This window comes from Mya arenaria, chromosome 4, assembly GCF_026914265.1.
Source record: "Mya arenaria isolate MELC-2E11 chromosome 4, ASM2691426v1".
NCBI classification, from domain to species: domain Eukaryota; kingdom Metazoa; phylum Mollusca; class Bivalvia; order Myida; family Myidae; genus Mya; species Mya arenaria.
Window position 1 is genome coordinate 41327201 of NC_069125.1, and position 72089 is coordinate 41399289.

The 72089-nt window shown below is 37.9% G+C and overlaps 3 protein-coding genes across 3 annotated transcripts in view; all 3 read right to left on the reverse strand.

Moving 5' to 3' along the window:
- Window positions 1–18556: 18556 nt before the first annotated feature.
- Window positions 18557–31115, reverse strand: LOC128232236 (secreted frizzled-related protein 3-like). Its single transcript, XM_052945680.1, has 6 exons — window positions 29981–31115; window positions 24419–24466; window positions 24194–24259; window positions 20806–21080; window positions 19629–19819; window positions 18557–19114 (listed from the first exon to the last, which is right to left on the reverse strand). The coding sequence occupies exons 1-6, from the start codon at window positions 30612–30614 to the stop codon at window positions 19084–19086; spliced, it is 1245 nt and encodes a 414-aa protein (XP_052801640.1). The 5' UTR covers window positions 30615–31115; the 3' UTR covers window positions 18557–19083.
- A 35734-nt stretch (window positions 31116–66849) lies between these two features.
- LOC128232631 (uncharacterized) lies at window positions 66850–68886 on the reverse strand. The gene is made up of 2 exons (XM_052946299.1): window positions 68748–68886; window positions 66850–68306 (listed from the first exon to the last, which is right to left on the reverse strand). The coding sequence occupies exon 2, from the start codon at window positions 68304–68306 to the stop codon at window positions 67059–67061; it is 1248 nt and encodes a 415-aa protein (XP_052802259.1). The 5' UTR covers window positions 68748–68886; the 3' UTR covers window positions 66850–67058.
- A 628-nt stretch (window positions 68887–69514) lies between these two features.
- The window catches only part of LOC128230285 (protein unc-93 homolog A-like), a 3532-nt gene continuing 957 nt past the window's right edge, over window positions 69515–72089 (reverse strand). The window contains exons 2-4 of the mRNA XM_052942426.1: window positions 71438–72089; window positions 71045–71312; window positions 69515–70384 (exon numbers count right to left, since the gene is read on the reverse strand). The exon at window positions 71438–72089 is cut by the window's right edge and continues 556 nt beyond it. Of these exons, the coding sequence (XP_052798386.1) occupies window positions 70164–70384; window positions 71045–71312; window positions 71438–72089 (1141 nt within the window). The 3' untranslated portion in view covers window positions 69515–70163. The remainder of the gene's footprint in view (window positions 70385–71044; window positions 71313–71437) is intronic.

Below are 72089 nucleotides of genomic sequence, written 5' to 3' on the forward strand. Positions count from 1 at the left end.
TTAAGGAATATAATAATTATCATTATCAACATTAACATCAGACTGCGCGCAATCCCATTTCGAGCATCTTTCAAGCATCAGCAAGCACGCAAGATGATTGGTCGGTGTGGCTTACATTCCCACGGCCGGGTTTCCCAGCAACTACTGAATGAACGCAACGTTCCAATTTGACGACTTTTATTTTCGATAATTTACATGGAATTTTTAAGGACCCCAAAATACGCACATGGAACGTCCAAACATAAACAAATAAATATATCAAAAAGGTAAAGAATGGCATTATTTCAAAGTGAAACACATTCGAGTATTGAGCGTATTGTAGCTGAAACGAAACAACCAAAATGAACACGCGTATGTTTTGATACATATTTAGAATGTATCTATTGACAAAATATTTAAACAAATGTAACAGTTCAATTAATGTCGGAATTCAGCGATATTATTCAAACATTACAATCACCATTTATCTGCACTCAGATTAAATATATTGCATAGAAACATTATTATACTAAACATTTTTTTTTACTTTTTTTCAGAAGTTATCATCACAAGTTTGGCGGTGGTATTTATCTGCCACTGTGTGGACTCATGGACGATTCGTACAACTACGTCCGAAGTGCCGCCTACTGATGGGGTGACGATGCCGACCATTCATTTTGATGCCACGTCGGAAGATTATACGACAATCACCGATGTCCTGACGTCCTACAAGTCCCATACAAGTGACGTATCTGATTCAACAACCGATTCCATCCAGACCTCGACAGATTCCTCGGGAACACAATTTACGACGAGTCTGCCGTTGACGTCTGAATTGTTAACTGACGTCGCAGTTGACCGCACAGTCCTTCGAACAATTGTCGAGAACCTCGTAATTCTAAAGATTAAGGTCGACAAGGATATGGATTCTTTGGTGAGTAGAGTTATTTTTTTATTTCACAATATAGAATAGTGTTTATACTGGTTTAAAATATTATTGAAGAGTGCATTATTTATGTTTACATATTATAATTCTTTAATATTTTATTTAAAAAAAAGTTAAATAAAACGTTGTTTTCCGCAGATTGCGAATTCCGGGATATCTCAGTATAACTTGTATACGGGTGAGGTCAAGTCTCAACGACCTAGACTTCCTGACAACATTGCTGACACGGCAAAGCGGTGCCAAACTAGTGTACGTATTTTCAATGAAACTCGCATTTAATGTTCTTGTTTTCTATTTTAGTAAATATATGTGCACTAGTTAAATGTATTTGTAATCCAATTGTACTATCCAGGTCCATCTCTTGTTTAGCATTTGGTTTTTATGTGTAATGTGTAATGTTTATCAATTTATAAAATTTAGTAAATAATTTGACAGGCACTGAAAAAGCACACATCACTGAATTCCAAAACCTGTGCTTTCTGTAATGGATGAGTATGTTTATAATTATTGTATTTGCATTGTTGTAGGCGGTTTTGGGCGCTATCGAGGAAACATATTCGCAGTTTCTGCCTTGGGCGCAACAAGTGAAAGGAGCAGTGTTCAACGCTCTCCGACAGACCATCTACACTATACACACATCGGTATGTGCATGTTTTACTTCATATTTATCATGAATCACATTTTTCATACGATGTGCTATACCTATTGTATAATGTAATAATTGTATAAAAATATGTAAGGTATATAATATACTGTGAAATCATTAATGTTCGTGGGGCATTAATGTTCGTGGTTTTCGTGGGTTGGGTGATCCACGAATTCAAGATCCCACGAAATATAAACCCTTTATTCACTTTTTCAATTGCCTTGTTACGTACATACTCTAGTATATTATTTACAGAGGTCGCAGTATACAGTGTTAAAACCTGTCTCACTGTATAACTTACGATCATTATTCTGTTCATATATTATAACTGCCTTTAACAAATAAGGAACCAAATCAATTAAATGTGTTTTATGCAGCAAATGACAGTAATAAGCACGTGTTTAAACGTGTGCTGTTAATGAAAATCTCCAAGTTTACAAGATGTGCGTGATAAGTGTCTGTACTCGATTTTTTTTATTTAATGAAATAATTAATCGATTACTAGTACATTGAAGGTTACTAAGCACCGAACGTGACAATATACGCACCTTTTCGGTGTTTTCACAGTTTGCAAATTTTTTAATTGGCATTCAATGGCTTCCCCATCTGTATTTATGATCAGGGGACATATTACCTTTATTTTCAATTAAATCGATAAGTGACATGGGTATATGCACTAATTGGCATGTCGTACCACATTAGCGAGTGTCATAAACCGAGTGACGTAGAAGACGGAAATCACGGACCAGCGCGTGGATATTATGCAGACGATCTAGGACGATCGCATCTTCGATTTTTTTTTCAAAAATGAAAATCCACGAATTCAAGTACCCACGAAATTTCATGCCCACGAACATTAATGATTTCACAGTATATTTATTTGGATTGTTGAAAATTTTACTTATGAACTTTTTTGTTTTTGTAATTTAGGTCCACGCAAAAGAGCACACAAGTTCAACACCGAGTCCAACATCATCTACGGATTCTGATGACATATACGAGATCCTCCAGACGCTCGCAGCCCTCAGTTATCAAAATAACGATGCCACGAACGCCGTCTTTGAATTGTACCGTTGCTTCGCATAACGCCAGTTAAAAAAAAATGTGATAAAATTATTCGTATGTATAAGAGCATGTTGTGAATATACGAGCGAACAATGCGTGAAAATTTGAGTGAAAGAAACGGGAATTGGAATTGGCTTCATATTGTATGCTTTGATTTATGTAGGATTTGGACTAACCAGACTTAATGTGTTCAGGGGTTCCACACTCTGTGATATCTACAGTTTAAGGAGGAAAATGATCTCATCCAGTTATTGTGAACTATTTTGACCACTGCGCTTGCCAGCGAAATACTCATTGTACATTGACCTGATATTAACAGGTGGAAACACCATTACTCATTCATAACTATTTATGATCATTCACCTACTAGTATTTATATTCATCGATGCATATGTGCAAATGTACCTAGATATAATGCTCAAATCATAAATTATTTATTTACTGAACTCATTTTGAATATGCATGTGTTCTTTGCAATATTTATATTTCCAAATGTTTACTCTTAAAATTTACATTTACATTCAAAATGTGTTTAATTTATTGTTGTCTTATTAACCTTTTTAATAAAATTTGTTTTAAGATACCTTAGTCGTTTACTTCCATGTGTTTGAAAGAACGTCCCATTTTGTAAAAAAATTGTTTAAGTAGCTGAAAATAGAAAAAAAAAAACAGAATAAAAGAATTTTGTTTTAAAAAATAAACATGTATGCATTCAAACAGGTCAGAATGGTCATTGATCGTTCAAAACAGAGACTGTTTTAGCATAAATCATATGACAGAATTACATCAGGTTTCGACTCTTCGAAATGGTTGTCCTGATGTACCCCCAAAAACAGTCATTGATCTGAAAGGAAATTTGAAAAATGTGACTGTGATGCGTGGAAATTGCTTTCCCATTATTCACACCTGTGACAAATATCCACTACCAACCATCGCGGGAGAGTTTGTGTTATCGCGGGAAATCGCGGCGATTTATTCTGCGGTAGCCAACGCGGTGGTGCGCGTCATCGCCTCATTCATCTCTGCTATCGCGAGCGACTTCCGAAATTATACACGATGCGACTAACCGCGATGTGCTGGTATTTCAACAGGTAAAGTTGGTACTGCTAGAAAATTCTACATGGAAGCTGAGCCATATTGTTGTATTTATAAACGTTGAGAAAGTTATCATGCAATAATTCGACCACTGCGCTGGTCAGCGATTTACATTGACCTCATGTTAACAGGTGGAAACACCAATACTCATTTATTACTATTTATAACCGTTCACCTATTTATATTCATGAATGCATTTTTTTTAGCAAATGTGCCTGGTTTTAATGCTCCAATTTAGTTATACTACTTTATTTATTTGAAATCATTAATTTAGTTCATGCCTCCTACTTCCTTTTTTTTCGTCTGCATCTTTTAAAATAGCTCCATGTTGAAAGGAAAAGCTCTGAGTTCAGTTCAGGTGTAAGTTAACTAAGCAAACTGTTTAGGTTTTTTGTCAACCTGTTGCATTGTAAGTTAGGAATCAATAGACGTAAACATCCGCAGCAAACACAATTACAGAACGAAAGGCTAGTATTGGATTGACGGCTGTAAGGTGCAGTCACGTATGTGAACTATTGAACTTACTCACTTCTGAAGTGTTTATACTGAAGGTGCGTGTAGTGTTCCTACGTTCATACTGAAGGTGCGTGTAGTGTTCCAACGTTCATATTGTAGGTGCGTGTAGTGTTCCAACGTTCATATTGTAGGTGCGTGTAGTGTTCCAACGTTCATTTTGAAGGAGCGTTAAGTGTCAATACGTTCATTTGGTAGGTGCGTGTAGTGTTCCTACGTTCATATTGTAGGTGCGTGTAGTGTTCATACGTTCATATTGTAGGTGCGTGTAGTGTTCATACGTTCATATTGTAGGTGCGTGTAGTGTTCCTACGTTCATACTGTAGGTGCGTGTAGTGTTCCTACGTTCATATTGTAGGTGCGTGTAGTGTTCCTACGTTCATACTGTAGGTTCGTGTACTGTTCCTACGTTCATAATGTAGGTGCGTGTAGTGTACCTACGTTCATACGTTCATATTGTAGGTGCGTGTACTGTTCATACGTTCATATTGTAGGTGTGTTTAATGTTCCAACGTTCATATTGTAGGTGCGTGTAGTGTTCCTACGCTCATATTATAGGTGCGTGTAGTGTTCCAACGTTCATTTTGTAGGTGCGTGTAGTGTCTCAACGTTCATATTATAGGTGCGTGTAGTGTTCCTACGTTCATATTGTAGGTGCGTATAGTGTTCATACGTTCATATTGTAGGTGCGTGTAGTGTTCATACGTTCATATTGTAGGTGCCTATACTGTTCATACGATCATACTGTAGGTGCGTGTAGTGTTCATACGTTCATATTGTAGGTGCGTGAAGTGTTCATACGTTCATATTGTAGGTGCGTGTAGTGTTCATACGTTCATATTGTAGGTGCGTGTAGTGTTCCAACGTTCATATTGTAGGTGCGTGTAGTGTTCATACGTTCATATTGTAGGTGCGTGAAGTGTTCATACGTTCATATTGTAGGTGCGTGAAGTGTTCATACGTTCATATTGTAGGTGCGTGTAGTGTTCCTACGTTCATATTGTAGGTGCATGTAGTGTTTATAATTTCATATTGTAAGTTCGTGTTGTGTTCATAAGTTCATACTGTAGGTGCGTGAAGTGTTCATACGTTCATATTGTAGGTGCGTGTTGTGTTCATACGTTCATATTGTAGGTGCGTGAAGTGTCCATACGTTCATATTGTAGGTGCGTGTTGTGTTCCTACGTTCATATTGTAGGTGCGTGAAGTGTTCATACGTTCATATTGTAGGTGCGTGTTGTGTTCATACGTTCATATTGTAGGTGCGTGAAGTGTTCATACGTTCATATTGTAGGTGCGTGAAGTGTTCATACGTTCATATTGTAGGTGCGTGAAATGTTCATACGTTCATATTGTAGGTGCGTGAATTGTTCATACGTTCATATTGTAGGTGCGTGAAGTGTTCATACGTTCATATTGTAGGTGCGTGTTGTGTTCCTACGTTCATATTGTAGGTGCGTGAAGTGTTCATACGTTCATATTGTAGGTGCGTGAAGTGTTCATACGTTCATATTGTAGGTGCGTGAAGTGTTCCTACGTTCATATTGTAGGTGCGTCAAATGTTCATACATTCATATTGTAGGTGCGTGAATTGTTCATATGTTCATATTGTAGGTGCGTGAAGTGTTCATACGTTCATATTGTAGGTGCGTGAAGTGTTCATACGTTCATATTGTAGGTGCGTGAAATGTTCATTCGTTCATATTGTAGGTGCGTGAAGTGTTCATTATTTCATATTGTAGGTGCGTGTAGTGTTCATACGTTCATATTGTAGGTGCGTGTAGTGTTCATAATTTCATATTGTAGGTGCGTGAAGTGTTCATACGTTCATATTGTAGGTGCGTGAAGTGTTCATACGTTCATATTGTAGGTGCGTGAAGTGTTCCTACGTTCATATTGTAGGTGCGTGTAGTGTTCCAACGTTCATATTGTAGGTGCGTGAAGTGTTCATACGTTCATATTGTAGGTGCGTGAAGTGTTCATACGTTCATATTGTAGGTGCGTGAAGTGTTCATACGTTCATATTGTAGGTGCGTGAAGTGTTCATACGTTCATATTGTAGGTGCGTGAAGTGTTCATACGTTCATATTGTAGGTGCGTGAAATGTTCATACGTTCATATTGTAGGTGCGTGAAGTGTTCATACGTTCATATTGTAGGTGCGTGAATTGTTCATACGTTCATATTGTAGGTGCGTGAAGTGTTCATACGTTCATATTGTAGGTGCGTGAAGTGTTCATACGTTCATATTGTAGGTGCGTGAAGTGTTCATACGTTCATATTGTAGGTGCGTGTAGTGTTCCAACGTTCATATTGTAGGTGCGTGAAGTGTTCATACGTTCATATTGTAAGCTATAAACAATTTATTATACAAGTCAGATGCTAAGCATCATATCGGGAGTCGAAGGAAGCTATAATACAGTTGACCAAGAGGTAGCGGTTATAAAACCCTTTAAACTATTGTATCGCATAATGAACTTAGCATTTGTATATACACGAGTATTTACGCTATTTTTGGAGAACTCTCTCACAAAGAGATGCTTCGAATACTTAAAAATCACATAGTTACGGATGTCTCTTCCTCCGTTGGAGACGTATGATTGTATTTGCTTAATTATATATAGTTTAGTTATTATCAAAACGCTTGAAGTGTTCATAATGTGACCTCAATATCACTGTTGATAAAAGCTATAAACAAATAAAGGAAACAAATAAGGAAGTTAATACTATTTAACGTAAATTATTATCATTCCCAGCATAAATAGTCAACTGGTTTCCCAATACAACTTGTTCTTTTGACATTTCACATTGAGCCTGGATCCCCAAATGTGGTCGTTTGATAAACTTATAAAGAAAAGAGGTATTTACGGATAATAGGGTATAAAGTTATAAAATATATATATTCCGCTAAGTTATAGCGAAAACAGCGTGCGAAAAAAAGAGCAACTCAAACTATGAAAACTAGTATGTAATAACTCGTTATTAAATATTTCTCCATACTTCTGCTTTGATATCTTAATACTTGGACCAAATTACACATAAACTACTATATATATGAAATAGGTAAAGAATGGCATTATTTTATAGTGAAACACATTCAAGTTTAGAGCGTATTGTAGCTGAAACGAAACAACAAACATCAACACGCGTTTGTTTTGATAAATATTTGGAATGTATCCATTTGACAAAATATTTAAACAAATGTAACAGTTCAATTAATGTCGGAATTCAGCGATATTATTCAAACATTAAAATCAGCATTTATCTGCACTTAGATTAAGTATATTACATAAAACCATTATTTTAGAAAACATTTTTTTTTTACTTTTTTCAGAAGTAATCATCACAAGTTTGGCAGTGGTATTTATCTGCCATTGCGCGAACTCATGGACGATTCGTACAACTACAACCGAAGTGCCGCCTACTGACGGGGTGACGATGCCGACAATTCATTTTGATGCCACGTCGGAAGATTATACGACAATCACCGATGCCCTGATGTCCTACAAGTCCCATACAAGTGACGTATCTGATTCAACAACCGATTCCACCCAGACCTCGACAGTTTCCAAGGGAACACATTTTACGACGAGTCTGCCGTCGACGTCTGAATTGTTAACTGACGTCGCAGTTGACCGCACAGTCCTTCGAACAATTGTCGAGAACCTCGTGATTCTAAAGATTAAGGTCGACAAGGATATGGATTATTTGGTGAGTAGAGTTATTTTTTATTTCACAATATAGAATAGTGCTTATACTAGTTTAAAATATTATTGAAAAGTGCGTTTTTTATGATTACATATTATAATAGTTTATATTAAAACAAGCCTAACAAAACGTTGTTTTCCGCAGATTGCGAATTCCGGGATATCGCAGTATAAATTATATACGGATGAGGTCAAGTCTCAACGACCTAGACTTCCAGACAACATTGCTAACATGGCAAAGCGGTGCCAAACTAGTGTACGTATTTTCAATGAAACTCGCATTTAATGTTCTTGTTTTCTATTTTAGTAAATATATGTGCACTAGTTAAATGTATTTGTAATCCAATTGTGCCATTCAGGTCCATCTTTTGTTTAACAGTTAGCTTTTATGTGTAATGTTTATTAATTTATATAATACAGTAAAGATTTTGACAACCACTGAAAAAAAAAACACAGAACTTCCAAAACTGTGCTTTCTGTAATGGATGAGTATAATTATATTGTATTTGCATTGTTGTAGGTGGTTTGGGGCGCCATCGAGGAAACATATTCGCAGTTTCTGCCCTGGACGGAACAAGTGAAAGGAGCAGTGTTCAACGCTCTCCGACAGACCATCTACACTATACACACATCGGTATGTGCATGTTTTACTTCATATTTATAATGCTCATGATGTGTTTTACCTGTAGTATAATGTAATGAGTGTATCAAAAAATATGTAATGTATATACATGTACTATATATATTTTGATTGTTGAAAAGTTTACTTTCGAACTTTTTGTTTTTGTAATTTAGGTCAACGCAAAAGAGCACACAAGTTCAACACCGAGTCCAACATCATCTACGGATTCTGATGACATATACGAGATCCTCAAGACGCTCGCAGCTCTCAATTATCAAAATAACGATGCCACGAACGCCGTCTTTGATTTGTACCGTTGCTCCGCATAACGCCAGTTCAAAAAATTGTGATAAAATTATTCGTTTATAATACGCGCATGTTGTGAATATACGAGAGAAAAATGCGTGAACATTTGAGTGAAAGAAACGGGAATTGGAATTGGCTTAATATTGTATGCTTTGATTTATGTTGGAATTGGACTTACCAGTCTTAATGTGTTCAGGGGTTCCACACACTGTGATATCTACAGTTTAAAGGAGGAAAATGATCTCATCCAGCTATCGTAAACTATTTTGACCACTGCGCTTGCCAGCGAAATACTCATTGTACATTGACCTGATATTAACAGGTGGAAACACCATTACTCATTCATAACTATTTATGATCATTCACCTATTTATATTCATCGATGCATATGTGCAAATGTACCTAGATATAATGCTCAAATCATAAATTATTTATTTACTGAACTCATTTTGAATATGCATGTGTTCTTTGCAATATTTATATTTCCAAATGTTTACTCTTAAAATTTACATTTACATACAAAATATGTTTAATTTATTGTTGTCTTATTAACCTTTTTAATAAAATTTGTTTTAAGATACCTTAGTCGTTTACTTCCATGTGTTTGAAAGAACGTCCCATCTCGTAAAAAAATGATTAAGAAGCTGAAAATAGAAGAAAAAAACAGAATAAAAGAATTTTGTTTTAAAAAATAAACATGTATGCATTCAAACAGGTCAGAATGGTCATTGATCGTTCAAAACAGAGACTGTTTTAGCATAAATCATACGACAGAATTACATCAGGTTTCGACTCTTCGAAATGGTTGTCCTGATGTACCCCCAAAAACAGTCATTGATCTGAAAGGAAATTTGAAAAATGTGACTGTGATGCGTGGAAATTGCGATCCCATTATTCACACCTGTGACAAATATCCACTACCAACTACCGCGGGAGCGTTATCGCGGGAAATCGCGGCGATTTATTCCGCGGTAGCCAACGCGGTGGTGCGCGTCATCGCCGCGTTCATCTCTGCTACCGCGTGCGACTTCCGAAAATATGCAAGCGGCGTATCGCCGCGTTGCGACTTACCGCGATATGCAGGTATTTCAACAGGTAAATGTGGTACAGCTAGACAACTGTGCATGTAAATTGAACCGTTATTCTTATTATCGTTTTAGTTGTTCAGATTTTATTAACTTATGATTAATTGTGAATAATTGACTCAAGAAATGGAGCATTTTCTTCATACCCGAAAAGAATATATAGCATTTAATGTAAAGACATCGCTCTTAAATAAATACTAGATACACAACCAGAACACAAACCATAGTCAAACGATTAAAAACGTGCACAGTTTTATTCAAATATAGTACTTATTCATAATCACACCCATTGCATCGCCGCTTATCGCGGTGGCTCGATGCGTTGGAACTTGGTGGAAGAACGCGGTGGGCATTATGCTTCAATCGCCGCGTATAGTGGAAAATAGATAGTGCGAAATGTGCAAAAAAACACGCGTGGTTGGTAGTGTAGGGTCTCAATCTTCTCATGTATGACAAATATTGTTCTACATGTACATACCGTGATCGGTGGCAAATAAGGTAGTATATCTTGGACAAATATGGTCATATATCTTGGACAAATATGGTCATATATCTGGGACAAATATGGTCAATATATCTGGGACAAATATGGTCATATATCTGGGACAAAATGGTCATATATCTTGGACAAATATAGTCATATATCTTGGACAAATATGGTCATATATCTGGGACAAATATGGTCATATATCTGGGACAAATATGGTCATATATCTGGGACAAAATGGTCATATATATTGGACAAATATGGTCATATATCTGGGACAAATATGGTCATATATCTGGGACAAATATGGTCATATATCTGGGACAAATGTGGTCATTTATACCCTTCTTATGCGATTCGGTACACATCTGGTCATACATACCCTTCTTATGCGATTCGGGACAAATGTGGTCCTATATATATATATTGAGAAAATTATCATGCAATACTTCGGCCACTGCGATGGTCAACGACTTACATTGACCTCATGTTAACAATTGGAAACACGAATACTCATTAATTCATATTTATAACCGTTCACCTATCTATATTTATGAACGCATTTTTTTAACAAATGTACCTGGTTTTAATGCTAAAACTCAGTTATGCTATTTTATTTATTTGAATTCATTTTTTTAATTCATACCCCCTACTTCCGTTTTTTCTTCGCCTGCATCTTATAAAATAGCCCCATGTTGAAAGGAAAAGCTCTGAGTCAGTTCAGGTGTAACTTAACTAAGCAAACTGTTTAGTTTCTTTTTCGGCCTGTTACATTGTAAGTGAGGAGCCAACATACGTAAATGTCCGCAGCAAACACAATTACAGAACAAAGGACTAGTATTGGATTAACGTCTGTATTAAAGGTGCAGTCACGTATGTGAACTATTGAACTTACTCACCTCTGAAGTGTTCATACTGTAGGCGCGTGTAGTGGTCCTACGTGCATATTGTAGGTGCGTATAATGTTCCTACGTTCATATTGTAGGTGCGTATAATGTTCCTACGTTCATATTGTAGGTGCGTACAGTGTTCCTACGTGCATATTGTAGGTGCGTATAATGTTCCTACATGCATATTGTAGGTGCGTATAATGTTCCTACGTTCATATTGTAGGTGCGTACAGTGTTCCTACGTGCATATTGTAGATGCGTATACTGTTCCTACGTTCATATTCTTGGTGCGTGTAGCGGTGCCAAACATTACTACGCATTTCACAGATAAGAGTGACAAGCGTGGATTGGCCTATGTTTCCCTTTGTGGCTCTAGTTGTCATCCTTGTGTTAGTTCATAAGTTGATAGCGTACCATACACGACACATATGCCTAGTAATGCAGTTTCACTTTTACATTGTGTAGTAATTTATTTTTTAAAGCTCGATTACAGACTAATGGTGATTGAGTAGTAACTTTTGAAAGGAAATTAACTGTCAATTAAAGAAACTTTTTGTTAACTACATAATGCGTTATATGTTTGTATCTTACTACAAAAACTAATATTACTGTCACTATGTGCGGGTGGTTTTTGGAACTATCGAGGATACTTATCGGCAGTTTCTGCCCTGGGCGGAACAAGTGAAAGCCGCGGTGTTCAACGCTCTCCGACAGATCATCTACAGTATACAAATATCGGTATGAGAGGGTTTTATGTTGTTGTTGTTGAGTTTATAAAGGTCTACCCGCGCCCGCCCTATAGTGGCTGCATTATGTCTTGACCCCGTCAAATCCCCAAGTATGACTGAAACATATTTTTGATGCCATAGGGTGAGTTTTATTCCCACCGTTTTATGGGATATTCGCCAAATGAGTAATTTTGAACCCCGAATTTCGCGGGTCCTACGATGGGAGAGGGTTTTAGTTCGCATGATATTTGTTAATGCCTTATACTTGTGCCCTCCCTTTTTCTGTATTGATTATGTTACATGGTAACGCACTGATCCCAATATCACGAAAATACTTAAGTCAAATCTCAAATTAATCTCAACTCATTTTACAATAAAACATCAACATTAATTTAATTATTGAAAAAATATATGATTTTACACATTTTAAAACCGCACTATATCATTGAATATGTTGATTAAAATCGTTGTACTAGATTCCAACGAAAAATTATTCTACAGCCAAAAATGTACTTGAGTACAATTCATTGCCTTTTAACAATTACTCAAAGATTTTGAAAAACTTTAATATTTTCGTGATATTGGGGCCTGGTCTCTATTTTTCCTTATAACAACGAAAACTATTTCGTTATTGTCAATACTAGGGTTTATATGCAAGAAGCCTTAAATACGAAATACGCATCACTTACTACTTAATATAGTTGGAATTGCATGTACAACGATGATATAAATATCAGTGTGTGTATACCACGTGATAAATTACGTCATATATGCTACGTCGGATGGCAACATTTTGCTTAAAATAAAGACTTAAATCAAAGATAACTTTTCTTGTTTAGCACCTTTTTAAATGAAACAATAGGCAGTCTATACCTCTAAAAGAGCCCCGCATTTTTTTTTTTATCACCGAAATTTGATAAAGTCATTAGTTTTATCAAACACTTCAACAACCTGTTTCCAAAATCATGTTTTGACAGTGCTCCGTCAGACGGCCGTATTGTGAAAAGGTTTGTCGAAGTGTTTAAAGAAACTAAACTCTCAATCAAACGCTAGTTAAAGACCGAAGGCAGGGCTCTGTAAGCGGCTTAGACTGCGTTATGTTTAATTTAAAATGGTGAAGAAATAATGAAGTTATCTCTGTTTAAAGTATTTTTTCAAATCAAAATATTGCCTTCCGACGTAGCATTTATGACACAATTTATGACGCGGTATACACACACTGAATACTAAAGGGGGTGGGACACTTTAAGGTTGTTTTTATCATGAAGAGTGACCATGGATTGAGTTCTTAACGAAAAAAGGAAGGGCTAAAAAGTGTGACAGGCAGAAAATAAAAAAATAACGGCATACCTTTGTCCTTACTGGTATATGTCAGTTCTATTGCGCTTGGATCTTTTGGAATAAATATGAATGCATTTATTTATGGTGTTGCATGTTCACACGACAGGGTATATAGCATCAACTCGAGTTCAAACCCTCACGTGGAATCTGATGATGTATACGACATTTTTAAGACGCTTGCAGCCCTGAAGTTTCAAAGCAACGATGTCATGAGCGGAGTGATATATTTGCACAGATGCTCAACCTGACGTCAGATCTATGGATCGTGACATTATTTGTGTACGTTATTTGGGAGAGGCTGCATTATGTCAATATACCAAAAAAAAACCACCATACTAATGACTAGGAGAAATAAATAACTCTCTATTGCATAATTAAGTTTGTGTATTCGGGATTTCATTCGGAGCGCCTCGGCCATTTCTATCGAAAACAACCTCGGATGTATACACACCGTTTACAATGTCAGAAATCGGTACACTTTAATTACGCTGCAAGTAGATCGCGTGGTAATTTCAATTTAGCAGTTAAACTTCATGACGTAAGTCTTTGGAATCTTAATTATGTTCGCAATAATAAACTTCACTGGCAATCAATTTAAACTTCTACAAATTCAAGCCAAAACACTAAATTTAATTAAGAAAGGAATTCAAAATATTACGAACTACTTCTAAAGATGTACCGGCAGGTTGTTTTCGATACAAATGGCCGAGGAGTTCCGAATGTGAGGGTATGATTATTTGTGTACTTTTCAAGGCTATCACATACTCTACAGCCACGTTATGGAAAAGGATTTCACTGATCAAGTTATATATGTGTTGACCACCGCTCTGTCTACATCTAATTATTCATCTATTTATTTCATTCATGGTAAGATGAGTATCTGATGTGTCTATGCTCAAAAATAATTTATGAAATGAATCTACTTAGGGTCGTTTACTATTGAATTTGTGTTGTTGTTGTTTTTTGGTTGCTATTGCTATACATGTGCATTTTTATGTTTTGAATGAACTGTAAACATTATTTAAAATTTTACATACTTTGAACTGTGTATATTATTTTTTTATTTATTTATTTATTTATTTATTTATTTATTTATTTATTTATTTATTTATTTATTTATTTATTTATTTATTTATTTATTTATTTATCTATTTATTTATTTTATTTATTTATTTATTTATTTATTTATTTATTTATTTATTTATTTATTTATTTATTTATCTATTTATTTATTTATTTATTTATTTGTTTCAATAAAGTTTTACATTACCCGTGTATATAATATATATTTTTTATTGTTCCGAGATGTAACATTTGCAGACATGTTAAAAACTGTTAACGAACGGGGAAAATATGCACATCATTTTTAACAAGTTTTAAGTTAAAGTCGCATATCATAATTGAACAGAATCTAGTTACTAGTAGTGTGCCATAAGTTAGGATATAGGACATATATATAAGCTGTGAAAATGCTTTGCCGTAACACTATTTTAAGCATCTTTATTTACCAATTCTTTCCCCGTGTTATGGTGGCTGATTTCTGCCTTTTTGTATTAGCGTTGTGTTTTTTTGCATTTTCTGACCGAAAATCAACATTAAAAAACGAAAAGTCCCCATCCCTCGCCATCGATTTGATGGCTTTTTGCCTTCAGTTTGGTGGAATTTGGGTCAGTCACGCACCGAATTTCTATTCTACCTTAAGTTATGTGTTATGGTTCGGCTCAAACAAACACCCAACACGAAATGGCATAAATCAGCCACCATATCGTTTATATGTTAAGAAAATGCATTTTACCGTTTTTGATATCCGATTTGCAGAATAATACATGTTGGAGGATAGGTCATTTGGTAGTACAAACACACACAAAGAACGTGTATTGAACAAGCAATGTCAGTTTGAGATCTAGACTGTTAATTGGTAGAAAGGGCAGGCGTAAGTCTGTCAACGCTACCTGGGATCGATTTAAGCGGTATTCAATTTCCAAGATGCAATTATTCCGGAGGACCAGAAAATGAATTACAACACTGGACAAACGCAAGCTGTTGTGACAGACTAAGTATTGAAATTTAAGCGATTCCATTTTTAATATATGTAAGTATGTCCAAGTGTCCTCGACATCATACAAGTATTTAAAATAGTGACCGATAAGTGCATGATAAATATCGAGCGATAGTATACAAACATTGAAGATATGATTGTTATTATCATGACCCGTAGTCGGTGGCCAATCAAATCTTTTCCACCCCCTCATATTCGAGCACGGAAATTCCTGTGGTAACCTACCATTTTAAGTGTACTATCAACATAGCAAGTAACGTAGAATTCAACTCATTTTCACCTTGTCTTTAAAATGTACCATCCAAGGTAAAAAGAGGAAGTGATCTGACAAAACGGTGTGACTCTCTGCTATCTCTATTTGCCATCGATGTTTCTATAGTCACGGTGGATCACCGCTCACCGGATATAGTAACCCTAGCGAGACGCAAACAATTCAATATAGCAATATTTATGTGTTCAACGGGTAAAAAGATTACATGATATTTCTGCTAATTGTTAATTTTAAATAATAATACTAGTTGACCAGTACAATGACATAAAAGTCTGAACTGTACGAAATAATAATTTAGTTAGTTACAAGCTAAATTTTGTCTGTTAAAATGTGCACCTTATAAAGATACAGCCTTGATATGTTCGAATCGTGTGGACTGGGTATAGTATGTTTGTGGACTGTGTATAGCCCTATACTAGTAGTGTACTGTGGATAGTAGTCTACTGATTGTGTCATAGTAATAAATGTTGAAAAAGCATTATACATTAAACAATGATTAGAAAGAACTAGATGTCTAAAAAAATAAACGTCATTTAACGAATCGTGTACTTCTTTTTATATCAAGTATTTTATGGCTAAAATGGGTGGCCAATATGTATTGCTTTGTTGTTTTAGACTTTTGGCCGCTCGCCTACAAACTAACGTACCGCAAATCGAAATCTGGTATCGTCACTAACATCTACTTTTTGAAATGACATGTTATAATAATTATTGCGACGGGGTTACACAATGGGACATATGGTGCTATGCGGTTTAAAATAGTGCAAACGAAAAGACCATTTCATTCCAATACTCCCATAAGATTGCAGCGTGAATGTGAATTTGAAAGCAAGCCGAATAATCTTGAACACATATTGATGAGGAACCGTGGGGAAAAGATAATTATAAATAATTACTCGGAAAAAATAAATGGATTGTCTAAAAGTCGCTGCCTTTTTTTTCGTACTACAAAGAGAAAAAAACTGCTCATCAAATATCGGGTTTCACTTGATTTACTTAACACAAACAATACACTTGAGAGATGAGGGCAATGTTCATACATTGTATATCCTAGTACATAGGTTATTGTGTTAAAATATCAATTTGCATCGCCTTTTCTTAGGTAACGACAGAAACTTATCGGTTGTAACCATACAGTTTGGGGCCACTCAAAATATGTTTTTGGATTCGAATTTCATTGCGTGTGAACAAAATTGTAGAAAAGTAAAATTTATCTTGTCGCGCCTAAAGCCTTTAACGGCTTTCAGCGCTTTCATTTTGGTTTTGTTGGGTTTTAACGCCCTATCGACAGCACTGGTCACTTAAAGGCGTTGTCAGTCCATACAGGATCTACATGGGCTACATAACAAGTGCATTCCTCGGTTTCACTGCAAACAACTCACAGCTTTCCCACATAAATCAAATCAGAAAAATTGTTATAATGCATTGCCCGTCCAATCCCCTGTGTGTCCGTTCATATGGCCAGACTGTGTTACATGCATAACAACAACTACGTTTTCTAGAATGTAAATCAAGTGTTTAGGTTAGCATATAGTATAAATCACTCAGGTCATCAGACTAATGGAGTATATGTCATTTGTTAACTATTGTTTTTGTTTTGTTTTTATGTGTGATATATGCAAGTGACACAGCATACATCATAAAAGATTATTTTGTTTATGTAAAATTTGCTTTTCATTAATATGTTTCATTTAAAATTAGTAATTGTTGCTTCTTACCTCGACAAAATTCAACATATCCGGGAATACACACTCTTGATAACTTATTACAGGTATTATCGCATCTATAAATGACGTAAAATCTCTATACAACTAACAGGAAAAAAACCCAAACAAATGTCGTCACAATGACAGTGCACATGGAACCTTTAGATCGTGCCTAGTTAGTTGGGAAATTATACACATTGGGCGTAGTTTAAAATCTTCTACTTTTAAATAATGCTTTCATGGAGTTTATCATGTATCATCCGATCAGGGCAAATGTTGGTGAGAACTTTAGCCGACATGGCCAGTAAAGTAAAGCCGTACTCCTATTTCAGAACACATGCATATGCATCAATTCCACGTCGTCAGCGTGATGATTATGTCACTTTTATATTACTGCTAATTAGAACAAACTAACCACACGGGACTGTGATACATATACTTTCTGCAACTTGTAATTTTGAACTAAGAGTGCCAACTAAAAACACTATGATTAAAAAGAGTAACAGAGCGCATGTAAACGCCCCAACTATCCGCAGTACATAGAAAAGCTATACTCCATACAGTATCGTTATTAAAATATCTATCCCCAGTACATTACCCCTGCGAAAGTAAACAAACAATTCTCAGGTATTATTAAGAAGTTCTTAAAATGCTTTGAAAGAGAAAAACTTGACTATCAGATAAAGAAACTCCTCGATTCAGCTGTCTGTTAGTTGACGTTTACAAGCAGAATTATTCAAATAGTTTTGTTAAAACCCTGCCTTTGCCGTGAGCTATCTAGTTTACAGCCAGTTTATTAATGTTTAAAGCCAAGCGCCACATTTGTGTTGATGTCTGTAGACCCGGACATGACTATACTCATTAAACTGATACTTCATTTTTTCAAACTTAGGTCATTTTTAACAAAAACAGGTGAAACCCTTACCGTCCCTGTGGAAAGTGCATGTTTTATGAATGTATATAAATATAAATATATAAATGTATCACGTTGGCTACTATATCCGGTGCACGGTGATCCAACGTGATTGTTATTGGGGAACTAACACGATATTATTTGAACGTGCTCTGAAAGTTCGTCATATGCTGAAAAACAACCCAGACAGTACCCTTTTTTATTTACACTGTTGTCTATATTTGTCTGATTTTATATATTTACACATTTTGATAAACACTTAACATGTAAAATACTTGTAACTTACAGTTACAATAAAATAAGTCATAATGTTTGCACCATCACACATTGCACAATGTTCAACGTATTGTCAGCCAACCACAACAGCGTTTATGCGTATGTGAATTTCAAATCACAGTCATTGCTTATAGCACTACATAGTTGCAAACTTCGCTTTTTTAAAAAGTCCCGAAGTTCGCTTGTCAAAATAAACAAGTATATAATTATAGGACATTTACATTACTAATGACGAAATATATGGACATTTAACGTTTTGATATCAAAACAATATGGCACTTATAATGCTCTGTTTCCATTTTGTACAAGAATCAATAGTCTTTTTAATACACAGATATATCACATACGAAGATAAGTAACCCCACGGCATTACTCATGCCTTTTATTGCTGTGTTTTGTTTTGATAGAACATTTTGAAGAGAACGCCCTCCTGGTCACCCACATGCCTTTCATTTTCTGGCCTCGTTTGTGACGGTGTTCCTGGAACGGAATTTTAATTATTATGCGAGGGCATAACACATTTATGCATGTAAAACCCCACACACAACATCACTATGCACCAGTCACTTGTAACCACGCCCCCTCCAGGCCCGGGGATATACCGGGTATTGCCGGGAAAATGGGTCGTGTTTTTACCTTCCAACAGTGCAGGGTTGAATGCGGTGATTTTGTCTTCGCGCAAAACATAGTGGGGAATAGGTCTTACCTAGGGTGCCTGGGGTGCGGGTGCATTTGTTGGGGATTTAACCCGGGCTTAGCTGGACAGAAAGTCCATGTCCCCGCTATTACCCGGACCTTGGGGGGAGGCGTGGTTACAATTGACTGTATACAATGCATACTGAAATTTTGTATAAGGAGGTCAAAAAGAGAGTTTCTACAAGTAACATATATTTTGGAATTATTATAATTTCAAAAGGAAAAAAAGTAACATGTTTAAATAAATCTAATAAAGAAAGGCAAAACTTGTTAGCTATGTACGTCTAAATTCACTTACACGTTTTCCTTTTTCTTCTTTCTATTCTTTCTATTCGGCGTGTTATTTTTCCCCGGCCTAGCGCATCTCACAGCCTTTGATTCATCTTTTGGCTGATGCCTACAACGTCTTTTTCGTCTCCGGCATTTTTTCGACTTTTTGTTCTTACACGGTCGTTTCTTGTTCTTGCCTCGCTTCTCCTTCACCCATCTCTACATAAAATATAGAGTTCAAGACATAGTACACATCTACAAGTTAAAGGGAAGAAACTCCAACAATCCTGACAAGATGGAGATGAAGGTTATACTTCCTTATGTTTCTTAAAACGGTTTGTGTAATGTTTTATGTGATCTCATACTTAAAGTGACACTCTTATTTAAGATCAATATACACTCATTTCTAACAAACATGAATCTTGAGTGATGAACCTTTAAAAACTTACTAAATAATGCATTTATGGAAAATATTATTAACTGATAACAAGATTGTAACAGTAAAGAGCTGAAATAGCACAAATATTAAATGACTGGTGAGTGGAAATCTCATAAGGTAGAAATACCGTGTTTTCTGCACCTTTCTTTCAAATTTAAAAATTTAACACAGAAGCCCTCATAAGAACCACTGTTTTCGATATTTATTAATTCTTTTGGGAAATTAAAACAATTGTATTACTTGTTTTACATCTTAGTTTGGAGTAAGACTGCATCTTTAAATTTCTCATCAAATATGTGATTATGTGACATTATTTGTCTGAAATGTTTTATTTATATCGATGCTCATAACAGGTGGATGTGCATGTCCAAATCAATCTTTAAACTACACAAACCAAGAACCACGGCAACCCCCGTTCGATTCCCGGCCTTGGCCAAGCCAGACAAGTTGGTTTTCTTCGGGTACTCCGGTTTTCCCCACAACAGACCTAACTCTCGCAAACATATTGCCAACGAGAGTGACTCAGCATATTTTTTTTCAAAATCGTTTTATTTTTAAATAAGTAAAGTTTAAACTAAAGAATAGAAAACGTGCATTCTATAACCTTGAAACTTGCTACAGTAGCATGTTAGCAAGCGCAGAAATTAAGCTTGGACTTCAATTGTTTGTATAATGAGATGGATTTATCTTTTTTTGAAGTTTTAAAATATTAATTAAAGCCACGTCACATGTATAAACATACGGGAGCTGCTGAAATGTCCCCTACCATAAATTTTGTGCCCCATTTCGTCTTCCAGCGTGATATAAGGCTATCCTCTGTAAACAGCAGTCGGTTCATCATGACATCCTCTCGGCTTACGATCAGATACTGCCTCCCAGTCCGAAGGGCCGGGCAGACGCAGGAAGACCCGGCCAGAAGGTTTATATCTCTCCGCTCTTGTAGGTGAACCTTCCCTCGAAGCAGTATGGAGTTCACTGTAACTCTTATCAGCGTTGCGTTCGCGCCCAATGGCGTGATGTGTTTTATGAGTGCGCCTATGGCTGAAAAGGGAGATAAATAACGTATAACGTCTAGTTGCGTATACCTCGTATGGGCTTTTTGTTGCTCATTTAATAGTAAAGTTATACAGTTGAACTTCGTTGGCTCGAATTCGCTTCGCTCGATTGGCTCGAACTGATGGTAAGGACCGATTTCATTATACTGAAGGAAAGCATTACCGCATGGCTCGAATTTTCCGAGACTCGAGGTATTTTCGCCGGTCCCTGGGAGTTCGAGCCAACGGGGTTCGACTGTATATGCACGACCTTTGGAATATGGAATAATAATACAAGCATGTAGGTTTCAATACATCATTTTTGAATAACGAAATTAGATAATGTTGATAATCGGTATCAGGTGGCTTCTAAATATGTACTCGGAACTCAAGTGGGTGGTACGCGGTACGCATTTTTTGGCATAATTTGGTACGCAGACCAATTGTTTTAATAGTATCTGCGTTGTTGGGGTAAACATAAATGAGTAATCGGTACCCGATGCCGGAGCGGGTTAAACTCTAATATATGTTAGTACTATTGTTAAGTACTCTTGTAAAAGCGTTGTATCCCACTTATTCATATCAATTTCGACATTCCATTATCATTACACTTCAATGAACGTGCTGTTGTAAGTGTGTGTTTTTGTGTGTGTGTTTTTGTTAACCTTTTGTTTGTGGGTTTGTCCCTGTGGTCTCATTTGAAATAGATTATTTAATTAACCATCTCGTGCTTAACCTCGTCTGATCTTTCCTTCATCGATGAGTAGATTTGGTAATCAGATATTGGGAAAGCCCAGTCGTTTAACTAATTGTGGGTGGTACGATCCTGCCCTTACACTTTTTTTCGACATTTTATCGTTTTATTCAATTTGAACATGGTTTACTAGTTTATTATATTGAAAAGGTGAGGCTGTAACAATTATAGCTTTGATGATACTTGAAGTTGTCTACATGTTGTCACTTTAAAGCTTATTTTTTATCAAATGCATTTTTACGTGATTAACATTTTCTTTCATTAAATCAAGCTTGTTCTTAATTGACACTGTGAATACGTTTAAATTACCGTTGAAGTCTATATATTTGTTTCCTGTGATCAAAGGTAACCATCTCGTGTATTAATTGACTCGTCTGTGTTGATAGTGAGCTTTTTAATATGTTTTGTTCAATTATTAACACTATAAACATATTTAATTGGCATCATAATGTGTTTATATATTAGTAATGAAATGACTTATCAGACATTAATATCACTTTATGTGCTTAAGTCTATTCTCATACATTATAATTGCAGGTGTTGATAATCGTTCTTAATTTATTATCTTAATATTTCTTAGAATAATGTTGCTTGATTATGATTCATTGTTTATAGTATTTAGTAAAACCCCATGCCATTATTAAAACCTATTTAACTTATTCCGATTAGGTTGCATCGAAGTATATGTATGCATTTGATTCTTTGTGGACTTTTAAACTTAAACGGTTTAGATACTTATGATATCATCTCTAATCTGTCCTCAGAACAATGCATGAGACGTAATGTATCAAAAATCCTTTCATATATCAAATCCATTTTATCCAAAAAGGATTTAATAATGAACGATCCGCGGCAGTGTGTGTATACCACGTGATAAATTGCGTCATAAATGCTACGTCCGAAGGCAATATTTTGCTTCGAATGAAGACTTTAAACAAAGATTACTCCACTATTTCTTCACCTGTTTAAATGATGCATGACACAGTCTCCGCCGCGTACAGGGCTCCACATTCGGTCTTTTACCAGAATTTGATTGAGAGTTTAGTTTCTTAAAACACTTCGACAAACCTTTTCACGAAACAACCGTCTGATAGAGCACTGTCAAATATTATTTTGGAAACAGGTTTGTCGAAGTGTTTGATGAAACTAATCATCTTATCAAACCCCGGTAATAAAACGAAGGCGGGTCTTTTTAAGCGACATAGACTGCCCTTTGTTTCATTTAAAATGGTGTAGTAAAAGAAAAGTTATCTTTATATAAGATCTTCCTTTTAAGTAAAATGTTGCCTCCCGACGTAGCATATATGACGTAATTTATCACGTGGTATACACACACACACACGCACGCACGCACGCACGCACGCACGCACACACGCACACACACACTGTATCGGTATCCGTAGAAGTTATCATCGTGACGGATATGTCACGTCAGACCTATAAGCTTCTACATCGAGCTGATGCGATTTTTTAATCATGTTCAAAATGTTAAAATGCTGGATAAGAATATTTGTGACAATTTTTACAGAACATTCAAGGAAATGAACTCTGCCATTTAAGTAGCAAAATAATACACATCCTTGCTGTATCTTTGGTCTAGCTTAACCAAGAAACCTATGTCCAAGATTCGTTAGACCCTCCATTCGGTTTGCTATTCTACTGCTGAATCGGATTAGCGTTGTTTGGATGGTTTCATGCCTAAGAAGATTTTTGAAAACGAGACCTCATGATTTAATAATACGTAATTAGTAGTGTATTTATTCTATGCCTTTGAAAGAGAAAATGTGTTATGTTTATTTTTGTATACAATGGAAACGACAGGGACAAGCCTTGTTGCCATTTGTTTAGAAAGACCCTCTTTAAAGGCTTAGGCCCGACAGCCACTGAACAAGTGACACAATGCAAGTTTCCAATGCATTATTTTGTAAATCTTTATCTGAAATTACAATACTGGCCATTATGTTACTTGTACTCTCTTGCACATGCATGTGTCAATCACTGTCATGTTTTGTATCATATATGTATGTATTTGTGCTTATGTAGGGTACGGAGTCCTTTGTACAATTTATTTTGAATGTTGGTACAGGCAATGATGAAATGGTAAAATATACGACAGACAAAATCACGTTTTTGATTTGAAATTAGATACAGTCTGGTGTTATCTGAATGAATTACTTGTTTTCCTACCAGCTCTTGTAAAAACCAAACACAGAAACCAAAAATCCTTCCTGTCACTACGAATGTACTTAAGGTTTGCTATGAGAGAGATATGCCCAAAATGCCTATCATCAAAAGTGGACACTTCAAAAGCAGAACACTGCTCCACGTTCAAGATACGTGGAATAACCAGATGTCAAAATACTTACCATAATCATATTTTCCTTTTTTGAATACCTTTTTGTTCGGTTTTATTCTAGTGTTACAGGAACATTCTGGAGGAAAAAAACACATTGTTATTTTTTAAGAAAGGAACATAAATTTATTAGTTACAATGCTCAATTGTGAATTTATGCTAAGTCGATATGATAATCAAAGGATTACGCCATCGCCATTTAACATTGATGTTTTTACAAGACCATTCTAGAACCCACCAGTTTGTTCCTTTCCTTTCTCTTTTGACTTTTCATTTGGCGTCTCTCCTGGAAAAAGGAAAAATAACACACTTTAACTATGTTATTACGTTAAGTTTGATTGCTAAGAAAGCTTAAAACTGACAAGTATCACTGTTGACGCCGTTCCTCGGGTCCATTCAATTGCTGCCATGAGGCTGTACTCTGGTAGTTATCTAACCAGCGAGGAGCAGACACCTTCGCTACTATGCCAACTGTTTTACTTTGTTCAAATGTCCTGCACAAAATCATCACGTTGAAAGGACTAACAGATTCAAAACACGGCTTCAAAAGTACCTTTGCAAGTCTTACGTTGTCTTTCACTAACTCACACTTCTGCCCTGTGTTCAATTCAGCTCAAGTTAGCTAACTGTTCGTGTTGGGTCCGTGAATCGCAGCGTATACACTGCAAATGGGGAACCACATCGTAAAGGTTGGCCACACAAACATATTCTGGCTATAGTAAACGTTGGCCGCACACGCCTATACTGGCTATAGTAAACGTTGGCCGCACACGCCTATACTGGCTATAGTAAACGTGGGTCGCACACGCCTATACTGGCTATAGTAAACGTTGGCCGCACACGCCTATAATGGCTATAGTAAACGTGGGTCGCACACATCTATACTGGCTATAGTAAACGTTGGCCGCACACGCCTATACTGGCTATAGTAAACGTGGGCCGCACACACCTATACTGGCTATAGTAAACGTTGGCCGCACACGCCTATACTGGCTATAGTAAACGTTGGCCGCACACGCCTATACTGGCTATAGTAAACATTGGCCGCACACGCCAATACTGGCTATAGCCAACGTGGGCCGCACACACCTATACTGGCTATAGTAAACGTGGGCCGCACACGCCTATACTGGCTATAGTAAACGTATACTGGCTATAGTAAACGTTGGCCACACGCGCCTATACTGCCTATAGTTAACGTTGGCCACACACGCCTATACTGCCTATAGCTCACACCTATACTGGCTATAGTAAACGTGGGCCGCTCACGCCTATAATGACTATAGTAAACGTTGGCCACACACGCCTATACTGGCTATAGTAAACGTGGGCTGCTCACGCCTATACTGGCTATAGTAAACGTGGGCCGCACACGCCTATACTGGCTATAGTAAACGTTGGCCACACACGCCTATACTGGCTATAGTAAACGTGGGCCGCACACGCCTATACTGGCTATAGTAAACGTTGGCCGCTCACGCCTATAATGGCTATAGTAAACGTGGGCCGCACACGCCTATACTGGCTATAGTAAACGTTGGCCGCACACGCCTATAATGGCTATAGTAAACGTGGGCCGCACACGCCTATACTGGCTATAGTAAACGTTGGCCACACGCGCCTATACTGGCTATAGTAAACGTTGGCCACACACGCCTATACTGGCTATAGTAAACGTTGGCCGCACACGCCTATAATGGCTATAGTAAACGTTGGCCACACACGCCTATACTGGCTATAGTAAACGTTGGCCGCACACACCTATACTGGCTATAGTAAACGTGGGCCGCTAACGCCTATACTGGCTATAGTAAACGTGGGCCGCACACGCCTATACTGGCTATAGTAAACGTGGGTCGCACACGCCTATACTGGCTATAGTAAACGTTGGCCGCACACGCCTATAATGGCTATAGTAAACGTTGGCCGCACACGCCTATACTGGCTATAGTAAACGTTGGCCGCACACGCCTATACTGGCTATAGTAAACGTGGGCCGCACACGCCTATACTGGCTATAGTAAACGTGGGCCGCACACGCCTATACTGGCTATAGTAAACGTGGGCTGCACACGCCTATACTGGCTATAGCAAACGAGGGCCGCACACGCCTATACTGGCTATAGCAAACGTGGGCCGCACACGCCTATACTGGCTATAGTTAACGTTGGCCGCACACGCCTATACTGGCTATAGTAAACGTTGGCCGCACACACCTATACTGGCTATAATAAACGTTGGCCACACGCGCCTATACTGGCTATAATAAACGTTGGCCACACACACCTATACTGGCTATAGTAAACGTTGGCCACACGCGCCTATACTGGCTATAGTAAACGTTGGCCGCACACGCCTATACTGGCTATAGTAAACGTTGGCCGCACACGCCTATATTGGCTATAGCCAACGTTGGCCGCACACGCCTATATTGGCTATAGCCAACGTTGGACGCACACGCCTATACTGGCTATAGCCAACGTTGGACGCACACGCCTATACTGGCTATAGTAAACGTTGGCCGCACACGCCTATACTGGCTATAGTAAACGTTGGCCGCACACGCCTATACTGGCTATAGTAAACGTTGGCCACACGCGCCTATACTGGCTATAGTAAACGTTGGCTGCACACGCCTATACTGGCTATAGTAAACGTTGGCCGCACACGCCTATATTGGCTATAGCCAACGTTGGACGCACACGCCTTTACTGGCTATAGCCAACGTTGGACGCACACGCCTATACTGGCTATAGCCAACGTTGGACGCACACGCCTATACTGGCTATAGCCAACGTTGGACGCACACACCTATACTGGCTATAGTAAACGTTGGCCACACACGCCTATACTGGCTATAGTAAACGTTGGCCACACACGCCTATACTGGCTATAGTAAACGTTGGCCGCACACACCTATACTGGCTATAGTAAACGTTGGCCGCACACACCTATACTGGCTATAGTAAACGTTGGCCACACACACCTATACTGGCTATAGTAAACGTTGGCCACACACGCCTATACTGGCTATAGTAAACGTTGGACGCACACGCCTATACTGGCTATAGTAAACGTTGGCCACACACACCTATACTGGCTATAGTAAACGTTGGCCACACACACCTATACTGGCTATAGTAAACGTTGGCCGCACACACCTATACTGGCTATAGTAAACGTTGGCCACACACACCTATACTGGCTATAGTAAACGTTGGCCACACACACCTATACTGGCTATAGTAAACGTTGGCCGCACACACCTATACTGGCTATAGTAAACGTTGGCCCCACACACCTATACTGGCTATAGTAAACGTTGGCCGCACACACCTATACTGGCTATAGTAAACGTTGGCCACACACACCTATACTGGCTATAGTAAACGTTGGCCACACACGCCTATACTGGCTATAGTAAACGTTGGCCACACACACCTATACTGGCTATAGTAAACGTTGGCCACACACACCTATACTGGCTTAAGCAAACGTTGGCCACACACACCTATACTGGCTATAGTAAACGTTGGCCACACACGCCTATACTGGCTATAGTAAACGTGGGCTGCACACGCCTATACTGGCTATAGTAAACGTTGGCCACACACGCCTATACTGGCTATAGTAAACGTTGGCCACACACGCCTATACTGGCTATAGTAAACGTTGGCCACACACACCTATACTGGCTTAAGCAAACGTGGGCTGCACACGCCTATACTAGCTATAGTTAACCTGAACTGAACTTTGGACAGCTATCTAGAATCTTGCTGTCATTCTTGAATAAATATTTTCATTCATTTCATTGCAACCAATGTTACTCAATTCATTCGCATTTCTTGTATTTACTGTTAAGGGCAGTTAATATTGTACCCCCGGTACTTGGATGCAATGTAAATAAATGCGTAGATCAAATGTTTATCATAAAAGCGTTTCTCGATGGATCATAATCTTTGAAGATGTTTGTGTTTCGTCTTTAAATTGTGTTAAAACGAATAAAGTCAAGTACGCCGTGGGTAGCACTCCCATTTACCTGTGGACAACCCGTTCTTTGAAACACTTATCATCAATTAATGCGCCTTAATTCTATTTATCACGCGATTTACGGATATAAGTTCCTAGGTTCATATAAAGTGAACGTTGTCTTTGATTTCAGTTCAAACGATATGTGTTTTAGTCTAAAACTGGACATGAAAGAAACCATTATAGTTTTGACGATGGTTTTACTAAGATAACATTAAATAAAGCGTCTAGTGCAAATAGCGCCTGATACCTTACAGTCGGTTGTAGCTGTTACCGAAGTAGCACGAAAAGGTATTTCATTGATATACGAGAAAATATTCTTGTGAATGGAACAGACGATAAGTTAATCGCAGGTTACGTACCTAAAGTTAATGTTAATGCAATCGTTACATCGGCCAAAAATATATTTAATTAGTGATTTTTGATAACATGAACGATTCAATCGAAAAAGGAGTTTTGTTATTTTGATGAGCCGATCAAAATATCATAAACAGATTCAAAGGGATGTAGTTCTCCCAAACGTTTGGAAATACCTTTGAAAGTAATTGATGTCTTAGAAACGAATAGGTTTAACAATAAAGATGTACAGATGCCGACCCCTAACATGGAACATCAAAGAAATACATTGGACCAAAACATACGATGAACATTTGGCTGTTCATCTTAAATCACAAGTTTTATCTGGGTTGTTTTTAAGTATACGGCTGATAGTACGGTAGACCATGATAAGATGTAACTAAAAAATAAAATTTGCAAAACAGCGTTAGCTATTCTTAACAATCGTTCATTCATAATTTCAAAATAAACATATATAAGCTTTAACCCTTTGTGTTTAAATCATCCGTGACCTTTATCATTTCATACAGCAATACTTAGATCTCCAAAACACGCCGACAGCGAATATAAAAGTGCTTAAGAGGTGTCCTTTTCGAATAAAAAACGAACCTGCTATTGTTCACAGAAAGTGAAAGACGGTACATAAGTGCAGGGAATCTTTTAAAGAGAATATTTTTTCTTTGGTTATTTCAAAAGAGTTAACACTATTGTTAACTTTTTGTTGTTTTATCATTCGATAGACGAGGTAAGCTACTCAGTGATTGTAAGAAACACCAGCATTGTTTCGGCAGCAATAACTGGATCGACTTACGACAGGATTGACCCTTCAACACGAATTGCGACGTTTTAGTTCAGGCTGTCGATGGCCAGAGAACAGTGACAGCCATAGCTTCGACGTCACACATATGAAACAAATACATCATTCTAATCGTGTGTGACATACCAATAGCATTATACGAAAACGTATAGGGTCATGTTCAGAAGGCAAGAACCTACCAAGAGCGTAGCTGCCTATACGCGAGTACGCGGCTGAATCCACATGATTCTTACAATAAATAAATCAGCCAAAGTTGCAGGATGCGTACTTGACTACATGAGTTTTCCATTTTCCAGTAACAGATTAACCCATGAATTTCAAAATGTTCTGAGGGGGCATCCCCCGAACCCCCTAGCAAAATTATGAATCCACATAAAAAGAGGGCTAGCTACGCCCCTGCCTACATTGGTCTTGTTAAAGGCAAGATACTCAAAGGGCAAACTGCAACATGTATATGCATATAGGGACATCCGTTATTATAATACGAATGAAAACAACAGGTTCAAGCCAACGAGCCAAAAACACCGTTTCAGGGCACAATAGTTCAAATGACAATATAAGACACAGCATAAACATACAATTTAGTATTAAACAGCCTACATGACGAATATCATTTACCTTCTGGCATGGAAGAGACGATAGCTTCAGGGGATACGCACACACCTTTGTCGTACTCTGGAAGTCGATCGCAGTTAAGATCAGTAGGCCATGAGATGTTATACTGGTTCATGACAGGCTCACACCCGTGTCTCGAGCTCTCACACACGGAGCGACAAGGAGGAATGGCTTCTTTTTGGAACATTGGCGTGCAGATTGGAGCGAACATGGCACATAGAAAGAATAGCAGATCCGCACTGCAGTTCTCTTTTATAAGTTCCCCGTACGGTTCGATTGCGAGGCGAGCGTTCTCCTGTGTGCTGTGGTGAAGGTGATTCGGCATCCGCGTCATGTTGTAAGGCATGCTCGAACACATACTGATCTCAATAGGCTCACACATGTCCAAGCCTCGATGAGCGTCCGTTGTCACAGCGAATGTCACTAAATGTATCAAACAGAGAATCGTCGCAAGAAACGTTGGGCGTCTAATGAGCGTTAATGAAGTATTCTTTTTAAAACATCTTCGACCATGGGCTCGACAATTCGGATCTCGTATCCCATATCTGATAAACATCTGACTGTCTGATTTGCACCTTATACTCGACGGATGGTCCACAGTACGCGTTATTTCACAAAACTCCATCACTCGAAGCATTAAGTCAATTAAATGTGAATAAAACAACGTAAATGTGATATATACACCTTTTGATTATAAACTCTTTACAATAAAAGTATGCCATCAAATGTTATTTTGAGATGAAAATAATGTAAATGTTTCGCAACTCAATCTATATCATTTATTTAACGACGAAACAGCATTATTATTTATTCAAGCTTTGAAACGCCCCATCACATACCTTTATATTTGAAACAATTTATATTTATATATTTCAGAAGCTTTACAAACTATCAATTCAATTTTGAAACTATTTCATTTATACCGGAAAGTTTCGCAGTCACAGAACAAAGTAACTTCCACAGGTCTGTTTATATCTCAAGACGAGATCACGTGATTAAATTTCTTACAAATTTATCCTTTTATTTTATTAATTCCCTATCAATATTATTATGTGTTTTGCAACCACAAACTATACTATGAGTAATGTTTTATGAACCAGCTGTGGATAATCTCTCGTGAATTTTGAGTAATCGCTGAACAGCTAAGTGGCTAACGTAGGTATAGGAATGAAAATATATGGGGCGGAGGAATTTTAAGTTCTCTACTGTCAATCAAACGTGTTATATCAAATTGCGCCAATTGAACTTTTAATTAATTTGTTCATGAGACTTTTCAAAACTGATTTTTACCAGACGATCAAAAGACATTAAGCGTTCCTCAATCGTGTTTTCGCGGGTCTGTTAAAAGGAATCCGTTGTATGATCGTTATAAATTATGTAATAATTTGTCATCAATTGTTTTTGAAACGGGATATGAAAAAGAGCGCAATCATCAATAGAAAATAATCTTTGTAAAACCAATGAATCCCCTTTAGATGTTGAAAACACAAATTTCTTATTTTATTTTAAAACTTTGATTTAATATTTCCTGAGATTTCGGTGATGATATTCCCTTGAAATCAAAGTCTTTTAAACATTGATTAACTGAAGGCTCCCGATACAGAATTCGTTGAAATAATACTTTGAGTTTAAGGCAGGCGCGTAGCTGACTGTACGCAAATACGCAGTTTCGTAATGAAATTTTGACAGGTCGAAGTTTTTGACATACCCAAACCCACGAATTTGAAATAAAAACCGAAGAGGGGGCGGGGGTAGGGGGTGAAGGGGTTAATTTCCGTCCGTCTTCCATCTGCGTAATCTCAAATTGGCCATAGCTACACGCCTGAAAGGTGCACAATAAAGATCGATGCAAAAATAAGTTTTTAATTTTAATTGAAAATGAAACAAAAAAGTTTTGCATCCGCCTAATGTGTGCTCCTTTAAAGCTAACATTTATCGTACATTAAAGATGCACTCTTACTCCAAAAAAGATTTAATACATTTTATACATATTTAATATACCAAAAAGGATGAATAAATGTCGATAACAATGGTTCTTATGAAGGATACTGAGTTTTGTTTGAAAGAAAGGTGCAGAAAACAAAGTATTTCTACCTTCTGAGAAATATTAGATCACAGTAAATCTTTTAGCTCTCACCAATAATATTTTTGCGTTTTCAGCTATTTGATATACGGTTACAGTCTTGTTATCAGTAATTAATATGTTCCATATATGCATTATTTAGTAGGTTGTTACAGTTTTATCACTCAAATTTTATATTTATAATACATGTGTATGTATTGACTTTGAATAAGAGTGCCACTTTAAGAGTAAACCAGTGGCTTCCTCTGTATTTTCAACTTTTCATTGACCGCTTCAATGCAGCAGCCACAATATTTTTGATGTGATTTATTGAAGCCGACGTTAGTGTTGACAGAGTGTGATGTCTCGTATGTTTGTTTGTTGATTGTGATGCACTACAAGGACGAGCTAAACAAATAAACGACGACCTTGGTTTGGGGCACACGTTTCAAAGCCTTGCAGCCGATCATCGAGAGGCAAACAACTTCACAACATAACGAACGCATACGACACATACACAAAAATATTGCAATCAATAAATGTTTGCGCTACAGTCTACTATATGTATCAGTCAGTTGTAGCCACGCCCCCCCCCCCCATGTCCAGGGGTTTAGTAGGGCGAATGGGCCGTGTGTTTACCTTCGGGGTGGCCCCGCAGTTTTTGCGCCGAATATAGCGAGGAATTGGCCTAACCTAGGATGACCCCGGGGTATTTGGCGGGGATTTTACCAGCAGTTTGTCCCCGCAGGACGTGGGTTTTACCCGGGCCTGGTTGGACTGAAAGTCAAAGTCACCCCTATTCCTCGGACCTGGGGGACGTGGTTATGACTGGTGCATTAGAACGATCAGTAAAACAAGAGTTCACCATTGTATCGAGTACTTAACCTAACACCTGTCCTACCATTTATCAGTGACATGGAACTCATTTCCCTAATGATGTACGTCGTTGCACAATTTAACAATTATCAAAAAATACTATAATGCACCAGTCTATCGTTCCCTCCCCCCCACACACAGACACATAGTTCCGGGGGAATGACGTGGGTAGCGGAGGACATGTGCCGTGTTTACCTTCCAGGTGTCCCCACAGTGCCGAGTGAATGCGGTGGTATTTTTTTGCGCCGAAAATATCGGGGAATGGGCCTTACCAAGTGTGTCCCTTGGGTGCGGGGTCATTTGGCGAGGATTTTTAAAGCAGTTTGTCCCCGTAGGACAGGAATACCTGGGATTGGCTGGACCGAAAGTCACCGCAATCCCCGGACCTGGGAGCGCGGTTCCAATTGACCGGTGCATAACATTGATTAAACTTTAAATGTAAGAACATACATAGCCGACAGATACAATTTAATAAGAAAGTAGTAGTAATCATTTCTTGGCTGCTGTGTACGCCCCTGCCGTGTGCCCTGGTGTGCAGTGGTATCTCTGTTGGTCTGATTGTGTCAACCTGTGGTTGCGCGTGAGTTTGCATTAATATCAATTTGTCGTCACAGGAATTGAAAATGAACCTATTCAGATTTAATTCCGAAGGTGGGAAGTCTAACAGCGGACTCCGCATATCGCATGTTACGGGCAGGTAGGGTGCTAGCTAGAGTTACAAAACATCAAAGGTCTTCTACTGAAGAGTGAAATAAGAGAAACTCCCGCGTGCGGATTCGCATTGTTACTTTTTCTGAACTATTATATACTTTCGTCGCGGGGGTTCTTTAATGTTTTACATGTGTGTCGGTATCGCGTAAAGGCTAAATCGCGAAGTTAATAATATAAAAACGTTAAACCTTATGGTTTAAAATTTCTTTTCCAACCATGCACTTCAAACGTTATAAGTGTGTGAAATTGATCATTACAAGCGGTTGCATTTATAATTTATTATAAAATCTGTCAATATGAGACTATTTTAGAGAACTAAGATAAATTTTCAAACAAACTTTCACTGTAGTCGAGGGGTTAGGATTTCAACGTTTATGATATAATGATTAGAAGAGTGATTAATATTTGCATATTGGATGTGAGTCAATCGGGTTGTGCAGCTTAGGTCGCTCTTACGGTAACAAATGACATATTAAGGTGTATTATTACGCTTTGAAGAGATCCGATGATTTTGCGATTTCATTGTGGACCTGAAAATAAATTGAAACGCAACACCCGCGAATTCGAGATACACTGGGAAGGGAACAGCATATTTCATCCCGTGCTCGGTTGGTACTTTGCGCAACAATGCATTACAAATAGTGGGAGTCGTATTTATATTATTTCTCTGACAGTCTCCACTATAGAACTACTGATGTTATAATCTGCTTTGTAGTAAATCGTGACATGGCATTTATTCTTACCATTGGATGAGCTCGCATACCTTTGAAACTAAATTTAATTTCAGTGTTTCCTTAAAATATTATCAGCCCAGACTACATGTAACTATTTCAGGCTGCTTTGTAATAAAGGTTTAAAAGTGAATAGTAATTGGAGGTATACATTTAAGTAGGTATCACATGTCGTGAATGCCACTAGCTGCGATACCTGAAAGGCGTGTAATTACGAACACATAAGAACACTATTAATTAGAAACATGAAAGGCACCGTCTAGTCATTAGTGATACTAATATGTACTTAACTTTCAATAAACGATATGCTCATGGCCCTGATCAGATCCTAGACGACCCAAGGAAGGTTGCCAATACTTTTAGACACCATGAGAGACACATGAAGATAACAACTCTTGAATAGTATCAGACACTGCAGGCGCGTAGCTGCTTATACGCGAGTACACGGCTCAATCCACATGGTTCTGACAAATAAATCAGCCAAATTCGAAGTTTGCGTAGTTGACTACATGATCCTAAAACTTTTAATTCGCAAGTACTAAATAAAACACCTCAGAACGCCTAGAATGCACCAGGTTGCACCATGGTTTTCACCCCAACCCCCAGCAGAATTATGAATCCACATGATTAGAGGGCTAGCTACGCCCCTGGAGTTGTAAACGAAGCATTCGTGAGCGAGCATTTTGAAAACAATACGTTTAGCAAAGGATCTAATAATAATTAGCATTGTGTGTCCGGTTCCGTCTTGTTTATGTTATTTTTGTCGAAATACATCATGAAGTTTTTATGTGTTTTAGCTTAGTCACCTTATTTTAAAAAGAGGTTATCGTTGAGAACAAATACAGCAGGTTGCATAATTGATAAATAGGTCAGTAAGTAATGCATGTCACGGTGGTCAATTCGCCTTTGCCACCTAAATTTTTAAATCAATCGGAACACATCGGCCTTCTCCGCGATACGACTGTTGCTCCGATTGAATTATAAATATGCTCATTTAACACAGCCCAAATCTTCTTGAAATCACAATAGCTGATGGAGATAACTAATGCCAACCATAATTATATCCATAGAACGTTTTAATTTTGGACTTCCGCTGTTCTGAAGGCTTTGTAATTAAACTCCTTTGAGCATCAGTTTTCGGCTGGCGTATGTTGCGAATCGTCAGTCTTGAACATTTGGCTTACGAATACTAGTACTACTGATAATTTAGACATTCCCGAACTTGGTCAAACTGATGATCTCTGTGAAATCTAGGTCAATCTCGAATACAGATGTCGAGTTAAATGTAGGTCATCGGGTCGAATCATAAGATGTATTTTTAACACAGTAGAAGCTAATTTTACTTTGGATTATTATGACACTTGCATATTACGATTTTACAATATTCAGGTCAAGTCTGCATATGGATAATGTCAGATCAAGTATGTATAATTATGGGTTATGTCAGGTCAATGTGTATATGGGTAATGTCAGGTCAAGTATGTATATGGGTAATGTCAGGTCAAGTATGTATATGGGTAATGTCAGGTTAAGTATGTATATGGGTTATGTCAGGTCAAGTCTGCATATGGATAATGTCAGATCAAGTATGTATATGGGTTATGTCAGGTCAATGTGTATATGGGTAATGTCAGGTCAAGTATGTATATGGATAATGTCAGATCAAGTATGTATATGGGTTATGTCAGGTCAAGTATGTATATGGATAATGTCAGATCAAGTATGTATATGGGTTATGTCAGGTCAAGTATGTATATGGGTAATGTCAGGTCAAGTCCGTATAAGGGTAATGTTAGGTCAAGTATGTGTATGTGTAGGTATGTATATGGGTAGTGCCAGGTCAAGTATGTATATGGGTAATGTCAGGTCAAGTCCGTATATGGGTTATGTTAGGTCAAGTGTGTATAAGGGCAATGTCAGGTCAAGGGTGTATATGAGTAATGTCAGGTCAAGTATGTATATGGGTAATTTCAGGTCAAGTATGTATATGGGTTATGTCAGGTCAAGTATGTATATGGGTAATTTCAGGTCAAGTATGTATATGGGTTATGTCAGGTTAAATATGTATATGGGTAATTTCAGGTCAAATATGTATATGGGTTATGTCAGGTCAAGTATGTATATGGGTAATTTCAGGTCAAGTATGTATATGGGTTATGTCAGGTCAAGTATGTATATGGGTAATTTCAGGTCAAGTATGTATATGGGTTATGTCAGGTTAAGGATGTATATGGGTAATTTCAGGTCAAGTATGTATATGGGTAATGTCAGGTTAAGTATGTATATGGGTTATGTCAGGTCAAGTCTGCATATGGATAATGTCAGATCAAGTATGTATATGGGTTATATCAGGTCAATGTGTATATGGGTAATGTCAGGTCAAGTATGTATATGGATAATGTCAGATCAAGTATGTATATGGATTATGTCAGGTCAAGTATGTATATAGGTAATGTCAGGTCAAGTTTGTATATGGGTAATGTCAGGTCAAGTCCGTATAAGGGCAATGTTAGGTCAAGTATGTGTATGTGTAGGTATGTATATGGGTAGTGTCAGGTCAAGTATGTATATGGGTAATGTCAGGTCAAGTCCGTATAAGGGTAATGTTAGGTCAAGTATGTGTATGTGTAGGTATGTATATGGGTAGTGTCAGGTCAAGTATGTATATGGGTTATGTCAGGTCAAGTCCGTATAAGGGTAATGTTAGGTCAAGGGTGTATAAGGGTAATGTCAGGTCATGGGTGTATATGAGTAATGTCAGGTCAAGTATGTATATGGGTAATTTCAGGTCAAGTATGTATATGGGTTATGTCAGGTCAAGTATGTATATGGGTAATTTCAGGTCAAGTATGTATATGGGTTATGTCAGGTTAAGTATGTATATGGGTAATTTCAGGTCAAATATGTATATGGGTAATGTCAGGTCAAGTATGTACATGGGTAATTTCAGGTCAAGTATGTATATGGGTTATGTCAGGTCAAGTATGTATATGCGTAATTTCAGGTCAAATATGTATATGGGTTATGTCAGGTCAAGTATGTACATGGGTAATTTCAGGTCAAATATGTATATGGGTAATGTCAGGTCAAGTATGTATATGGGTAATTTCAGGTCAAGTATGTATATGGGTTATGTCAGGTCAAGTATGTATATGGGTAATTTCAGGTCAAGTATGTATATTGTTTATGTCAGGTTAAGTATGTATATGGGTAATTTCAGGTCAAATATGTATATGGGTTATGTCAGGTCAAGTATGTATATGGGTAATTTCAGGTCAAGTATGTATATGGATTATGTCAGGTCAAGTATGTATAAGGGTTATGTCAGGTCAAGTATGTATATGGATAATGTCAGGTCAAGTATGTATATGGGTAATTTCAGGTCAAGTATGTATATTGTTTATGTCAGGTCAAGTATGTATATGGATTAGTATGTGTATGGGTAGTGTCAGGTCAGGGGTGTCCAAGGGTAATGTCAGGTCAGGTCAATATATGGGTAATGTCAGGTCAAGTGTGTATATGTATAAGTATGTATATGGGTAGTGTCAGGTCAAGTGTGTATATGGGTAATGTCAGGTCAAGTCCGTATATGGGTAATGTCAGGTCAAGTCCGTATATGGGTAATGTCAGGTCAAGTCCGTATATGGGTAATGTAAGGTCAAGGGTGCATTTAGGTAATGTCAGGTCAATTCCGTATGTGGTTAATGTCAGGTCAAGTCCGTATATGGGTTATGTCAGGTAAAGGGTGTATATGAGTAATGTCATGTCAAGTCTGTATATGAGTAATGTCAGGTCCAGTATGTATATGAGTAATGTCAGATCAAGTATGTATATGGGTAATGTCAGGTCAAGTCTGTATATGAGTAATGTCAGGTCAAGGGTGTATATGGGTAATGTCAGGTCAAGTATGTTTATGAGTAATTTCATGTCAAGTATGTATATGGATAATGTCAGGCCAAGTATGTATATGGATAATGTCAGGCTAAGTCTGTATATGGGTAAGTATTTATATGGGTAGTGCCAGGTCAAGGGTGTATATGGGTAATGTCTGGTCAAGTCCGCATATGGGTAATGCCAGGTCAAGGGTGTATATGGGTAATGTCGGGTCAAGTATGTATAATTATTGGCAATGTCAGATCAAGTCTGTATATGGGTAATGTCAGGTCAAAGGTGTAAATGGGTAATGTCAGGTCAAGTATGTATATGGGTAATGTCAGGTCAAGTATGTATATGGGTTATGTCAGGTCAAGTCCGTATATGGGTCATGTCAGGTCAAATCCGTATATGGGTAAGGTCAGGTCAAGAGTGTATATGGGTTATGTCAGGTCAAGTCCGTATATAGATAATATCAGGTCAAGTCTGTGTATGGGTAATGTAAGGTCAAGTATGTATATGGGTAATGTCAGGTAAAGTCCGTATATGGGTCATGTCAGGTCAAGTCCGTATATGGGTAAGGTCAGGTCAAGAGTGTATATGGGTAAGGTCAGGTCAAGTCCGTATATGGGTAAGGTCAGGTCAAGTCCGTATATAGGTACTATCAGGTCAAGTCTGTGTATGGGTAATGTAAGGTCAAGTATGTATATGGGTAATGTCAGGTCAAGTCCGTATATGGGTAATGTCAGGTCAAGTCTGTGTATGGGTAATGTCAGGTCAAGTATGTATATGGGTAATGTCAGGTCAAGTCTGTGTATGGGTAATGTCAGGTCAAGTATGTATATGGGTAAGGTCAGGTCAAGTCCGTATATGGGTCATGTCAGGTCAAGTCCGTATATGGGTCATGTCAGGTCAAGTGTGTATATGGGTAAGGTCAGGTCAAGTCCGTATATAGATAATATCAGGTCAAGTCTGTGTATGGGTAATGTAAGGTCAAGTATGTATATGGGTAATGTCAGGTAAAGTCCGTATATGGGTCATGTCAGGTCAAGTCCGTATATGGGTAAGGTCAGGTCAAGAGTGTATATGGGTAAGGTCAGGTCAAGTCCGTATATAGGTACTATCAGGTCAAGTCTGTGTATGGGTAATGTAAGGTCAAGTATGTATATGGGTAATGTCAGGTCAAGTCCGTATATGGGTAATGTCAGGTCAAGTCTGTGTATGGGTAATGTCAGGTCAAGTATGTATATGGGTAATGTCAGGTCAAGTATGTATATGGGTAATGTCAGGTCAAGTCTGTGTATGGGTAATGTCAGGTCAAATATGTATATGGGTAATGTCAGGTCAAGTCCGTATATGGGTAATGTCAGGTCAAGTCTGTGTATGGGTAATGTCAGGTCAAGTATGTATATGGGTAATGTCAGGTCAAGTATGTATATGGGTAAGGTCAGGTCAAGTCCGTATATGGGTAAGGTCAGGTCAAGTCCGTATATAGGTACTATCAGGTCAAGTATGTATATGGGTAATGTAAGGTCAAGTATGTATATGGGTAATGTCAGGTAAAGTATGTATATGGGTAATGTCAGGTCAAGTCCGTATATGGGTAAGGTCAGGTCAAGTCCGTATATGGGTAAGGTCAGGTCAAGTCCGTATATAGATACTATCAGGTCAAGTCTGTGTATGGGTAATGTAAGGTCAAGTATGTATATGGGTTTTGTAAGGTCAAGGGTGTATATAAGTAATGTCAGGTCAAGTATGTATATGGGTAATGTCAGGTCAAGTTTGTATATGGACTATATCAGGTCAAGTCTGTATATGGGTAATGTCAGGTCAAGTATGTATATGGGTTATGTCAGGTCAAGTATGTATATGGGTAATGTCAGGTCAAGTATGTATATGTGTAATGTCAGGTCGAGTATGTATATGGGTTAGTATGTATATGGGTAGTGTCAGGTCAAGTATGTATATGGGTAATGCCAGGTAAAGTATGTATATGGGTAATGTCAGGTCAAGTATGTATATGGGTTATGTCAGGTCAATGGTGTGTCTGGGTAATGTCAGGTCAAGTATGTATATGGGTAATTTCAGGTCAAGTATGTATATGGGTAATGTCAGGTAAAGTCCGTATATGGGTAATGTCGGGTCAAGTCCGTACAAGGGTAATGTCAAGTCAAGAACGTATATGGGTAATGTCAGGTCAAGTCCGTATATGGGTAATGTTAGGTCAAGGGTGTATATGGGTAATGTCAGGTCAAGTCCTTATATGGGTAATGTCAGGTCAAGTGCGTATATGGGTAATGTCAGGTCAAGAGTGTATATGTGTAATGTCAGGTCAATCTGTATATGGGTAATGTTAGGTCAAGGGTGTATATGGGTAATGTCAGGTCAAGTACGCATATTGGTAATGTCAGGACAAGGGTGTATATGGGTAATGTAAGGTCAAGGGTGTTTATGGGCTATGTTAGGTAAAGGGTGTTTATGGGCTTTGTTAGGTCAAGGGTGTTTATGGGCTATGTTAGGTCAAGGGTGTATATGGGCTATGTTAGATCAAGGATGTATATGGGCTATGTCAGGTCAAGGGTGAATATTGGCTTTGTCAGGTCAAGGTAGTATACGGGTTATGTCAGGTTTAGGATGTATATGTGTAATGTCAGGTCAAGGGTGTATATGGGTAATGTCAGGTCAAGGGTGTATATGGAAAATGTCAGGTCAAGTTTGTATATGGGTAATGTCAGGTTAAAAGTTATGTTATTTGGTTAAAATTGCATTAAATGGGGAATTGGGCTCTAAAGCGGTTTGCTTTGTCAAATAAATGAAAGACTTGTTAACTATTCGAATTATTGATCTTAACTTCGTTTTTAACTTAATGTTTTCATCCGTTTGCTGCGGCAAGTTCGAATATTTATTGTGTCCGCTCTGGTAGAGATCATAGAAAAAATCTCGAGACGATCATATACGATTTATTTTGGATGTAAAGGAAAATTGTTAAGAATGATTGTCTTTGTCTTTGTAGGTGGAATTAAAATATGGCTATTGTTGGCTCAAAATGAAAGTCACTATGTCATGTAATATCTTACGATGAGAAGGAAGAAGACGCTGCGCTTACTATGGGTGCTCATGAAACTTTTTGCAAAAAAAGTTTACTTAAGGAATGAAAGCCGGGATTGATGTCATTATCGGGGTATGAACGCAGTTGGGCTGGTTAAAATACGCGTGGAGCCCAGACTCAACACACTTTAACCAGCCCAACGGCGTTCATACCCTTATTAAGGCATCAACCACACAATTCATTCCTTAATTAGCTCTTATAAAACTTCAAAATGTTACTCATGCATGCGCGATCTTTATGCCCATCATGACCGTTTTGATTTCATTAAATTCTGGGAATGAGCGCAAGGGAGCAGCTATCAAAGAACCGCGCTTGGATATTTTACTACTTGCCTTCCCGAATGCATTCATAACAAACACACGAATATTTTCAATTCACCGATATTTCGTGATCAATAAGTGTTCATAACCTTGTTTTTTAAACATGTTTTAATGTCGAATAAATGTAGTTGTCGTTGAACGTCTACAAATAAAACGACCAGTTAAACACTCGTTAACTATTGGTTAAAAAACGTCAATATCATCGAATCGGGACACTGTACTGATATGACAATGACATTGTAACTATATGCGGTTCATGCAAAATGAACGTCTGCTTTTTTTATATAAAATGTTAGGACACTTTCTATTATTATATTGAACACAAGGATTTTTTTCAAATTCAAACTAACGTGTCAAGTATTCGGTTCCTCGATAGCTTTAATGATGTGAAGGTCAGAAACTGTATGTGACCTTTAGTCTTGTGACTTTAAACAGGTTATTTGATACGGTACAGACATCGCCTGCCAATGAATGAATCCATCCAGTGAAACGGATGAAGCCTTACCAAGGAAACAATTCATGGACTGATTCATTATCATACTGTTGGCCTCAAGTCATCTATTTTTGTTACATTTAGAATTGCTAATATATAATAAATGAAAAAATGACAGTAGGATAACGTAATAAAAGAAAACGTTTATTGTTTAAATGCCGCATGTAGTCGCGTATTTGGCAACTTAAAGATAATGCTACATGTTGTCGCGTTTTCGGTCACCTAAAGATAATACTGCACGTTGTCGCGTTTTCGGTCACCTAAAGATAATGCCACACGTTGTCGCGTTTTCGGTCACCTAACGATAATGCCACACGTTGTCGCGTTTTCGGTCACCTAAAGATAATGCCACACGTTATCGCGTTTTCGGTCACCTAAAGATAATGCCACATGAAGTCGCGTTTTCGGTCACCTAAAGATAATGCAACATGTTGTCGCGTTTTCGGTCACCTAAAGATAATGCCTATTGAAGTCGCGTTTTCGGTCACCTAAAGATAATGCCACATGAAGTCGCGTTTTCGGTCACCTAAAGATAATGCAACATGTTGTCGCGTTTTCGGTCACCTAAAGATAATGCCACATGTAGTCGCGTTTTCGGTCACCTAAAGATAATGCCACATGTTATCGCGTTTTCGGTCACCTAAAGATAATGCCACATGAAGTCGCGTTTTCGGTCACTTAAAGATAATGCCACATGTAGTCGCGTTTTCGGTCACCTAAAGATAATGCTACATGTTGTCGCGTTTTCGACAACCTAAAGATAATGCCGCATTTTGTCGCGTTTTCGGCAGGCCAAAGAAAATGCCACATGTTGTCGGGTATTCGGCCACCTAAAGACAATTTTACATGTTGTCGCGTTTTCGACAACCTAAAGACAAGGCCACATGTTGTCGCGTATTCGGTCACCTGAAGACAATGCCACATGTTGTCGCGTATTCGGCCACCTAAAGACAGTACCACATCTTGTCGCGTATTCGGCAATATAAAGACAGTACCGCAATTGCCCACAAAAATATACGTTCAATGTGAATGTATCCTTATAAAGAGGTCCTTTTGGAAACGCTAAATACATTTAATGGATGAAACAGCAGTCTCGTGTTGAATGAAACTGATATGTAAAGGTACAACATTAGGGCCGCGTTACAAACAATTACGACCTGGATCAACAAAGCGCTTTCCAGTTTATTTAGATAAAGTTAACCAATGGAGAGAGAGATTGGGGAAGTTTAAGCCCCGCCCAAAGAAAGTCGGTGTGTTATCTAGCCACCAGTCAATTGTAAACACGCCCCCCCCCCCCAGGTCCGGGGGTATACCGGGGATAGCGAAAGAAATGGGCCGTGTTTTTACTATCCAGGGGGGGGGGGGGGGCAGCGCCGGGTGAATGCGGTGGTTTTGTCTTTGCGCCAATAATAGCGGGGAATGGTCCTTACCTAGGGTCCCTGGGGTTCAGGGGCATTTGCCGGAGATTTAACAGCAGTTCGTCCCCGCAGGGCGGCGATTTTATCCGGGCTTGGCTAGACCGAAAGTCAAAGTCCCCGCTATTCCCCGGACCTGGGGGGTGGGGCGTGGTTACAATTGACTGGTGCATTAACAATCAATTTTTAATGCAATCAGAATCGAAAAAAAGCGCTTTCCGTGAGGCGGCTCAAAATTCTAGAAACGGGGACATACGAGGCACTTTAAGATTTCTTACCGTTGCATAGGTTATGGGTGTGGAGCGTTCCGTATGAAACCGCAACGTATCGCTGACTTATGCGGTGTTCTATTTTAAACAACCTAAGCTCCCGTACGACCAGAAAATAACTAACTACAGTGTGAACGAGGTTTGCGGCAATTTGTATCAGCCGATAGGCAGCACTTAACGTCAACTAAAGTGAATCGTGAAAATATGCATATTGTTCCCACTTGTGAAGACTACCAGTATTGCTGAACCTATTTACAGTTTTTATTGTCTATTCATTTATTAGTAAATCATGCAGATTTTTTGTTCAGACATCTGGAAGAGAAGTACATTTTGTGTGGAGCTCCAACTTCTCGAACGGTCACCAGAGATGGATGATTCATCTCTTTCCGGTGAGCACGCGGAGCACGTGCGTTATAAGCATAATTAAGTAATTACGGTGCACTTGTTGTTTTATCTACATGGTACGGTTGCCCAAGTGAAATTCTATTTAATCAAATTAAGATTTAATTCTTTTTCGATTTTCGTTATCATTTAAAAAAACAATGTTGACGTCAGAGATCTAAAAGCAAACATCGTTGTTGTTTTTTTATAAAAAAAGTTTTTGTCTAAGATGCACAATCTATTTATATCTTCAAACATGTAGTTGTATTTCTTTTATTTTCAACCTTAGGTCAGCCATCCATCATTAGGATGCAAAGATGTGTTGGTGCATTTTAGAGTTTATCATCGAGATCATGTCTATGTTTAAATTATATTGATTAACTGCATGGATTACATTTAGGAATGACATCATAATGACGATACTATAATGATATGATCTACCCAGAGTCCGATGAAAATACCTCGAGACTCGAAAAGTTCGAGCCAAGCGGGAATGTTTACCCTCAATATAAAGAAGTCGGTCATTTAGATCCAGTTCGAGTCAACGAGAAACCCGAGCCAAGCAAGTGCAAGCCAACGGCGTCCGACTGTATTAAAAAGAGGCTTACAATGATAATACATGTATAGTAAATTAAGTTATTTGATTCTTGATTAAAACAAGCTCTCGGTGAAAACATTTGGTAACTTTAAAATGAAACATTACCATTAGCATTTTTAGTGATAATGGATGGATGACCTTAAATTGAGGAATTGTTTCAGTATGAGGCTATTGGTCAATATTGTTCACATCTGTATTGAATAATAGAATAGTTGGACCGAAGATACTAGCAACGTATAAGACCCTCAATTTGGTTTGCACAAGGGGCTATAATATACGGGTGGATTTTTTTGTTTGAATAATATGATAAATCACTTGTTTTTTCATGCCTCACGATTATATGCTGCATTTATTAACATGTTCAAATATGTTGACAGCGTGTACAGGGACTGCGCAAAATGTAAAAACAGTTTGGTAAACGTGGTAAAACGTTCAGAATTATAAAGAACATGAATGAGACAGAGCAGGTACAAGTCTGGCACTGTGGTAGCTACTTGGAGTTCCTCAATATAGCGACTGCTTTGAAATAGGCCGCTACTCATGGCTATGTAATAGAAGATTTAGAACTATTTCCACAAGCTAATCCTAACAGTGGAATCAGCGTGTATATCGTTTGTCAACGGGGCCGCATGCCGACAATAGCTTCCCTGCGAAAGCAGGCAAAATGACCATAAACGTTGTGGGGCTCATGTTTTTTTGTTTTTTTTCGCTCCAGCTATGTGACCCGGAACAGTCAAAAACAATCAATTACAAAAATCACCCAACATACTCGTACAAAGTTAGAATGGCAGACAGATGCCATGTCGTTCTGGCGTAGTAAGAGAGTTGTGTGTTTTTTAAACGTCTGAAATATATGTAACCCTTCAAATAAGACTATTGTAAATGTGTAGGCTTACAAGTAAACGTAGATTAAAGTTCTGTTTTGGTATTAAGAAAACGTGGAATGTTAAAACGAGGTGAAAATATAATAGCAGCGTTTTAGAAGTAGTTGCTGAGTTCACTTACCTTAGAGTCATTTTAAGGCGTAACGTGCGTTTTAACGGTATCCATCAAATACTAGCTATGAATGCATTAAAACCCATGCATGTTTTAAATGCTAATTTAATGGATTATGACTTCAACCCAAAGACACAATGTAATCTATTTGATGCGTTTGTAGGACCAATTTTAAACTACGGATGTGAAATTTGGGGCTATTCAAAGGTAAAAGAAGTGGACGAATTCATTTAAAGTTCTGCAAGTGATTGTTAGGCATAGAGCTTTTTAACAAGTAATGTATATAGGAGTCTATGCAGAATTCGGACGCTATCCGATGTACATATTAACACAGATTCGAATGCTTAATATTGGTTCAAAGTTATACATAAAAAATGTGGTGTAAAAAAAACATGATTTATCACTGTTTGATAACAAAGTTGGGGACTAAATACTCTGGCTTCAATGGTAATGGACCTCACGGTTTTGAAAATGTCTGAGGAAATCCTGTCTCTCTAGATATAAAACTACTTTATGCTATTATTAAAAACTGCTTATGATTTTTAAGTCAAGTAAAAAACATTATTCTTTGCAAAACAATAATGTACTTAACTTATTTAAGTATGTGAAGCCAGTTATGTTTACGGACAGTATGAGCTCATGGCGTTATCGACGTGCGATGAGCCAAGTACGATGAAACCGAAAGGCAGGGTAAGATCGAACAGCATTTTGTGAGAGCAGTGGCATTGAAGATGACTTTCATTTTATGCTTAAAATGTGGGATATATAAAGACATAAGCAAACGCTACATTGGTTGTTATTGTTGTTATTCACATAACATTCACTTAATCCTATTATGTTTAAGCTTATTGAACTAGTATTAAGTGATAATAAAATAGTAGAAAAGAACAGAACAAGTTAATTTCCACCTACCAATTTATAAATTTAACCGGTGCGGCGATAATCTAATCTGGCTTAAAGCAATTCTGAAAAGTATCAAACAAGAATATTATATTAATTGGTCAGATAAAAAAAATGAGTAGTTAAAAGTTATGTGTTGTTTATTGCATCACTCTCTGTGTTTAACCTTTAACACCATATTACGTTGATTTTAAGACGAGAGGCTTTCATCGGCAGTCGAAGTCAAAAATTATATTTCTGATCAGTTCAAATACTGTTCTTAAGAGAAATCAGTCTGCAGCGAATACAATGCAAAACGATTTGGAGGGAACAACGATTATTTTCAGATTTAGATCGCTAAAATTGAGATTTCAAAACTATGCGATGAATAACATATGCCCTTGAGTGCGATTTAAGAAAGCTGTTAAAGTGTTATTTCGCTGGTATTTCAGAAACTGTCTCGTGGTTTTTTTTTGTGGGATAAGTTAATTTTCTTGGTATTAATCACCAATATAATAACAAAACACAAAAACAGCACATTTTAATCATATGTATTGATAAGAATCCTTTGATCTCAATGTTCTCTGACGTTTATACCTGGTGATTTAAAACAAATACTGTGTATAGATGGTCCCTAACATGAGAATCATTTTAGATAATAATGCAACATCAAAGGAAACCATATAGACATTACAAGCAGCCCAATAAAAATGTTTTAAACGTTCAATCAACGGTTTTGAATAGAATACCACTATTCATTTTTTTGTAAAACGTAATAAGTGTATTTGTTCGAAAAAGGTGCAGCCGGCATGAAAATAATCGTTTAACTCTTCTTACAGCAATAATTAATAATAGATGAAATAAAGTTAACTGTCTGTTTGTAATATATTCTCGAAAGAAGAAATGAAAATGTTATGTTTTCCTGAAGAAAATATATGTTAAAAATGCAGAAATAATTATCATTACAGAATAATCAAAACAAGAAAGGTTTCATTCATTTGACTCTTGTTTTTTACACTGTATATTAACAATTCTTTATTAAAGCGACAAAAAGTCATAGAGAACAATGTGAATAGGTGCAATTACTTGGCAAATTATGAACAGACCAGGCGCGGCAATTTTTTATACACCATCGCATAGAACGGGACGTATTATAGTCTCACATACGGCGTACGGGCGGTCGGCCGGGCAGCGTCCAGTATGTTGTCCTATCAATAACGTAAGAAGCATTTGTTCAATCATCACCATATAACAAGCCATTAAGTAGCTCGATAGTCATGGCACCTTTAGTTAAAGAACAGAACAGATCAGAATGTTTATTTAACTTAAGCATAAATAGCTCATCGTGATCAACTCAAAATGGAAAATAACAGAAAATATCTTAAACCGGTCTTGCCCGATCAATTACTCAGACAAGTTAGATAACTAGATATATTGATCGAGTCATGCGAGTGTTATTGCCCTTTAAATATAGATATTATCTGAAATCGGTCTTGTCCGATCAATCACGTGACTTAAGAAGCCTTATCCAATCATCACACAATTTAGTCAGGATGTATGTAGGCATAACATCTCGGTCAGGTTCGATAACCAGCCATGTCGCTTCAGTCACTCCAGAGTTAATAACCAATGATTTGGCAAAACTGTATTTACCGAGTCCGCTCTCTAAATTTGCCTTACGATCAACCAGTTTTCCCCAAACTTGGCGTCTTCAAATATTTGCGACAACAGGCGCTCTAGTTTAAGTAGTATGTTAGTTGCCATATTGTAAGCAAACTACTATGTACGGTACGCATGATATACTAAAAAGCACATTTTACGAGGGCGTACCCGGCGCCGCCCCCCCCCCCTCCCCCCCCCTGTAAATTTGTTCAACAAAATGTGCGCGCTTCTAACGTCAAATCCTGCATCCGCTCCTGCTACCACATCAGGATAAAAAGATGATAGGTCCGGGGGCAATTGCGGGGTTGGGTACTCATAATCTAGTTAAACCCCCAAGTGAACTGATTCCCCCGACCTTTCCAAGGCTTTAACCTCCAACATTAATTTATATTTTGATCACGGAATGTGTACTCAGTCTTTGTGTTTAAGTGTGACTGTGTGTGTCACTGGATGGCACAAAACAGTAGATTTACCGCATCAAAAAAGGTTGGATTCGGATTAATTCGCGTCTGAATCATCGAATTCACAACGGCAGTGATGGTATTTCAAGCTACATTTTATAATACATGCGCAAAGTTTGCATTTCAGCCAATAATTAAAGATGCACTCTTACTCCCAAATAAAATTTACCACAATTAATACAATTGCTTTGATTTACCAAAAAGAATGAATAAATGTCAAAAACAATAGTTTTTATGAAGGATATCATGTTTATTTTGAAGAAATTTGCATAAAACACGGTATTTCTACATTATGGGACAATAGTAAATCGCAGTTAATCTTTTAGCATCCACCAATCATTTAATATCTTTGTGTTTTCAGTTATTAAATACACGCTTACAATATTGTCATTATTATTAAGTGAGTAGTAAAGGTTCATCAGTCAATTTTTCTGTTTGTTTGACATGGGTAGGTATTGATTTTGAATAAGAGTGTCACTTTAACATTCGTTGGGTGGGGGTGAGGGTATTTATCGCATATATATTTTTTCGTGTAGCTTAATCTTTGACCTTTCTGACAGTGTTAAAAGTATAAGATTTTGTCAATTAATTTAGTAAATATTTGACGTTCTTTTAGGGCAATGTGGTGTCGGGACATGTTTACCTTATATATATATTATATATGATGATAGTTAATCTTAAGTAATTTTATTGAAATTACATATTATTACTTTTAAAACAATATCAAAAGAATGAAGTGACATATTTTAGTGTCCACGCTGTGTGACGGTCACCTTTGGTTAAAACTGTTTACGAAAGACGAGTTTGACATCCTCGTAACATTGTATTCACGACTAGCATTTTGGGCGACCACATAACCGCCAGTAAAGTGAAAACGATAAGCACAAAATAATCCAATACGAATGCATATACGTGTTTATATCCATTGAAATATAGTGTTTTAAGCTGCACTTTCACAGACTGACAGTTTTGGCATTTGTTTTAAGCTTTGTCTCAGATTCAGCTGATTTTTGCATCAATGCCTTCAGTCCAATAATACAAGACAACTCACAATAGAACATAAAATCTCAATTGTCTGGAAAACTGCCGATAATTTCATTTATCTGAAAGCGTTTGTAACGCTTTTAGCCATTAAACATAAATATTCGAACAGAATTTCGAAAAAAGTACGATCTTATCTCTTGGAAGAAGTCTTATTTCACTGTTTTCCAGTCATTTTCACAAAAGTTGGCCCACTCCAAGACAAACAATATACAAGTTGTCAAAACTGTCAATCAGTGAAAGTGCAGCTTTAAACCAACCAAATCAATTTATAAGGATTGGATTGATTACAATACTGACTTCAAAAATATGTATACTTTATATTTATTTTCTAAACATGTTGTTATAATTTGTGGTGGTTGACTTGGGGGTGGAGGGAACTTATGCAAAATATTATGTTTAAAATCTAATGCAAGTATCTCACAAGAATTTTTAAATGGATGTAGCGGGAGGCTAACGATAGGCTGATATACGCCACGTGACCACTGGTCACCTTATCATTTGATATTCATGCTGATAAGCCACGCTTTTTATGTGTAATTGATTCAGTTCAACCCACAGGACCGCCCCGATAGCTCAGTGCTAGAGTGTTTGCTTCGGGTGCGGAAAGTAAGGGGTTTAAACCCCGACCGCGTCAAACCGAAACGCGTTAACATATGGTACGAAAAAGTCCCTTCCCTAGCGCTTGGCATTTAAAGGTTTTTACTGGGGAATTTTGCACTCAGTACCAGTTAAACACAGGAAAGTTGTACCTCGTGTATCCGTGCTTTGCACCGATCACGTTTAAGGGCCAAGAGGTTTCTTCGCGAGGAGCTAGGGTTTCGAACCTGGATTTCTCGTTTCTACTCTGATTTCTTCAAGTCTGCAAATGTCTGGATTTGACTGCGACATACTTTCACTTCTTTCTCATGTCACTTATGGCATTAAAACACAATTTCAGTCGCATTGGCGGCATGGTGGGGTCAAGTCATAATGCAGCCAACGGGCGCGGACAGGCCTTGATAAACTCTTATTAAGAAACAAACATTCTACCCACAGATCCATACCAAACACAATGGAATAAAATATTTTTATCAATGTGTATGCCGCTTCAAATGAACTATCACTAGGAAAAATGTTTATCAGGAAGGAATTCTATTTTTGTAGTAAAAATAAGCAGTGACTGTCCTTCAATATGCCCATTTTGGATGACCTATACATGTTTATGTAAGCCATACAGGTTTATCAGATACCGGTAATCATGATTTCCAATACTCTCTTAATACAGAATGCATGTATGATGACATTTATCTGAACGTAATTTTCGGCAATTATTACTGTAGCACTACATATTAAATTATTAATAAAGGTTTTATCAGCACCATAATAAAAAACACACATAATGATAGTGGCATCAATAATTTGCCTAGACTGGTACCTTCGTTATTTTCCGTAAAAAACATTTTTGAGAACCGAGAATGAGGGTACCAGTCAGCTTTGCCTTGCATTTCGCAATAAAAAGGGCGCCTATGATTTTGGAATTTTCAAAATCACCAACGGACGTACACCTACTTGTATGTTTTATCTTGTATAAAGATATCACCGTGCTGCTGGAATCTATTGAAAATAAACAGGCCTATTGATCAAGAGCGTGATAAAAAATGCATCTTTGAGATGAAAGAAATATTATCTATTGTATAACATTACAGACTGCAATAAATCTGTTTTGCAATATAAAATCAAACAGGTAGAAACATTTTTCTCTATATCGATATTGAAATATGCGTTCCAACACATTCGCAGACAGCAATTGACTTTACTTTGGTCGTCTGGTATCTTAATCGACTATTTTGTTTGGTTAGAGACGAACGCTGCAAATAATTCACATAGTACTAAAACGCGCTGAGGTTTGATAGTCGCAACCCGAAGGAGTTCTTGTCGTCGTCGCAACGCACCCGTCAATTGTAACCACGGCCGCCCCAGGTCCGGGGAATAGCGGGGACTTTGACTTTCGGTCCAGCCAAGCCCGGGTGAAATCCCCGTCCTGTGGGGACGAACTGACGGTAAAATCCCCGCTAAATGCCCCCGTACCCCAGGGACCCTAGGTAAGACCCATTCCCCTCTATATTTGGCGCGAAGACAAAACCACCGCATTCACCCGGCACTGCGGAGCCACCTGGAAGGTAAAAACACGGCACATTTCCCCGGTATACCCTGGACCTGCATGGGGGGCCGTGGTTACAATTGCCTGGTGCGTAATCGAATAATAACTCGAATAGGGTACAATTGCACTTAATCCGTTATATTAAAATTGCTACATGTTAAGGGCCACGACATGGACGATGTAATTGGAACGAAATTCCAGTGACACTCTTATTCATGAGGTAGAAATACAGTGTTTTCTGCGCCTGTATATCAATTAAACTAGGTATCCTTCATAAGAACCATTGTTTTCGGCATTTATTCATCCTTTTTGGTAAATTAAAACATAAATTTTGTATTAATTGTGGTAAATCTTATTTGGGAGTATGTTGCATCTTTAAACAAAATATTAGATATTGCATTTATACAGAACAATTGTACGATAAGAATATTCGGGGTGTTTAAACTGAAGTGAATACAAAGATGACGATGAGAGCGACGAGTATACGATGATGTTAGTCATAGCGATGGTAATAATGACCTTCACATTCACTTAGATGACTTCACTGAACGTGATAATAATCAAGGCAAAAAAATCATAATAAATCTCAATGAGATATTATTACATTCGCAATAAATATGTCGTTACCGAAATACGGAAACACGTAGCACTCTAGAGCATTAATCATATTAGAAGTATTTAACAAGAGTACAGACAGTTGTCTGTATAAATCCGTCAGAACATCTTATACATGTAGATTACCCAAAATTTATGAGGGCGGTCTCATCTTTAAAACCACAAAGGGTTGCATTACACCCCGTGCTATAAGAGACAACGTATCCTCATTAAAATATTAAACCAAATTTGACCGCAATAACCATTTTAATCTAAAGAATTAACACGGTTATCTATGGTAATTGATTGAAGGTAATTACTCACACGGAGCAGCGGTTTCTTTGAACTATTCAGCGTCTTAACAGGTAGTTGTACTGCCAGGTGGGGTCGTCTCGTGCGTTTGATTGGATGGGTGCGTTTATTTCTTGTTATATTGAACAGAACTGTCTCATGCTACTTCTGTTCTTTGAATTATAAAACAACCGATATTCGCTGCTATAAAAGTAATTGGCGTACACGAAAATCAAAATACATATTGCGCAAAGTATTGACACAAATCCTAACCAGTTAAGATACTTCTGTAGCAATACTTTTATGTTTTGAAAAAGGAATTCTGTACAACAAAACAATGGCAACTATAGGGACAAGCCGGGACCATGACAATACGATATGCAGTAGCACAATGTTTCATTTTGAAGAGTACAGTCGAAACCCATTGGTTCGATATCGCATGGCTCGATATCCTCGTTGGCTCGAACTTGATGTCAAGGACCGATTAACGTTTACGCTTTGTAAGCATTCCCGCTTGGCTCGATATTCGCGAAGCTCGAAGTATTTTGACCGGTCCCTGAGATATCGAGTCAACAGGTTCCGACTGTATTTAAAATGACACTCTCATTCAAAATCAATACATACATATTATGTATATCAAACATAAATTTTGAGTAATAAACCTTTAACTACTAAGTCAATAATGCATTAATGGAAAATAATTAGTAATTACTGATAACAAGATTGTATCCGTGCATTTGATAGCTGAAAACGCAAAACTATTAAATGATTGGTAAATGCTAAAATATTTACTGTGATCTACTATCGTCTCATAAGATAGAAATGCCGTGTTTTCTGCACCTTTCTTTCATATTAGACTCGGTATCCATCATAAGATTCATTGTATTTCACATTTATTCATCCTTTTTTTGGAACATGTAATCAAATGTATTAACTGTGGTAATTTTTAAGGGTGCATCTTTAAAGCTGCACTCTCACAGATTACTGTTTTTCCAACTTTCCAACCAGTAATAAAAGACTGCTAACAAAAAATCAAATCGCAGATTTTCATATTTTCATTCCAAAATTAACGTTTTATGGCTTAAACCGTTACTTACGGTTTAAGAAAAAAGCATAAAACATCATGTTTTGAACTTAAATATAAAAATCTGTGATTTATTTTTTTGTCAGCAGTCTTATATAACTGGTTTCCATGAATTTTCGCAAAAAAAGGCTCGTTCCAAGACAAAAAATAAAAAGTTGTCAAAACGTTCAATCTGTGAGAGTGCAGCTTTAACACATAGAAACCAAACTTAATCTTAGGAATTTTTCATATCTTGTGATAAGTATGATAAATTCTCCTCAAAATGTTTATGAATATAACTTAAGATAAATGAACATCCTATCTTAAGATAAGTCAAATTCCATTCATAAGAAAAACTTAAGAAGTTTCATGAATACGGCCCTAGCATTCTAAAATGTAACCGACGCCTTAAGCACAAGGCCAAGGAAACACCAAACACGAGCCTGTCATAACGCAGTAAGACAACACACATTACACAACTATCAAAAACTCACCGGGGGTATACACCGTTTACGAACGCTCGACCTCTCTCTTGCCCGTACAAGTCGACTCACTGGAAACCAGCGTTTCTACGTCGTCATCATCATCATCATCATCATCATCATCATCATCATCATCATCATCATCATCATCATCATCATCATCATCATCATCATCATGAACATCATTATCATAATCATAATCATAATCATCATCATCATCATCATCATCATCATCATCATCATCATCATCATCATCATCATCATCATCATCATCATCATCATCATCATTGCACGTTTGCACTTACTTTTCAGAGCAATCATGGTACTCATATATATGTATTATAGACAATTTACGCTGTATAAGTCTAAATAAAACGTTTGTTCAACTCTGCTTTACTTACGAATTCATCAATTTGATTTATGTCTGTCAGATGAACCAATGGCTTCACAACGATAAGAGTTAAACTGCATACTTATTTTTTAATATATTTAATAATACAATGCAACAATGCGAAAAGACCATTAACACAAGGTCAGAGTCGAAAAGCAATATCTATGTTTAGAGACACAAGGTCAGAGTCGAAAAGCAATATCTATGTTAAGAGACACAAGGTCAGAGTCGAAAAGCAATATCCATGTATAGAGACACAAGGTCAGAGTCGAAAAGCAATATCTATGTTTAGAGACACAAGGTCAGAGTCGAAAAGCAATATCTATGTTAAGAGACACAGGGTCAGAGTCGAAAAGCAATATCTATGTTTAGAGACACAGGGTCAGGGCCGTAAAGCAATATCTATGTTTAGAGACACAGGGTCAGGGTCGAAAAGCAATAACTATGTTTAGAGACACAGGGTCAGGGTCGAAAAGCAATATCTATGTTTAGAGACACAAGGTCAGAGTCGAAAAGCAATATCTATGTTTAGAGACACAGGGTCAGAGTCGAAAAGCAATATCTATGTTTAGAGACACAGGGTCAGGGCCGAAAAGCAATATCTATGTTTAGAGACACAAGGTCAGAGTCGAAAAGCAATATCTATGTTAAGAGACACAAGGTCAGAGTCGAAAAGCAATATCTATGTTTAGAGACACAGGGTCAGGGCCGAAAAGCAATATCTATATTTAGAGACACAGGGTCAGGGCCGAAAAGCAATATCTATGTTTAGAGACACAAGGTCAGAGTCGAAAAGCAATATCTATGTTTAGAGACACACGGTCAGAGTCAAAAAGCAATATCTATGTTTAGAGACACACGGTCAGAGTCAAAAAGCAATATCTATATTTAGAGACACAGGGTCAGGGCCGAAAAGCAATATCTATGTTTAGAGACACAAGGTCAGAGTCGAAAAGCAATATCTATGTTTAGAGACACACGGTCAGAGTCAAAAAGCAATATCTATGTTAAGAGACACACGGTCAGAGTCGAAAAGCAATAACTATGTTTAGAGACACAAGGTCAGAGTCGAAAAGCAATATCTATGTTAAGAGACACAGGGTCAGGGCCGCAAAGCAATAACTATGTTTAGAGACACAAGGTCAGAGTCGAAAAGCAATATCTATGTTAAGAGACACAAGGTCAGAGTCGATAAGCTATAACTATGTTAAGAGACACAAGGTCAGAGTCGAAAAGCAATATCTATGTTAAGAGACACAAGGTCAGAGTCGAAAAGCTATATATATGTTTAGAGACACAGGGTCAGAGTCGAAAAGCAATATCCATGTTAAGAGACACAAGGTCAGAGTCGAAAAGCAATAACTATGTTTAGAGACACAGGTTCAGGGCCGTAAAGCAATATCTATGTTTAGAGACACAGGGTCAGAGTCGAAAAGCAATATCTATGTTAAGAGACACAAGGTCAGAGTCGATAAGCTATAACTATGTTAAGAGACACAAGGTCAGAGTCGAAAAGCAATATCTATGTTAAGAGACACAAGGTCAGAGTCGAAAAGCTATATATATGTTTAGAGACACAGGGTCAGAGTCGAAAAGCAATATCCATGTTAAGAGACACAAGGTCAGAGTCGAAAAGCAATAACTATGTTTAGAGACACAGGTTCAGGGCCGTAAAGCAATATCTATGTTTAGAGACACAGGGTCAGAGTCGAAAAGCAATATCTATGTTTAGAGACACAAGGTCAGAGTCGAAAAGCAATATCTATGTTTAGAGACACAGGGTCAGGGCAGTAAAGCAATATCTATGTTTAGAGACACAGGGTCAGGGCCGAAAAGCAATATCTATGTTTAGAGACACAAGGTCAGAGTCGAAAAGCAATATCTATGTTTAGAGACACACGGTCAGAGTCGAAAAGCAATATCTATGTTTAGAGACACAAGGTCAGAGTCGAAAAGCAATATCTATGTTTAGAGACACACGGTCAGAGTCGAAAAGCAATATCTATGTTTAGAGACACAAGGTCAGAGTCGAAAAGCTATATCTATGTTAAGAGACACAAGGTCAGAGTCGAAAAGCAATATCTATGTTAAGAGACACAAGGTCAGAGTCGAAAAGCTATATCTATGTTTAGAGACACAAGGTCAGAGTCGAAAAGCAATAACTATGTTTAGAGATACAATGTCAGGGCCGTAAAGCAATATCTATGTTTAGAGACAAAAGGTCAGAGTCGAAAAGCAATATCTATGTTAAGAGACACAGGGTCAGAGTCGAAAAGCTATATCTATGTTAAGAGACACAAGGTCAGAGTCGAAAAGCTATATCTATGTTTAGAGACACAGGGTCAGAGTCGAAAAGCAATATCTATGTTTAGAGACACAGGGTCAGAGTCGAAAAGCAATAGTTAGGTTAAGAGACACAAGGTCAGAGTCGAAAAGCTATATCTATGTTTAGAGACACAGGGTCAGAGTCGAAAAGCTATATCTATGTTTAGAGACACAGGGTCAGAGTCGAAAAGCTATATCTATGTTAAGAGACACAGGGTCAGAGTCGAAAAGCTATATCTATGTTTAGAGACACAGGGACAGAGTCGAAAAGCTAAATCTATATTTAGAGACACAGGGTCAGAGTCGAAAAGCAATATCTATGTTAAGAGACACAAGGTCAGAGTCGAAAAGCAATACCTATGTTAAGAGACACAAGGTCAGAGTCGAAAAGCAATACCTATGTTAAGAGACACAAGGTCAGAGTCGAAAAGTAATAACTATGTTAAGAGACACAAGGTCAGAGTCGAAAAGCAATATCTATGTTTAGAGACACAATGTCAGAGTCGAAAAGCAATATCTATGTTTAGAAACACAGGGTCAGAGTCGAAAAGCAATATCTATGTTAAGAGACACAAGGTCAGAGTCGAAAAGCAATATCTATGTTTAGAGACACAGGGTCAGGGCCGACAAGCAACATCTATGTTTAGAGACACAGGGTCAGAGTCGAAAAGCAATATCTATGTTTAGAGACACAAGGTCAGAGTCGAAAAGCAATATCTATGTTTAGAGACACAGGGTCAGGGCCGTAAAGCAATATCTATGTTTAGAGACACAGGGTCAGGGCCGAAAAGCAATATCTATGTTTAGAGACACAGGGTCAGAGTCGAAAAGCAATATCTATGTTTAGAGACACAGGGTCAGGGCCGAAAAGCAATATCTATGTTTAGAGACACACGGTCAGAGTCAAAAAGCAATATCTATGTTAAGAGACACAAGGTCAGAGTCGAAAAGCAATAACTATGTTTAAAGACACAAGGTCAGAGTCGAAAAGCAATATCTATGTTAAGAGACACAAGGTCAGAGTCGAAAAGCTATATCTATGTTTAGAGACACAGGGTCAGAGTCGAAAAGCAATATCTATGTTAAGAGACACAAGGTCAGAGTCGAAAAGCAATAACTATGTTTAGAGACACAGGTTCAGGGCCGTAAAACAATATCTATGTTTAGAGACACAGGGTCAGAGTCGAAAAGCAATATCTATGTTTAGAGACACAAGGTCAGAGTCGAAAAGCAATATCTATGTTTAGAGACACAGGGTCAGGGCAGTAAAGCAATATCTATGTTAAGAGACACAGGGTCAGGGCCGAAAAGCAATATCTATGTTTAGAGACACAAGGTCAGAGTCGAAAAGCAATATCTATGTTTAGAGACACAAGGTCAGAGTCGAAAAGCAATATCTATGTTTAGAGACACAAGGTCAGAGTCGAAAAGCAATATCTATGTTAAGAGACACAAGGTCAGAGTCGAAAAGTAATATCTATGTTTAGAGACACAAGGTCAGAGTCGAAAAGCAATATCTATGTTTAGAGACACAAGGTCAGAGTCGAAAAGCTATATCTATGTTAAGAGACACAAGGTCAGAGTCGAAAAGCTATATCTATGTTTAGAGACACAGGGTCAGGGCCGAAAAGCAATATCTATGTTTAGAGACACAAGGTCAGAGTCGAAAAGCAATATCTATGTTAATAGACACAGGGTCAGAGTCGAAAAGCAATATCTATGTTTAGAGACACAGGGTCAGAGTCGATAAGCTATATCTATGTTTAGAGACACAGGGTCAGAGTCGAAAAGCAATAACTATGTTAAGAGACACAAGGTCAGAGTCGAAAAGCAATATCTATGTATAGAGACACAAGGTCAGAATCGAAAAGCAATAACTAAGTTTAGAGACACAAGGTCAGAGTCGAAAAGCAATAACTATGTTTAGAGACACAAGGTCAGAGTCGAAAAGCAATATCTATGTTAAGAGACACAAGGTCAGAGTCGAAAAGCAATATCTATGTTAAGAGACACAAGGTCAGAGTCGAAAAGCAATATCTGTGTTAAGAGACACAAGGTCAGAGTCGAAAAGCAATATCTATGTTAAGAGACACAAGGTCAGAGTCGAAAAGCAATATCTATGTTAAGAGACACAAGGTCAGAGTCGAAAAGCAATATCTATGTTTAGAGACACAGGGTCAGAGTCGAAAAGCAATATCTATGTTTAGAGACACAGGGTCAGAGTCGAAAAGCAATATCTATGTTTAGAGACACAGGGTCAGAGTCGAAAAGCAATAACTATGTTTAGAGACACAGGGTCAGAGTCGAAAAGCAATAACTATGTTAAGAGACACAATGTCAGAGTCGAAAAGCAATATCTATGTTTAGAAACACAGGGTCAGAGTCGAAAAGCTATATCTATGTTAAGAGACACAAGGTCAGTGTCGAAAAGCAATATCCATGTTTAGAGACACAAGGTCAGAGTCGAAAAGCAATATCCATGTTTACAGACACAAGGTCAGAGTCGAAAAGCAATATCTATGTTTAGAGACACAGGGTCAGAGTCGAAAAGCAATATCTATGTTAAGAGACACAGGGTCAGAGTCGAAAAGCAATATCTATGTTTAGAGACACAAGGTCAGAGTCGAAAAGCAATATCTATGTTAAGAGACACAAGGTCAGAGTCGAAAAGCAATAACTATGTTTAGAGACACAGGGTCAGAGCCGAAAAGCTATATCTATGTTTAGAGACACAGGGTCAGAGTCGAAAAGCAATATCTATGTTAAGAGACACAAGGTCAGAGTCGAAAAGCAATATCTATGTTTAGAGACACAAGGTCAGGGTCGAAAAGCAATAACTATGTTTAGAGACACAAGGTCAGAGTCGAAAAGCAATAACTATGTTAAGAGACACAAGGTCAGAGTCGAAAAGCAATATCTATGTTTAGAGACACAAGGTCAGAGTCGAAAAGCAATATCTATGTTTAGAGACACAAGGTCAGAGTCGAAAAGCAATATCTATGTTTAGAGACACAGGGTCAGAGTCGAAAAGCAATATCTATGTTTAGAGACACAGGGTCAGAGTCGAAAGCAATATCTATGTTAAGAGACACAAGGTCAGAGTCGAAAAGCAATATCTATGTTTAGAGACACAAGGTCAGAGTCGAAAAGCAATAACTATGTTTAGAGACACAAGGTCAGAGTCGAAAAGCAATATCTATGTTTAAAGACACAGGGTCAGAGTCGAAAAGCAATATCTATGTTAAGAGACACAAGGTCAGAGTCGAAAAGCAATATCTATGTTAAGAGACACAAGGTCAGAGTCGAAAAGCAATATCTATGTTTAGAGACACAGGGTCAGATTCGAAAAGCAATAACTATGTTAAGAGACACAAGGTCAGAGTCGAAAAGCAATATCTATGTTTAGAGACACAGGGTCAGAGTCGAAAAGCAATAACTATGTTTAGAGACACAGGGTCAGAGTCGAAAAGCAATATCTATGTTAAGAGACACAAGGTCAGAGTCGAAAAGCAATATCCATGTTTAGAGACACAAGGTCAGAGTCGATAAGCAATATCTATGTTTTGAGACACAGGGTCAGGGCCGAAAAGCTATATCTATTTTAAGAGACACAAGGTCAGAGCCGAAAAGCAATATCTATGTTTAGAGACACAAGGTCAGAGTCGAAAAGCAATATCTATGTTAAGAGACACAAGGTCAGAGTCGAAAAGTAATATCTATGTTTAGAGACACAAGGTCAGAGTCGAAAAGCAATATCTATGTTTAGAGACACAGGGTCAGAGTCGAAAAGCTATATCTATGTTAAGAGACACAAGGTCAGAGTCGAAAAGCTATATCTTTGTTTAGAGACACAGGGTCAGGGCCGAAAAGCAATATCTATGTTCAGAGACACAAGGTCAGAGTCGAAAAGCAATATCTATGTTAATAGACACAAGGTCAGAGTCGAAAAGCAATATCTATGTTTAGAGACACAGGGTCAGAGTCGATAAGCAATATCTATGTTTAGAGACACAGGGTCAGAGTCGAAAAGCAATAACTATGTTTAGAGACACAAGGTCAGAGTCGAAAAGCAATATCTATGTTTAGAGACACAGGGTCAGAGTCGAAAAGCAATAACTATGTTAAGAGACACAAGGTCAGAGTCGAAAAGCTATAACTATGTTAAGAGACACAAGGTCAGAGTCGAAAAGCAATAACTATGTTTAGAGACACAAGGTCAGAGTCGAAAAGCAATATCTATGTTAAGAGACACAGGGTCAGGGCCGTTAAGCAATATCTATGTTTAGAGACACAAGGTCAGAGTCGAAAAGCAATATCTATGTTTAGAGACACAGGGTCAGAGTCGAAAAGCTATAACTATGTTAAGAGACACAAGGTCAGAGTCGAAAAGCAATACCTATGTTAAGAGACACAAGGTCAGAGTCGATAAGCTATAACTATGTTTAGAGACACAAGGTCAGAGTCGATAAGCTATAACTATGTTTAGAGACACAAGGTCAGAGTCTATAAGCTATAACTATGTTTAGAGACACAAGGTCAGAGTCGATAAGCTATAACTACGTTAAGAGACACAAGGTCAGAGTCGAAAAGCAATATCTATGTTTAGAGACACAAGGTCAGAGTCAAAAAGTAATATCTATGTTAAGAGACACAAGGTCAGAGTCGATAAGCTATAACTATGTTAAGAGACACAAGGTCAGAGTCGAAAAGCAATATCTATGTTAGGAGACACAAGGTCAGAGTCGAAAAGCTATATCTATGTTTAGAGACACAGGGTCAGAGTCGAAAAGCAATATCCATGTTAAGAGACACAAGGTAAGAGTCGAAAGCAATAACTATGTTTAGAGACACAGGGTCAGGGCCGTAAAGCAATATCTATGTTTAGAGACACAGGGTCAGAGTCGAAAAGCAATGTCTATGTTTAGAGACACAAGGTCAGAGTCGAAAAGCAATATCTATGTTTAGAGACACAGGGTCAGGGCCGTAAAGCAATATCTATGTTTAGAGACACAGGGTCAGGGCCGAAAAGCAATATCTATGTTTAGAGACACAGGGTCAGAGTCGAAAAGCAATATCTATGTTTAGAGACACAGGGTCAGAGTCGAAAAGCAATATCTATGTTTAGAGACACAAGGTCAGAGTCGAAAAGCAATATCTATGTTAAGAGACACAAGGTCAGAGTCGAAAAGCAATATCTATGTTTAGAGACACAAGGTCAGAGTCGAAAAGCTATATCTATGTTAAGAGACACAGGGTCAGAGTCGAAAAGCTATATCTATGTTAAGAGACACAAGGTCAGAGTCGAAAAGCTATATCTATGTTTAGAGACACAAGGTCAGAGTCGAAAAGCAATAACTATGTTTAGAGACACAGGGTCAGGGCCGTAAAGCAATATCTTTGTTTAGAGACACAAGGTCAGAGTCGAAAAGCAATATCTATGTTTAGAGACACAGGGTCAGGGCCGTAAAGCAATATCTTTGTTTAGAGACACAGGGTCAGGGCCGAAAGCAATATCTATGTTTAGAGACACAGGGTCAGAGTCGAAAAGCAATATCTATGTTTAGAGACACAGGGTCAGAGTCGAAAAGCAATATCTATGTTTAGAGACACAAGGTCAGAGTCGAAAAGCAATATCTATGTTAAGAGACACAAGGTCAGAGTCGAAAAGCAATATCTATGTTTAGAGACACAAGGTCAGAGTCGAAAAGCTATATCTATGTTAAGAGACACAGGGTCAGAGTCGAAAAGCTATATCTATGTTAAGAGACACAAGGTCAGAGTCGAAAAGCTATATCTATGTTTAGAGACACAAGGTCAGAGTCGAAAAGCAATATCTATGTTTAGAGACACAGGGTCAGGGCCGTAAAGCAATATCTTTGTTTAGAGACACAAGGTCAGAGTCGAAAAGCAATATCTATGTTAAGAGACACAGGGTCAGGGCCGTAAAGCAATATCTTTGTTTAGAGACACAAGGTCAGAGTCGAAAAGCAATATCTATGTTAAGAGACACAAGGTCAGAGTCGAAAAGCAATATCTATGTTAAGAGACACAAGGTCAGAGTCGAAAAGCAATAACTATGTTAAGAGACACAAGGTCAGAGTCGAAAAGCTATATCTATGTTTAGAGACACAGGGTCAGAGTCGAAAAGCAATATCTATGTTTAGAGACACAGGGTCAGAGTCGAAAAGCAATATCTATGTTAAGAGACACAAGGTCAGAGTCGAAAAGCTATATCTATGTTTAGAGACACAGGGTCAGAGTCGAAAAGATATATCTATGTTTAGAGACACAGGGTCAGAGTCGAAAAGCTATATCTATGTTTAGAGACACAGGGTCAGAGTCGAAAAGCTATATCTATGTTTAGAGACACAGGGTCAGAGTCGAAAAGCTATATCTATGTTTAGAGACACAGGGTCAGAGTCAAAAAGCAATATCTATGTTAAGAGACACAAGGTCAGAGTCGAAAAGCAATAACTATGTTAAGAGACACAAGGTCAGAGTCGAAAAGCAATAACTATGTTAAGAGACACAAGGTCATAGTCGAAAAGCAATATCTATGTTTAGAGACACAGGGTCAGAGTCGAAAAGCAATAACTATGTTTAGAGACACACGGTCAGAGTCGAGAAGCTATATCTATGTTTAGAGACACAGGGTCAGGGCCGAAAGCAATATCCATGTTTAGAGACACAGGGTCAGGGCCGAAAGCAATATCCATGTTTAGAGACACAGGGTCAGGGCCGAAAGCAATATCCATGTTTAGAGACACAGGGTCAGGGCCGAAAAGCAATATATATGTTAAGAGACACAGGGTCAGGGCCGAAAAGCAATATCTATATTTAGAGACACAGGGTCAGGGCCGTAAAGCAATATCCATGTTTAGGGACACAGGGTCAGGGCCGTAAAGCAATATCTATGTTTAGAGACACAGGGTCAGGGCCGTTAAGCAATATCTATGTTTAGAGACACAGGGTCAGGGCCGTAAAGCAATATCCATGTTAAGAGACACAGGGTCAGGGCCGAAAAGCAATATCCATGTTTAGAGACACAAGGTCAGTGCCGTAAAGCAATATCCATATTTAGAGACACAGGGTCAGGGCCGTAAAGCAATATCCATGTTTAGAGACACAGGGTCAAGGCCGAAAAGCAATAACAATATCCATGTTTAGAGACACAGGGTCAGGGCTGAAAAGCAATAACTATGTTTAGAGACACAGGGTCAGGGCCGTAAAGCAATATCTATGTTTAGAGACACAGGGTCAGGGCCGTAAAGCAATATCCATGTTTAGAGACACAGTGTCAGGGCCGAAAAGCAATATCCATGTTTAGAGACACAGGGTTTGGGCCGAAAAGCAATATCCATGTTTAGAGACAGATGGTCAGGGCCGAAAAGCAATATTCATGTTTAGAGGCACAAGGCCATGGCCGAAAAGCAATATCTATGTTTAGAGACACAGGGTCAGGGCCGTAAAGCAATATCCATGTTTAGAGACACAGGGTCAGGGCCGAAAAGCAATATCCATGTTTAGGGACACAGGGTCAGGGCCGTTAAGCAATATCTATGTTTAGAGACACAAGGTCAGGGCCGAAAAGCAATATCCATGTTAAGAGACACAGGGTCAGGGTCGTAAAGCAATATATATGTTAAGAGACACAGGGTCAGGGCCGTAAAGCAATATCCATGTTAAGAGACACAGGGTCAGGGCCGAAAAGCAATATCCATGTTTAGAGACACAGGGTCAGGGCCGTAAAGCAATATCCATGTTAAGAGACACAGGGTCAGGGCCGTGAAGCAATATCCATGTTAAGAGACACAGGGTCAGGGCCGAAAAGCAATATCCATGTTTAGAGACACAGGGTCAGGGCCGTAAAGCAATATCTATGTTTAGAGACACAGGGTCAGGGCCGTAAAGCAATATCCATGTTTAGAGACACAGTGTCAGGGCCGAAAAGCAATATCCATGTTTAGAGACACAGGGTCAGGGCCGAATAGCAATATCTATGTTAAGAGACACAAGGTCAGAGTCGAAAAGCAATATCCATGTTTAGAGACACAAGGTCGGGGCCGAAAAGCAATATCCATGTTTAGAGACACAGGGTCAGGGCCGAAAAGCAATATCCATGTTTAGAGACACAAGGTCAGAGTCGAAAAGCAAAAACAATATCCATGTTTAGAGACACAGGGTCAGGGCCGAAAAGCAATAACTATATTTAGAGACACAGGGTCAGGGCCGAAAAGCAATATCCATGTTTAGAGACACAAAGTCAGGGCCGTAAAGCAATATCCATATTTAGAGACACAGGGTCAGGGCCGTAAAGCAATATCCATATTTAGAGGCCCCGGGTTCAGGGCCGTAAAGCAATATCCATGTTTAGAGACACAGGGTCAGGGCCGAAAAAAAAACAATATCCATGTTTAGAGACACAGGGTCAGGGCCGAAAAGCATTAACTATGTTTAGAGACACAGGGTCAGGGCCGTAAAGCAATATCTATTTTTAGAGACACAGGGTCAGGGCCGAAAAGCAATATCCATGTTTAGAGACACAGGGTCAGGGCCGAAAAGCAATATCCATGTTTAGAGACACAGGGTCAGGGCCGTAAAGCAATATATATGTTAAGAGACACAGGGTCAGAGTCGAAAAGCAATATCCATGTTAAGAGACACAGGGTCAGGGCCGTAAAGCAATATCTATGTTTTGAGACACAAGGTAAGGGTCTGAATGAGAGACACCAAACCTTGTGTCGCCACCAAACATATAAACAACACAAACAGATCCCACATGCATTAGCATAGCTTAATCAATAAATGTTGGGGTAATCGCCCAAAGTTAAATTGAGGATAAACTATTTCGTTCTTGCGATAAAAAAATGCGTAGTATCCCAGTTATCATAAAGCTGATTGTATTTTCAATTTGATATCAGCAAATTATTTACATTATATTCATCGCCACGTTCGTCTATGAACATTTCTTTCAACTTTAGTAAAGAAACATCACATGTATACTCGAAAACTCCGTACTCTCTTGAAGTAGAACGTACACTGATTCATTTCTCTATATAAAATACAAACAAGTGAATATTTTCATGTAAATTGTAATTCAAAATAATGTGTAAATGTAGTGAAGAATGAAATGTAAATTGTAATGTAAAATATATATTGTAATTTAAATTGTAATGTAGATTGTAAAGAACATGTTATTTAAATGTTATATGGAATGTAATGTAAATTATATTGTACATGTAATTTAAAATGTAATGCTATATGTTATGTAATATGTATTGTAATATGTATTGTAAAATGGATTGTATAATGTTATGTAAAAAACAATGCAAATTGTAACTTAAAACGAAATTAGAAAATGCAATGTTAAATATAATGTAATGTATAATGTAGTGTGAAATGTATTGTAGCATGAAATCCAGAATATAACGTAAAATGTAACTTAGAACGTAATGAGAAAACGTAATGTAAAATGTAATGTAAAATGTAATGTAAAACGTAATGTAAAATGTAATGTAAAATGTAATTTAAAATGTAATGAATATACATTTGTTATGTTGAATGCAAAATGTTACTTAAAACATAATAAGAAAATGTAATTTCAAATGTAATAAATAATGTATTGTAAAATGTAATGTAAAATTTAATGAAAATGTAAAGTATAAGGTAATTTAAAATTCAATGTAATATAAAAGAGTAATGTATAATGTCTTTTAAATTTTATGTCGAATACAATGTAAAATATAACTTAAAACGTAATTAAAAAATGCATTTGCACAAGGTATTGTAATGTAAATTTACACGAGCAATTCAGTAGTAAATGTTAAAGTTCAGTGCAAAAAGCAATGCAAAATGAAGAAAGTGGCAAAAAATGTTTTCCTTTATGATAAAAGAAAAAAACACACACAAAACAACTTAGGCGAAATGAATAACCTCGTTCGGCACGACAGCCGTTCTTGGGAATGCACATGTATACGCGACTGGAACAAGCATCACCTCTGGAGTCCAAATAAAATTTCCGTTGGAGTCCGGCGTCTCACTCCTCCTGAGAATAGTTATTTTTTGATCCACTCGATCGCACTCAAGATGAGACCCTCTACAGTAAGGTGAAATTGGCTTTGCTGTGGTGATCGTAGTTGGAAACCTAGTAGGATCATGATCAATGACATTATACCATGGGCAGGTTGACCGTCTGCATATATCATCGTCTGAAGTAATACCCGAAGAAATCTGCGCCAAGCCATTTGTTTTACCCAAGCAGACGAGTGACTTGAGTTTTGCTTCATCGATTTCTAACCACTTCATTTTCGAATACTTTTCTTCAGTCATAGCAAAAGATACACGAGGTGAGTCAATAGATCTGTTCCTTTCATCGCTCAATGCTGGAGTCGTAGATTGGATGTTAACGCTGAGTGAGTCAATAGATCTGTTTCTATCATCGCTCAATGCTGGAGTCGTAGATTGGATGATGACGCTAGGTGAGTCAATAGATCTGTTCCTATCATCGCCCAATGCTGGACTCGTTGATTGGATGTCAACGCTAGGTGAGTCAATAGATCTGTTCCTATCATCGCTCAATGCTGGACTCGTAGATTGGAGGTTATCGCTAGGCAAGTCAATAGATCTATTCTTATCATCGCTCAATGCTGGACTCGTAGATTGGAGGTTATCGCTAGGCGAGTCAATAGATCTATTCTTATCATCGCTCAATGCTGGACTCGTAGATTGGAGGTTATCGCTAGGCGAGTCAATAGATCTATTCTTATCATCGCTCAATGCTGGACTCGTAGATTGGAGGTTATCGCTAGGTGAGTCAATAGATCTATTCTTATCATCGCTCAATGCTGGAGTCGTAGATTGGAGGTTAGTGATAGGTGAGTCAATAGATCTGTTCCTATCATCTCTCAATGCTGGAGTCGCAGATTGGACGTTAGTGATAGGTGAGTCAAGAGATCTGTTCCTATCATCTCTCAATGCTGGACTCGTAGATTGGATGTTAACGCTAACAATCTCTCGATGCTCCTTTGCCTTCTCCACTTCTATTATAGGGTTGGGCACTCGTGGATATTCTGCACTTTGTTTTAGAAGACACGATTCAGTCGTCAGAGTTCGCGATGCTGTTATGATGTATATAGGCAAGAATATTTGTCGTAAGTTCGCCATCTGAAAAAAAGGGAATTAAACAACGTTACAATTAAAGATGCACTCTTACTCCCAAATAAGATTTACCACAATTAATAATAGTGTTTTAATATTTAAAAAAAATGGTTGAATAAATGTCGGAAACGATGGTTCTTATGAAAGATACCGGGTTTAATTTGAAAGAAATGGGCAGAAAACATGGAATTTCTACCTTATGAGCCTATAGTAGATCACAGTAAATCTTTTAGCATTCACCATTACATTATTTAGTAAGTAGTTGAAGGTTTATCAGTCAAAACTGATGTTTGTTCATGTTTATGTAATGATTTTGAATAAGAGTGTCACTTTAAGCATTCAAATTAACACAATGTTATTGAGATTTATTCTTTTTTTAAAACTTTTCAAATGCGTTAAATATCTCAGATGGACTTGTTTGCAAAACAGGTTCTACGTGTTACATACCGTCACGTAAATATTTGTTCAAATTTCCTTGCGAGTGTATTCCAAGTCCGTTCCTTCGATAAATAATATGTTAAATCGCAAGCTTCTTTTTATATGCACTCTGATTCGGAAATTAAAATGCACAAACATACGCGATCTTTTTTTTTTCGTTGGCTAAAACCCCCTTGAAAACACTTTAAATTGAACCTATTGACATAATCTCTTCTTTGTTTAAGACTTTCAAAAAACTTCCTCATCTCTAAGGATAGTAATTATCAGAGTTCAGAGATAGTAGTAAGCTTATACATTGATGTCGTAAAATACTGTTATGATAAAGAACTACAAGGAACAGTGAAGGGGAATACTTTGGTTTGGAAATTTAATTTGAAGGTTCCTTAGATATGTGTGAGTGTTTGAAACACAAGTCGTTCCGACAAGAAACCTCAAAGCATGTGTGTCTTTGAAAACAATGTCAAATTAACATACAGTTTTCGGATTTCAAAATATGAAAATATCAGTATGTAATATTCAGGAAATTCCTGAAGTGTGTTAGTTTGTGTTGTTGTCAAAATGTGAACCTTACTGAATAACAATAACAAGTAAGCCGTATGCAAAACTAACCTAAAACTGTACCTAAGAGGTATTATAGAACTATTGTGGACGAGTTCAATGTTTATATGAAAAACTACAGAAACAAGTCCAGTAGTCGAAAGCTTAGACCCCGTTCTATGGCACAGGGCCAAGGCCAGAAACAACGAACAATAACACATATAATCACACAACATATATAATGTATTACACGTTGGTTGTTTATCATACCGAATTCGATGTACAATAACACAAACATTTTGAAGATAAAACTAAATTTTCCGTAACAAACACTGCCAATTATATAAATATATGTACATTCAATTATGTATGCAAAGTAAAGTGTATGGACAATCCGTTGATATCTTTGCTCTTAATTTAAGAACACGTAAAATGGATAGTATGCATGCGATGACGAGGAGTGAGATGGTCTTGTGGTATAGGTGACCGCCTACCATCTAAGTTTCTTAGGTTCTAGTCCCACTGAGTTCACATTATTACTGTCTCTATAAACGGACGCCATGATTGGTTCCTTACAAGGACACATGGCTATGGCATGTAGTACGCAGCAAATCAATGGGTCGACTTCACATGCATCAGTATCCAACAGTTTGGACTGCAAATGACTCGAAGGCCATGTTAAGGTGGTCAATTCTACAGGTTTTTTTTTCCCTTTTCAACCAAACACTCTTTTTGGAATCATTTGTACAGAGCCATGTCTCTTCAGAGCGTAGACGACGTCCATGGCCTTTACGTACGTTTTTCATTTCAAAAATATAAGGAAAAAAACTGTCTTCCATGCTTTTAATATTTTTTATTTGAAACAAAACAGTTATCTTGTAAGTCTCTTTATATCCTATACGTTCTTTCATTTCTTGACCGGACTCGGAATTCAACAATAGCGTACAACAACATGGCGGCCACCAACAAGCCAATAGCTACAACAAGCTTCGTGGAGACGCAAAGGAAGTTGCTGTAGACAAACGTCACTGTGAAACCGATGGCTTTCCATGTGTGGTAGTTGGCAAACGCTGCGTCCTTCTTGTCCGCAAATAAAAGTGCGATGAGCGCTGAAAAAATAGACAACCGTTAGCACGTTATTATAATTATTTATGAAAAAAATAAACATTACGTTAGCAAAAGTACTAATAGTATTTTTGCTTTTAAATAGTCATCGACGACAAAGTAGAAGGTATAGTGATAGGAACAGCAGCAACAGGAATAGTGGTAGTGGTGGTGGTGGTGGTGGTGGTGGTAGTGGTTGTGGTTGTGGTAGTGGTAGTGGTAGTGGTAGTGGTAGTAGTAGTAGTAGTAGTAGTAGTAGTGGTGGTGGTGGTGGTAGTGGCAGTGGCAGTGGCAGTGGCAGTAGCGGTGGCGGTGGCGGTGGCGGTGGCGGCGGCGGCAGTGGCAGTGGCAGTGGCAGTAGCAGTAGCAGTAGCAGTAGTAGTAGTAGTAGCAGCAGCAGGAGCAGTAGTAGTAGTAGTAGTAGTAGTAGTAGTAGTAGTAGTAGTAGTAGTAGTAGTAGTAGTAGTAATGATGGCCACGGTGATGGTGGTTGTGATAGCGACATTTTACTTGTGATATAAGACTGCCTACACACATGCACTGATATCTATCGTTAGCCCCTGATGGTGCATATTAAACAGCACGAGTGTTATTTAGAACATTAATTATACATAAGTAGGATGTTTGCTAAAATGAATTATTTTGATAAATACAAACCACCGTACCATTTGACTGTGTTTGCCAAATCCCTTCCGCCAAACCCCATATCACAGGAATGATGAATATTACAGCAATGTTATCAGCTGAAGGAATCCAAATGTATAAGGTGACCAGAATGCCCAAGTTGACCAGTCCGGCAAGGCCAAACAGAACGTATCTTCCCGTGTACTTAGATATTTGACTGAGTGTCATAGCAAAGAATGTTGTTGATGCCCCATAAGCAGCCATAACGAAACCTATCTTCTGGATACCAATAGGGCAACTGATGAAAGACTGAAAAATAAAACGAACATCCGTTCCGCAAAAAGATTATAGTAATTTATTTGTTCACGTATATTAACAAGAGTATAGCATTTTGTATTAAACGTGTACTATTGGATGACTTGTATTATAATTACCTTTGTATAGTCGGTCCACAAAATTGCTTGTTCCATGGCCATAAACATAATGAGCGGCACAAGCATGGCAAGATCCACATCGCATAGGCCCTTTCCGCAGGATATAAGGGATTTCAAAATGTCGCTGCCTTTACGAGTTGTCGGCTTGCGTATTGATGGAAGAAAGCATATTGCAAGCAGAACTCCGACAACATCTATGACAAGGAAAACACCAAGAAGAATATAAACAACTTTGGTCTCCGGTTCCTCAATCGACGTACCGTTTACTTCTTTTGGGCAACCGTAGCGGCCACAAAACTTAACTGTTTCGTTTGTGTTTGTATAATTATACGTTCCTTGTTGCAGTACTATCGAGGATATCAGATTTCCTGTAATTTGTGTGGTCTCGTACATAGCGAAGAAAATCCCATTGTACTTGCTCAGAATCGTGTGGCTATCGCTATTCTTTCTGCCAGCGTACGAGTAGGCCATGTCCGAGAGATAAACACTTTGGGATGTCCACATCGGTCCCGCTGTGAGTCCGAGTAAAACGGAAGAGGGGATCAGTGTGGCAAACGTGGGATAAAAGTTGGTGCAAGTGTACACCACATGACAGATGAAAGAAACGACGATAACCGTCTTTTCTCCGAGGAAACCAATAATGGACGGTGCA

Excerpts from the sequence above, each read along its gene's own strand:
- LOC128232236 (XM_052945680.1), bottom strand. The coding sequence starts at position 30,614 with ATGCTTCGAGTGATGGAGTTTTGTGAAATAACGCGTACTGTGGACCAT. Across the intron at positions 24,467-29,980 it reads CGTCTCTTCCATGCCAGAAG|GAGAGACGCCAAATGAAAAG; the intron begins GTAAATGATATT and ends TCCTTTTTCCAG. Across the intron at positions 21,081-24,193 it reads AAAAGGAAAATATGATTATG|CCATAGGCGCACTCATAAAA; the intron begins GTAAGTATTTTG and ends CTCCCTTTTCAG.
- LOC128232631 (XM_052946299.1), bottom strand. The coding sequence starts at position 68,306 with ATGGCGAACTTACGACAAATATTCTTGCCTATATACATCATAACAGCA.